We start from the raw sequence: 68074 nt of genomic DNA, 5'->3' as shown, positions 1-68074 counted from the left end.
AATTCAAATTTCACTCATTATCTACTCACCCTCATGTGGACCTAAAAAAGGCCCCCACCCTTATTGGTGGAGAAGTTTCAAGAGTCTCCGTTCCTTCTTTCGGAGTTACGGGGGGGGTCCGGTGCTAGGGATGTCCCGATCCTGATCACGTGATCGGAAATCGGGGGTCGATCACGTGGTTTTTCAGACTCGATCGGAATCGGACATTACATCCCGATCAGGAATCGTATTATATTACATATCTACATGTCAGGGTTTTCCTATCTGTCTAAAGCGGGGAAGACGGCCGCCGCATGGGGGGCGTTCAGAATTGTATTACTTTTACTGTAGACGTTCGTCCATGTGCACTCATATAACCCAAAGCGACGTCGCATTCAGTGCAGTGTGCCTTGTGTTTTTGTGCATGGATCTGTGGCGCACTGTCCCCTCGGTGTTGTGTGGCTGCGTTGGTCGCGGACAAAGTCAACGATATGAAATGCCCGGCCGCTTGCGAGAGTGTGAGAGACGATCGTGTCCACCGTGGTCAGCTCACTAGTTTGTTTGTGTGTGTTGTGGCTTGCGTTGTTTCACTGCTGACTTCCAAGCAGCTTGTTGTTGATGTTTTGAGCGCTTACACACACGCCTGCAGCAAACAACAGTCACTGCAGCTTCTACTGATAAGCGGAGTCCGTACGTAACGCAACGTTGAGACCGTACACTCCGGACCGACCCGCGGGCAGACTGTCGGCGGACATTGTTAAACTTCTCATACTTGTTGAATAAAAAACTTACCCGTTGTGTCTTGCGTGATGACAGATACTGAACCAGGATATTTATTTAAAGTTAGAGAGGGAAGAAGGAGCAAGGTCGAGCTGGGTGAAGGGAGGGAGGGAGGAGAGAAAGGAAAGAGCGGAGTGACGTGAGGGAGGGCAGAAGGAGCGAGGTAAAGGGAGGGGGGGGGGGCAGACCGGGCAGGAGAGGGTAGGACTCAGGGGAGAGAGGCTGGTGATTTGAGAAAGACATGAGATAAGGCTATTTTATTTTGGACCAAATGTTCCTTGTTGTTGACTTATGGGATTAAACGGCATTAATATTATACTGTGGAGCTATTGTATGCTAATATACATTGAGAGTTTGATATCTCAATGGCATGTTCTTACAGTACTAAGCAGATAAATGTCTTGGGCCATTTGTTATTGAGGTTAGTAGTAATATTGCTGAGATTGTGATACTTGTTACATCGCCTTAAGTAGAGGCACAAATGAAACAGAAAAATAGTGAGGAATGATACAGTTGATCTACATTAAAAAACTTTACTGCATTGCCAAAGTATTCGGATCGGGGACTCGGTATCAGGCAGATACATCAAAATTCAAAATGACTCGGACTCGGACTCGGGGGGCAAAAAAAAAATGTGATCGGGACATTCCCTAGTCCGTGCAGCTGTATTTGTCCAAAGATAAGGGTTTGATCAATGGATACACGAACATATCTTCCTTATTGTCCAAAAAGACACACACCAAAAAACATCGCAAATCACCTCCATGCTGCTCTTACTGTAATGTCCCTCTGGTATTGAAGCCCCAACATGAGAAATTGTTCCGCCGCCGGGTCCAGTTGACATAAATCTCACGTGAACTGAGACACTGGGAGCTTCCGCTACAAACAAGCTTAAAATATAGACTTATTTAATTTTTTTCGGAACAATTTCTCCTGTCGGGGCTTCAATACAAGAGGCACATTACAGACGAGCAGTATGGAGGTATTTGGATGTTTTTTGGTGTGTCTTTTTGGACAAATACTGCTGCGTGGACCCCCCCGTAACTCAGAGAAGGGACGGAGGACTCTGAAAATTCTCACAGCTCTTAGTCGACATGAGGGTGAGTATAATGAGTGAAATTTGAATTTTGGGTGAACTATCCCTTTAAACACCCTCATTTCATAGTAGTTGCTATGTGTTCATCTGTTTGTCATTGGCTCCAATAGATCGTGATATTTCTTAAACCTCAACAACAGATTTAGCTCATTTGGAGCAGTTGTTTTCATATCAACATAAAAATGTAAGGCAGTGTTTTTCAACCTTGGGGTCGGGACCCCACATGGGGTCGCCTGAAATGTCTAGTACTTGATTTAAAAATATATATTTTTTAACTAATTATTTTCTTTTTAAAATTATGATTAACACACCACAAACAATCTCAAACAACTGTATTCTATACTTTCACTTTCTCAAATATAAATAGAGTTCAAATAAAATGCAGCATATAAAAATATCTTGATTGACAGGGGTCGCCAGAAATTTGTGATGTCAAAATGGGGTCACGAGCCAAAAAAGAACAACTGATTTAAAGCAATAATGGACATGAATAATACATAAAAAGATTCACTGTGCTTCAAAGTATTTTCACTGATATCCATAAATCAAGTCATTTTTCTCCTACACATTTAAATGCATCTCATGGTGTCTTCTTCCATGTAAAGCACTGAAAGTGACAAGTTGTTTGGTTCATTTAATGGAGGGTAATCAGGCAGAATTAGGTCAAAACCAGCTGCTGCAGAGAGTGGTTAAACCTGCTGCTCACGCTGGCTACAGACATGATGTGTTTAAAGACTGTACGGACAAAGTCAGGGCACTCTTCACTTTGACATCCGTCATGTTAGAAATACAGACACAGCAGTTCCCTCCTTCACTGCACTAAGAGTTAAAGTCTTAGAGTTCCTGAGATCTGTTTTTATTTTATTTCTGGAAAACTGTTTCTGTAAAAACTTTCAGACTTGAAGAATATTACATATTATTCTTATATTTGTATCCAATTTCCGTACCTTGATATCAAAAAACCATAAATAGCAATAAACACATTTGTGATTCTGATCATGTTAAATTGATGCTTTCCTGTTGGGATTATCTGTTAAAGGACATGAGCCAGGCTTCTAGGATGGGGACTGAGTCATGTGTTTGATATGTACTATTTTAAACAGTGCTGAAGCAGAAACTCCCCCACATCCAATAGTGAGTGTGACGAAGCTGCTGGCGTGTGCTGCTGATGGAACAGGGCTTATCTTACAGCTAACCTGTAACCTGACAAACCAGTGTTCAGTGGTTCATGACCCGACAGTTAGTAAGCTACTTAAGGCAGACGTGCTTCGGGTTACGGCTGGTGTTGGAGCAGATAACCGTCATTTAATCCGTCTGACTGCTGTTTTTTCACTCCTGGAACTTTCTTTTTAGGTTTTGAGGAGAAAGCAGCTGCGGCGTGTGGAGGGATCTCAGGCTGGACGAGCCTGTTGAGCTGCTTCCCATCGCTGAGCAATAACTGTATCATTATCATATTATGAAAAAGGGTGAGACTCATTCAACCTGCTCCTCGCTCTGTACCAAAGTGTGTGGGAAACATGCTCACTTGCTTGTGCAGACTTTTTTTTTTTTAGTTCCTCACTCTGAGGTTATAAATGTAACCGATACGGTGCCAGAGCGGCGTATTTACAAGTGCGCGCTAAAGAGGAACACATGTCTCTAGTTACCTACATTCTTCACTAATGGACAGATTATTATTCTTTCTGTTCGCCTGCACAGGAAATAGTTGCATATTTAAAATATTTCCTCCCTAAATCATGATGTGATGGTTGAGGTGTGGAGCGACACGGTGTGCTGTTGTTGTGTTGTTGTTGTTGTTGTTGTTGTGCTGGGGCACTTCCTGTGTACCTGCAGGTGAGGAGAACTGCAGCAAGACGCTGTTGCAGCCCAGCGTGATGATGAACGACTGCTTCCCCACGCGGCTGCACTCCGTCTCCCTGGAAACCGAACACTTGAACACGCTTGCCTCCTCTCCTGGAACGAAATGTAGGGGAGAGAGAAAGAGGGGGGGGGATAGACAGAGAGAGAGGGAGAGAAGGATAGAGAGAGAGGGAGAGGGAGTCAGGACAGCACACTTAAAAAAAAAGAAAATCCAAAAACAAACTGTGTGATGTATGTTGCAGTAACTTCACTTTTTTTGGGAGGGGGGGAAATAAACTGATTTCAAAATGCGCTTTTGAAGTTTTAACGCGTCTTAATTCCCTGACTCTGTTTTCATGCTGCTCGTCACACGTTGAGGAGTTTAACGCGGCCTGCTGCTGTGTGGGAGAGATGAGCACAATGCAGCTCCAGCCTCTTTATCTCCTTCCACCGCTCACACACGCTGGCTCCCAGTGACTGAAATTTGGGCCATTTTTTAAAAGCTTCAAAAAAAAAAAAGGCAAAATAAGCAAGAGTCCATACGCAATTACTCCACTCGTTTTCATCACATCTTTGCGTAGGTCTGGATGAGATTATCCCACAGCTACTGATGATAACACTGCCTCCCCTGTTTCAGGATTTACATTCACATTTGCATACATTTGCATTACAAGGCTAAATGCATTTAGCATTAAGGTTACAGCTAGTGGTTTTCTGCATGTTTGTTGGTGTCGATAAAATCCCACTAACGGCACGAAAGCAGCGCTGCAGGTCGGGCTCAGTGGTTTCCTCAAACAGCTGGACACTGTGGTGTCAGTCAGGAGAAAACACAAGTGTTTCCCTGTCAGCATGTGGCCCGGCTGAGTTATCACATGCTTCATATCCATCAAGACTTCTGCTTACTGAGAGAAGTAGGGCTGCAACTAACGCTTATTTTCATAATCGATCGCTTTGGTCAATAAAATGTTGAAAAATGTCAATCAGTGTTTCTCAAACCACAAGAAGACGTCCTCAAATGTCCACAAACCAAAGACAGACTCAGTTTCTTGTCAAGGAACAAAGAAACCAGAAATATTCACAGTGAAGAAGCTGAAATCGGAGAATTTTGACTTTTTTTCTTAAAAAACTACTCAAACCGATTATTCGATTATCAAAATAGTTAGTTAATTTTTTACAAGACTGATCGGTAGAGATGTTTTCCTCTCGAAAAACAGTGTGTGTGTGTAAGAGAGATGGGCTGAGCTGCACTGCTCCACAATGAAAGCGCTCCTTCAGAGGTATTTTATGTTATGTTTAAAAATCAGTCTTCACACTAATTAGACTACTGAAGGTGTACAGGAATGGGAGGGGTAATTTGGGGGTGGGGGGGTAGATAATCCATACCTTCACAGCCCTGACAGAAACGTCTGAGGACAGTTTGGGGTTTGGTGCTGGGGGAGGAAGTGGCCGGCATCAGCTCAGCGTTCCTAGTGAAGTGCTCAGGAAGACGACGTCTGATGAGTCTGATGCTCCAGCTGCTAACTCAGGACTAAAAACTGTTTCACTTAATGTGATGTGAATGAATGAGACAGAGTTTAACTGTGGAAATTAATGGGACGTTATCAGCAGAGCGTCTTTCCAGGAAAACACTGGCTGCTGAAGAATGAAGCTAACCTTTTCAACCGTGTGTGTGTGTGTGTGTGTGTGTGCTGCCTCCAGGACATATCCAGGACGCAGCACTCCCATGTTACTCTGTTTTCCTGCAGCGAACTCACAAAGTCTGCACTTCCTTTTCTATGTTTAATAACATACACTTATCTTTCCCTAATGGAGTTTCAATACGCAGCGGTCACAAACCAATGGGTGAGTACCGATATTTATTTGTTTTCTTTTCTTCTTCCTTATTTCAAAGTATTTGGTACTGGTAAAGGCTGCTGATACCAGCATTTGCTCAGCTAAAGCTGCTCAGCTAACGCAACACAGACGCACGGTACTTTCGCTTTTCCTTCATCAAATACACAATCCAACAACTACAAAACGCTCTCGTGGAAAGTTGTGACCTGCACATTCACCACGCTATGAGATAATAATGCACAACGCAAGTATTTGCTTAAAGTGTCGTAATGTTACATAATTATACGTTAGTGTTCCATAGCGTGGTGAATGTGCAGGTGACACCTTTCCACAAGAACGTTTTGGAGTTGTTGGATTGTGTATTTGATGAGGGAAAGGCAAAGGTACCGGGCGTATAACGTCGCATTAGCTGAGCAGCTCACGTCTCTGCCCCGCTGATCTAAAAACAGCTTGCACCCACAATTAAAGGTAATTAACCTACCCGTATGACTATAGGGATTATGGCAATAGACGAGTTTGCCAAAATGTTGAACTATCGCTTTAAAGCCCCTGTACAGACTTTTCATTTAGTGTTGATTTTGACGGCCCCTGTGGACGAAAGCGGCGGAATGAAGACCGCATTTCCCACTGTCATGAAGACTTTGTCTGGCCGGTGCGCGTACATTTGTTTTGGAAACGTTGTAAAGAAGATGGGACTGGCTTTCTTTTTTATCTTTATGTATCTATTGGTATGGTTTTGTCAGTGGTCCGACCCGACCATGCCTTCCTTTAAATAACAGGCTATGTAGCCTACATTAAAGCAGAAGTAAGTGATATATTTGTGTTAATATAAGTCTTAAATAGTTGTATCTTCCGACAGCAATCACTTCTATAGAGTGTTTGGTCTGAAACACGGGTCTGTCAGTCACTCTGCTCTGCTCTGAGCCCAGGAGAAAACATTTATCGTATCCTACAGTTTTTATCCAATGAGGAGAGAGAACGGCATGCAGGGCTGTGTGTGCAGCCAAGGGACGCCGTGAATGTGGCGACGTAGGGACGAGGACTGTTATGGTGCGTTCAAGGAAACTCATATTTTTCCGACCGTGAAGTCGTACCAGTTCGATCTGGTACGAGTTCACGGGTCAGAAGTTACGAGTGGCCGTTATAGTGACTTTCACCGGTAAAACAGGTCGGAGAAACACGAGTGGGTTGCCTGGAACGCTACAAAGTCGTAAGTTGTGACTTGAAGCTGTAATTTACGGTTTCAAAAGCCTGCCTGGAACGCAGCATTAGCGAAAACGACCGGACCACTTACTTCTGCTTTAATGCAGCCGTGGCCCGCCGCTTCAGAATCAAGTCGGGGCAGACACATAACCGCTTACCATCACTTTGTACGCTAAATAATAAACCTTGTTAACTGTCTCAACCCGCTGGCCGGCGCTCGGTTTATCAATAAACAACGCCGATGAGGTTAAGGCCCAAAGCGTTTACCACCACATGACCTTTTTTGTGTAAAAATAAGTAAATAAATAAGTATTCAACAGTGAGTATTTGTACTCTGTCTGAAAAAATCATATTAATTGAACATCCCTCGCTCTGACCCTTGAAACCCTCGTCTCTGAGATGTTTCTACTCCTGTGGTCAACTACACGCTCTCAGGTCTCAGACGACATCACAGATCAGAGCTGAATCCAGCCACGAGGAGGCACGAGACGAGACCTGGCTCTCCCTGCAGCGCCGTGGCCTTCATCTCTCCCTGCAGCGCCGTGGCCTTCATCCTTCTAAACTGGACAGAGTTTGAACTTGAAGAAAAGTGACCAAGAACCTGACGGTGAGTCTGGCTGTGAGAGACGGGGGGGGGGGGGACACCATCCCTCCCTGTGCATGAAGGGCTCAGACTGTGGGAAACGTGATGCTCTGGTTTGATGAAACCAAGACTGAGCTGTTTATGTGTCCTGCCTCGGGGTCAGGGCCTGGGACAGAAACTACAGAGATCAAAGTACAGAGACTTCCTCAATGAAAACACCTGATGGAGACAGAGCGCTGGTGGTGGCATCAGGACGGGCAGAAGGTCGACTCCCAACAGGACAATGACCTCATGCACGCAGCTAACGTAGACACAACCCTGTGAACCTGGACCCACACAAACATCTGTGGAGACCTGAATGTGTCCAACCAGTAGTGATGTTCCATACCACACATTTCCTTTCTGATCCGATACTGAGTAAAATTCAGGCTGGTTTCGGTGATACCGATCCGATACCGATACTGTCTGCAAATGTACCTAATGTGCCTGGTAAATCTAATAAAAACATTTTAAAAGTACTGTAATGCAAGTCATAGCTTCCTAAGGATGCAAGACTTCAGAGTAGCCTAACGTATTTATTTTAAACTCTGAACTATATTGAGGTAGTGGCCTCGTTTAGAATACAGCCGAAAATAGTGTTTCAAACACTAAAAAAAGAACATAAGTAAAATAATAAAACCATAAATTAAATAAGAAAATGATAAACAAACTTTTTTTTTTAATTAATTCATTTATAATACTATTTATAATTTCCCCACAGATATTACAGACTTCGTCTTCACTGTTTGTGGCACTGAAACAGCTCCACACCTGACTCCTTTCCACTCCGCCATCGACTCTACACAGACTGACTTTGTGAGCAGCTTACGCGTTACGCACTTACCCAGGTGGAGGAAAAAGTAGTTCCTACCAACCGCGTGTCATTTAGACAAGATCTGAATAGTTTAGTTACTTTCCACTGTGTTCCTGTTAATGATATGCATAACCACACAAATGACTGAAGTATCAAAAGTATCGATATTTTCATTTGGGTATCGTCAGACCTGGTATCGGAAGTATCGATATTTCATTATCGATCTGCACATCACTGCCGTCCAGTGTCCACTGACCTGACAAAGACAGTTCCAAAATCCAGATGTGCAAATCCAAAGTTTACTGCGGGGAAGACCCAAGCTAAGGGTCTGATTACTTCAATTAAATGTCCTTTACATTTCTGAAATGATGTAATGTGCAGACTGTGGCTAGGTGTGAATCCTGCATCAGCACCAGGCTGGCTGTGGCTGCCACCAGCTGTCTTACATACTGCAGCCCTCAACACTTCAAATCCATCATGCCACGCTGCCTCTGGAAAGCATGTGTCCTCTCAATCAGATTTGATATATTAAGACACCGGGGTTACCAGATCTACTTCCAGCCTGCTGACTATTTAAAATATGTTTTGTACTATCCCCATTAAGAGGGGTTGGAGATCATTGGGGAGCTTCCAAGGCTCACAGCTTTTGTTAATGTGCCAGCGTCGGGCAGCAGAGTCGGCACCTGTTTGCCTGTCTGCTGTGGACTTAAGTCGAGACTATTTGCAGCAATTTACTCACTTGGTTAGACAACAAAACTTTATGTGCAGTTCACATAAACACTTGTTTTGTCCCCAGGTTACTTCCTGCTTTGGTTGTTTTCATGACACCATGCATACAAGCTGGTAAATATATGTTACTGCACAAAAAAGCAAAAAACATAAGTAAAGCAACCCCTATTTACTTCATTACTCAGCTTTATCTGGCACTGTTTGGAGAAGAATAAGTCGTACTCATTTACTGTGACTGAATAAGTGCACATCATGCTGGTGTGTCCTGCACGCCACACATTCAGGATGTCCAATCCCATCAGAGGAAAAAGAAGCCGTCATTAAGTGCAGGCGCTACGCCTCAGTCACACTCCGAGTGAAGTCATGGATATAATATAAGTACGTGAAAGCTGATACGCCCGCTGTGTACCGTTTCAAACCAGCGACAGCAACAATCAGCGCCGCCGGAAAGTGGGGAAGCTTTTACCTCGAACGCCGTGCACACTGGGCTTTCTTAATAAGACTCATCTGCACTGATTCACCCAAACAATTTGTCCCATTCACATTGTAAAAGCTTCCACCTCAGAGCTCCGCAGTCCGCACACATTCGTTTCTAACTCTACACCCCCAGATTTTTTTTTTCCTCTCCCCCTTCTCTACTTTTCAAGCTTTTTTCCCTTTCAGACCCAACAGCTGCAGACTCCAGTGACATCCTCGAGGCAGTTTGTCAGACTTCACACAGCTCCCTCTGGAGACACAAAAGACTTAACACAAGGTTTTCCACTCAGGCAGTAGTACTCCACAACACGTGGAAATAAGACTTTGAAGTGTAAAAATCAGAGGAGTTCCCCTTCTATGCAAATGAGTTGTGAGATACAGAGACTTTCTAGATTTACACATCTATGTAATATTACCTTACCAATAGCCAATAAAGACAACCTTTGATTTGGTTTCAAGTTTGTTTTTTTAAAGATTTTAATTGGATTTCCTGTTTAGACATTACCCTGTATAGAAGTGCACATTTTCTACAAACATGTTCTTTAATATTGTTTTTTCTTCTATAAAACCAAAACTTTCTCTTAAACCATGCTGCAGGAGGGGGGGGGGGGTATATGTGGGGTATCTACACTAAAACCTACTTCAGAACTCCTACAATGAATTCCTTTGTAAAGAAAAAAAAAAAAAAAAGAAAGAAAGGAGAAGAAAAAAAAGTGCGCTTTTGTTTAAGTTGAGCATCACGGCGGAGGAGGCCGGAGCGACTGTTTCTTTTCAGCGGGACATCCCACCGAGACGTCCCACCGAGGAACAAAAGCTCGGCGCAGCGCGGCGCAGCGGCTCAGGTCCTGGTCCGCACGGAGGGAAGAAGGCGCGGGGAAGCATCTATTGTTCCGCCGAGAACAAAGATGAATGCATAAGTAATGAGGGCCCGGGACTCACTACGCTACACAAAAACGCTAACAATATTTTCCCCTCCAAAAATAATAATAAAAAAAGAGAGTAAAAGCGTGTAAAGTGTAAGTGTAAAGCCCCGTTAAGAGGCGGCGGGCTGCTGGGTAGACACAGCAGCCCGCCGCCTGGACCACGGAGCCCCGCGGCCAGCCGGGACCGATGCCATCTGCTCCCCGCTCCAAAACAACCCACACGGGCTAACTCACGAGCTAAGCGGCTAAAATAACACCACATGGGTTTCTAGGAGGGAACCCGCGAGTATGAACCCTCACTGATAGATGATAATGTGAGAAAACAGACGTAATGTAGCCGTCAAGGGCAAAAAGATGTGTGATGCGAGCGGGTCTGAGGCACGTTAGCGCATCATCCCCGCCGCCGCCGCAGCAGCAGCAGCAGCAGCAGCAGCCAGGCTAGTGGCATTGTTTAACTAGCATCAAACTACACATTACTGAGCTGCTGCTCCCTCAGCGGACTCACTCAGCCAGGCTCACGGTGCCGCGGTACGCCTCAGTTCAGTGGCGGTGTCCCCGGCGGAGAGCATGTGAGGGAGCGGGGGGCTTAAAGTTACCGAGCCCCGGGAGGAAAAAAACCCCCAACGGACAACGGACAACGGGTAACGTGGAGTTTAACGGGCGCCCTCGTGACGAGCAGGGGGAGGCGACGTGGTCTCTCCAGACGGCTAGCTGCTCGGCGGCTCGGCGGCTAGCGCTGCTACGGCCAGATTAGCACTGCCTAGCATTAGCACTGGCAGCTCTAAGCCAGGGCCGACCGACCGGGGGAGCAGCTGCAGGAGAAGATAAAAGGTGGACCTACCATTGGAGAGATTGATGAAGGCAGCGTCCTGTGAGGTTTTGACTTCTAGCCGCAGGGGCGTCTGCTCCGAGTGCCGCTGTATGTCACCGTTAGCGTCTCCGATGGAGAGCAGCCGCACGCCGGGGAACACCGAGACCGCCATCTTCGATCTGGAAGTCGAGACAGGTCGGTGACGCTCACATCCAACCCGAGCACCGCTCTCTGCTGGCGGCAGCCCGGGCAGCGGCAACCGTTAGCCGCCGCAGCAGCGCCCCCCGCAGGCCTGACGCCGCTACTGTGTAAACACTACAGCCTGGCGCGTACGGTGGGTAGGCCTGCGTCATGACGTCACAAGACACTGAAGGCTTTTGTTAGTCTGATTTTTTTCCTTTCCCTTAAGTTTTTTTTCATCATAAATAAGAATTATATCTTTTTTTTTTAGTTTAATCTTGATGCCTGTCAAACATTCAAACATGTTTTCTAGTTCTATCCAAAACAAATGAGTATAACGACATTCAAAAAAAAGATGACAAATATTTTCCTCCTGTTCACAAAAAGTACAGTGGATATTAATATTTTTAAATTTAGAGATGGCCTGATTAACAGGGTAAATTGAGTGTATAATTTTAAAAGAAACTTCCTTAATTTTGTTTGTGACACGGTATTTGTTACTTGAAGTCCATACTGAGTTCCAATTTATATCTATGTCTGCAAATTTTGAGTTCCACAACAATTTAGCTGCTGGAATATTAATTTCTTGGGAAAGTTTCCTCAAATGTCTATTGGTGCATTTTTTATCTGTTAAATCAACACCATCTAACATAAATTTTTCTTCAAAATGAACATTTTGCTGTGGTCTATTATCACCTCTTAATAACATCAACAGTCCCGCAGGTATAGCGTCAAATATTATGGCAAACTCTTTAGGTGTAAAAGGGAAAGGAATTGTTTTTGTTGAATCTTTTTATTTTACAAGGAAAATATTACATCCATAAATGTAAATGGTCATCCAAAAAACCATATTTTTATGAGTTTAAAATAGAAATAAGATATTACATGCAGCTATTACAAAATATGAAAGACAGAAAAGCTATAAAAACCTTAGAATATTATAAATTATTGTAAACAACTATTTAATAATACCTATAATATATAATAATATAGTGTTGGTACCCCTTTCAGTGTATATATGTATATATTTTTTGTTTGTCTATTTATTGTATGTTTATTGTCTGAATATTTGTATGTTTGTATATATAAATGTTTAATAATAAAAAAAAAAAGTCTATGATTTTTTGAGCTCCTCTGGCAAAATGTCCTTTTTGGATTTATAAAGAGTGACGCTCCAGCTGAAAAAGAATATTTTTTAATTAATCTCATTTTAATTCTTGCAAAGTTTAATATCCACAAGTGTAAATTTGCCAAAGTAAAACCCATTTTTTGTGTTTTCATGAAAGAACTCGAGGTGTATTTCAAGTCAGTTTCCTCTGCTAATAACAAGAAAGCTATCAAAACTATAAATCTGTGCTCCCACTTTAAAGCAGAAGTAAGTGATATATTTGTGTTAATATAAGTCTTAAATAGTTGTATCTTCCAACAGCAATCACTAACATAGAGTGTTTGGACTGAAACACAGGTCTGTCAGTCACTCTGCTCTGCTCTGAGCCCAGGAGAAAACATTTATCGTATCCTACAGTTTTTATCCAATGAGGAGAGAGAACGGCATGCAGGGCTGTGTGTGCAGCCAAGGGACGCCGTGAATGTGGCGACGTAGGGACGAGGACTGTTATGGTGCGTTCAAGGAAACTCAGATTTTTCCGACCGTGAAGTGGTACCAGTTCGATCTGGTACGAGTTCACCGGTCGGAAGTTACGAGTGGCCGTTATAGTGACTTTCACCGGTAAAACAGGTCGGAAAAACACGAGTGGGTTGCCTGAAACGCTACAAAGTCGTAAGTTGTGACTTGAAGCTGTAATTTACGATTTCAAAAGCCGGCCTGGAACGCAGCATTAGCGAAAACGACCGGACCACTTACTTCTGCTTTAATATCTTTAATTCAATTTAATTTCCATTGCTCATATCCCCTGGTGTGTCTTACTTTTTTTTTCTCCTTTTTATTTTATTTTTATTTTATTTTTTACTATTATTTATTTCTATTTATGTATGTATTTATTTTATTGTCACATCTATTTGTTATCCAATTGTTATTAATATGATGCTCATCATATGGTTTTATGCACTGTTTATGTATTTTGTAAAGCAATAATAAAGTTGTTAAAAAAAAAAGTCTATGATTTTAACCTGTTCTGGCATTGTCCCTTTACTGTCACATTAATATGGACAGAAATGTCCCGGTACATTAAGCCAGGAGTGACTCTGATTTTTCTCTGTGTTGGAAAGATGTCCTATTTGGTTTCCATAACCAAAAAACAAAATAAAAACAGAAAGAGTTATAGGCTATGTTATAAATTTGCTGATCATTTTAGGTAAATACCATATTCATAAAACCAAATTTAGTCATTCAAAACCTTCATTTATGGCTTTTGTAAAGGAAACTGAACAGTAGGCTACATCCAAAGTATAGTCTGACTCTAACAACAGTGACATGTTTCACACATTTGCTGTGTGCTCCGCTAATAAAACTCAACTCTATTATACCAGAGACGTTTGATTATACGTGGGTGTCGGTGGATATATCACAAATCAAAACTAGATGCTACCAGAAAGAAAACCAAAGAGTAATACAGCAATATTAGGTATCACAGTGTCAAAAGCTGTCAAATACTGAGAGAATAGTAATTAAACAAAACAGATCGTTATCATATTCTCTAGATAGCAATTTAAATTTCAATGTATTGATTTAGGAAAGAAGGGACAATGCTTGTGGCCGTTTGAATGTAAATAGCCTATGGCAGATTGTAGCTCCAGGCTAACTTCCATCTGTCCATCCCTCGGCAGGTTGGTGTTAGGAAGAAGAGGAGATATTCAGAAATTAAAACACTAACAACAACAAGACAGCAGAGAAGACAATAGATTACCGGTATATAAAAATTGAACAACCAGTCTACTACTAGTGTACATTATTTATAAAGTGCCCAGTGCAGTTGGGGTAAAGTTGGTATGGACAGACCAGGGACAGACCAGGGTTACAAAGTGAATGTCTTATTTTCATGTGGGTTCACCAGTTCAGCTGCCTTCAACAGTCTGGCCGTCATTCTGTGTTTTTAATGTGTTTGTGTGTCCACCCCCTTAGAATCCTTCAGTCCAGTCAGATGAACTGTTTAAAGGGATAGTTCACCCAAAATTCAAATTTCACTCATTATCTACTCACCCTCATGTCGACTAAGAGCTGTGAGAAGTTTCAGAGTCCTCCGTGCCTTCTCTGAGTTACGGGGGGGTCCGCGCAGCAGTATTTGTCCATATAATGGTTGTGAATGGATACCAACTTTCTTCATCCAAAAAGACACACCAACAAACATCCAAATACCTCCATACTGCTCGTCTGTAATGTCCCTCTTGTATTGAAGCCCCGACATGAGAAATTGTTCCGAAAAAAAATAAAATAAGTCTATATTTTAAGCTTGTTTGTAGCGGAAGCTCCCAGTGTCTCGGTTCACTGCTCTTCCTGTGTCAGTGCAAAGACCGGCGGAACAATTTCTCATGTCGGGGCTTCAATACAAGAGGGACATTACAGACGAGCAGCATGGAGGTATTTGGATGTTTGTTGGTGTGTCTTTTTGGATGAAGAAAGTTGGTATCCATTCACAACCATTATATGGACAAATACTGCTGCGCGGACCCCCCCGTAACTCAGAGAAGGAACGGAGGACTCTGAAACTTCTCACAGCTCTTAGTCAACATGAGGGTGAGTAGATAATGAGTGAAATTTGAATTTTGGGTGAACTATCCCTTTGACTTAGTTGCCATACGTCCTCTGTCACAATGCTACTGGGTGAGCAATGATCCGCCTCTGTGGCAGCTCTTCTCCACCTGAGCATCATCTGAACTCAAGCTGTAACTGGAGTGATACAACATGAGGACATCTGACCTTTTGTGCGGGGGAACAGCGATTCTCCAAATCCCTGGTTTGGGGTAATCATGATGTAGGTATGCTATCCTTTTGGAGGGAGCACAGACAGTGGTGCTGTGCTTTGCGCTTTTGCCTCTCAGCAAGAAGGTTCTTGGTTTGATTCCCAGGTCTGGGGCCTTTCTGGGTGAAGTTTGTATATTGTATATAGTGTATTGTACGACATTCAGAAACAGCTTTTTTCCCCACTGCTGTCTCCCTGCTTAACTCTGCGCCCCATCCCCTCACACGTACACTCACTTCTCTGAACCAACTACATACCTCAGTGCCACTCAGGACCACTGAACCATTAACTGCACTTTAATCTGTATCACTGCACTACTGTATATTCATGCAGCAGATCTGTATATAGAAAAAGACACCTATATTTTATTCATAGATCAGCTCCTTACACTTATGCTATTTATTATGCTGCGTATGCACTCTCGTTGGATGCAAGTTGCATTTCGTTGCCTTGTTTTTTACATGTGTAATGACAATAAATTGAATTGAATTGAATTGGTGGATTGGAAACTTAAAGGGATAGTTCACCCAAAATTCAAATTTCACTCATTATCTACTCACCCTCATGTCAACTAAGAGCTGTGAGAATTTTCAAGGTCCTCCGTCCCTTCTCTGAGTTACGGGGGGGTCCGTTCTTCGTCCAAAAAGACACACCAAAAAACATCCAAATATCTCCATACTGCTCGTCTGTAATGTCCCTCTGGTATTGAAGCCCCGACATGAGAAATTGTTCCTGTGTCAGTGCAAATCACACGAGATTTGCACTGACACAGGAAGAGCAGTGAACTGAGACACTGGGAGCTTCCGCTACAAACAAGCTTAAAGCAGATATCATCGGCACGGCCGTTTCGGCTAATGCTGTGTTCAAGGCAGGCTTTTGAAACCGTAAGTTACAGCTTCAAGTCACAACTACGACTTGGTAGCGTTCCAGGTAACCCGTAGCTCGTGTTTTTACCGTCCTGTTGTCTGTGAAAGTTCCCTATAACGGCCACTCGTAACTTCCGACCCGTGAACTCGTACCAGATCGAACTGGTATGACTTCACAGGAAGGAAAAACACAAAGTACGAGTTTCCTTGAACGCACCATGAGTTAGCAGCCCCCGCCCTTGTCAGGCATCAATTGGTCCTCGTGCTACGTCACCACATTCACGCGCATCCCTTGGCTGCACACACAGCCCTTCATGCCGTTCTCTCCCCTCATTGGATAACACTTGTATCCCACAAGGAAAATTTTCTCCTCGGGTTACAGCAGAGCAGAGTGACGGAGAGACTCGTGTTTAGGCTGAAATACTTCATGTAAGTGATTGCTGACGGAAAATAGGACTATTTAGGACTTATATTAACAAAAACATTCCACTGATATCTGCTTTAAAATATAGACTTATTTAATTTATTTCCGGAACAATTTCTTTCTATCTTTTTTAAACTATCCCTTTAAAAGTGCCTGTAGGAGTGTGCCTGTGAGGTTGTTTATCTCTATGTGATCCTGTGACAGACTAGTGACCTAGCATCTACACTAGTGTCCCATGTACCCTGCCTCCATCACTTTAACCAGGTAGCTAGTCAGATTTGTTTAAAAGACAAAGAAAAAAACAACTTTGATGACAAAAACAAACAGATGGTAACGTTTAATGGTGAATAACAAAATCGCACAGGAGTTGAGAAGGATTGTCTCGTCTGTATGAACTGGGCTACATGTTTGTTCACACTGAGCTACAAGATCAGCATGAACTAAAGACAGTGTATCAGGCCTGTTGTGTCAACACACCATAATAGAAATGTACAAACACACACATCCTAGAAAAATGAGGTACCACCATGCATCACTAAACTTTTCAGCCAAAATTGTCAGCATCATTCCATGGCTGCCCCAGTGTGTGTGTGTGTGTGTGTGTGTGTGTGGTCTTCTTCGTCTTCAGAGGCAGCGGGGCACATGATAGCAGTCCACATCAGACAGATCAGGCTAAGGACTCCTGAGGAGAGGAGAAATAAACGTTGCTGTGAGGGCCGTGTCTCGTGCTCTGACACACAGCGTGGCCGTTGTTCAGCGGCTGCGAGAGGTGTAAGAGATAAATGCATCAGTGCAGCAGAAAAGAAAGAAATGTGCGAGTGTTTAGAAGAATAAAGTCAGTTGAGGCAGAGAGAGAAGCGGAGCTCACACCTTCAGAGGAGGACACATGACCTGGGAGGCCTGAAGGGGTTGTCGCTGGAGGGCACCCCGGTCAGGAGAGGGTCTTTGTGGGCATTTTGCAAACAAAAGGTCTTCAGTTCTGCAGCAGCCTGAGAGACCTGGATAACATTCAACATATCAAGAAGATATTTTTAAGGATCATTTCAAATTAAAACATTCTTTAAAGGGGACGTATTGTGGAAATATCACTTTTTGAAGGCTCTTTATTTGGGTGTTTGTCTTGCCTTCAGGCCCACAAAATGTGAGAATTGACAAAAAAAAAACTTCTAATTTGCATAACCCCACTCCTACCTGGTAGCAGGGGCGGGGCAAGCAGAGGTTCATTTGCATTTAAAGGGACAGACACTGAAAGCAGCCTTCTGAACAGGGCTGTTTAGAGAGGATGAAAAGAGCTGTGATGTTTGATCCTTGGGGGATTTTGACCACAGCATGTCACAGACATGTCTTTAAGACACCTGGGGACTATTTGAATTTGTGGAAAGGGGGCAGAATATGTCTCCTTTAAGGATATTATAAACTAATCAAGAGCCTGACGGTGCTTTTTATCACATAAATGTGTGAAGTGTAATGTCATTTGCATATGACAATGTGAGGCAGCACATTAACACCAGGAAACAAACTTATAAAGGTGCATGGCCTGACTTAATCACAGAAGCCACCAAGTCCCATATTTGATCATAATATTCATTATCCAGAATTATTATTAGTATTATTAAAAACATCAACAATTAACCAGGAGGAACTTGGGGCCACTGTGAATGACACATGACCCCTGGGTGTTACCAAACTTTGAAATAACTTCAATCCGTCAAGGTTATCTTCTCGCTGGCTTTCAACTCACCTTGACCCCTCGACTTTTTGTCCTGTTATTAGTAGGCTACTGTATAGCTTTGAACTGTATTTTACCTTATTGTAGTGTTTGTTTTTATTGCCCTAACCTTTTTATTGTTAATCTATGTTGGTCATTTATTTTGTATTCCCACTGTTATTTCTATTGCTGGCACTGGATTTAGATTTATGTTGTGCAGCACTTTGGGCAGCTGAGGTTGTTTTTCAATGTGTTATATAAATAAAAATTTGAGGTAAGTTGAGTTGAGTTATCTCTTAACATTTTAAATGGAAGCTCCTAGCGTGGACTCTTCAGATGTTCAGGGTTTGTATGTAGAAACTTTACAAAATAAAATTCTAAATTCACAACTACTTGATCCAACACTCAGAGTTTAGCACATTTCAGAAGTATTACTGATCCTGAGGGCAGTTGGCTGGAAGAGAGATAACATTACATCGACTGGCATGCTGCTGGAAGTCACATGGTAATTATCAGGCAGGCAGGAAGGCTCTAATGAAAAGATGCTATTGACTTGATTGTAAGTGTATGATCCAGTAGTGTATGTGCTTGATGTGAGGATAGCTCGGCCGATGCTGCTTCACTTTGGGTTTATCCAGCTTCAAAGAACAAACTCATAAACCGCTCAAACTATGGAGCTGAAATCTGTGAAGACTTTCTACCATCTCTGACTGACAAAGCGCTCACTGATGTGATATTTATATGGACTGTTATCTCCACAATCTGTCAACAGTATGGCTATATACACAGATAGTGACTTTTTTCTCTCTTTTTTGTGCTGCTACAGCAGACGGAAAGGCCTCTGAATGATAAAATATAGTGTAATATATCACAAGATCGAGTCAGTTATAAACAATGTTAGCTGTACAGATATATCCACCTATATAGCCAACATTAGTCGCAAAGTAAAGCTGAGTGGACTGACTGGGTGTGTTTTAATCTTTATGAATTCTCCTCATTTGAAAGAGGAGAATTGTGTTATATCGACTATCAAGAGTTATACAAGTTTACGTTAAGGTTGTGTCAATATAATCACTGCAATGTGGCATAAACAAACATTAATGCTTCATTTGTGGCTTTTAGTATGATTTTGTCTCACCGATCAACTGGAAGTTCATTGTGATTTATTTTTTTTCATTCATTCAAGCCTATAGTGGCCCTTTAACTAACTGCACTAATCTGTAGAATGAGCAAAATCCATCTGTGATTTATTTGTTAGGGGAGTTCCTTCATACGGCTCACTGCTGGGCTGGTTAACACACACACACGCAGAGACACACACACAAACTTTGTCTGACTTATGGTCTAAATTAAGTAACCGCCCAACAATCACACTAGTCACACAGCAGCACAATCAACAAAGCTATCACTGTGCTGCACCAGCGGAGAAAAGTCTGTTTGCTGCCATTTTCACTGCACAACAGGAAATATGTGAAGTTTATTAAGAGTTTAAATAAGAAGACTGCTACAATTCAAGGTTTGTGGGATCAGACAAGACAGCAGGAAGCTGCTTTTCACGGGAACACACAGGCTCAGTTTTCCCATGTCTCTGTTATTTCACCCAGTCAGAGGCAGACAGTGTAAAACCAGACAGACCTGGCCTACATTACATCTGACTGCTACACTGAAGCCAATAACCAAAGATGAAGGAAAAAGTATATAAATGGAAAAAACTTACATACAAACCTAAATAAAGCTCCATTAAAACTACTTTAAACTCCACTTTAACTACTGTTAGACTGTAGTTTACTTTACTTCTGTATAAAATGCGAACATTTGGATGGTAATTAGCCTACAAACAGTGATTGGCAGCCTAATTAGTTGTGGCACCCTCCACATTATAAGTCACGCGCGCAGAGGAGCTGGAGAAGAAGTATGATGGAGGTGAAGGTGGAGGTGGAGGTGAAGGTGGAGGTGGAGGTGAAGAAGGTGCAGGGACTCACCTTGATCCTGTGGACGCTGGCCTCCAGCCGCAGCTGCTTGACGGACTTCTGGGCCAGGGCCAGGCTGCTGCTGGCGGCGCTGTTGTTGGACATGACTGGTCCGCGCAGAGAGAGATCATGTAGTCACACACACACACACACACACACACACACACACACACACACACACACACTCCTCTCATCGTTCACTCCTCTAGTCTGCAGGCTCATACAAAACTTTTCTTCCGGTCAAAACTTTCAAAATAAAAAGCCTGTTGACTCAAATCTCTTTCTTTCTTTTTTTCACTCCTTGGCGGGAACCCGGATAAGACCAGAACAAGTTTGTTTATTAGATTTTTGCGTTCATTTTTCATATTTTCATTATTATTATTATATTGAATCAACATAGACTATAGAAACAAAAGCATATGTGTGTTTATTTCTCTATGCATATATTACTATTTATTATTATTATTTATTAGTAGACAGCTCAATAGCTAAATACAAAAAGTTAGGGTAGATAATACTAAAAGTATTAGGACAACAGCAGGCTAGGCCTACTTATTAAACTTAGGCTATTACAAACAAATAATAAAAAAATAACCAAACAAACGAAAGAAAGAAAAGATGCCAGGGATAGAAACATATCGTTTGTGAAGGCACAATGTCATAGTTTTAATAGCGTTTTTTGTATTTTAAAGACAACATTACATACATAGCCTATACAGTCAGATCTAAACATATAGAATGTGTATGTTGTTTCAATAGGCCTATATATAAATCAAATAGGTCTATAGCTTCACAATATGTTACGTCATATAAAAAGACTATAAACTTTTTTTTAGTAAAGCCAGATGATGTGGTATAGCCTATAAAAACCTAACTTGACTCGACTTGACTCATCATCTCTATCTTCATATGTCACCAGATCTTCATCCAAGTTACATTATGAATTAACACAATCTATTCCAACTATTAATACAAACCAATGTCCACATTGAAAACGTCATTCAAACAATCACAGTGTCAATCGAAAAAAATAACATGTGAACGTGAGTGAAATTGAAGTAAAAACTGAAGTAGTAAAGTAACACTAATAAAAGAGTGAACTGCTAAAGTTCATTTTTACTCATCATTTTAAATGGGTAATGTTTCTGTTAATGTGTCCACCATGTGAATCATGCTGCATGGAGTCCTGCCATGAACACCAAGGAGCTGCTGCTCTCCAGAACACATCATGTGTCCCTGAGGTCCGCCGAGAGCAGCCTGACTCTCCACAACACTGTGGTCCAGTTGTTGTTGATGGTGTAAAAAAGGGAACTGCTACCAACAAGAAAACCTAAACCTAAAGACTGATCCAAAAGATCCCCCCTGATCGTTCTGAGAAGATCTGATCAGCAGCTACTGGAAGAGCAGGTTTAAAGTTTCACTGAGGCTTTGTTTACTTTTTCCACCGGCACCATGAATCTAATGGGTGTGTTCAACGAAGACACAACTAGGTCAAATCCTCTGAGCAGTTCCTTTTTTTGATTTTCAAATTTAATGCGAACGTTTTGCAAATGTGTGATCCAGGTGTGTGACTGTGTGTCTCTATATACACATACTATAGCCTAATTAACAGGAACTGGGAATAAATAATAGCCTACATTCCTCACAATAAATTCTATAGGCTCGTCTTGTATCATTTTGTGACCCATTTAATAGCTCTCCAGCATCTGTTGTCATCCGAATGTGTATGAGTCAATTCATCAAGAGCCAACCTATATGTCAACCTATAGCCATTGACAAAGAGAGGTGCAGTTAACACTTTTTCAAACAGCAATTATTTGTCCTCTCTCTAGCGGGTAGAGAACAGTTTCCTGGTTAAATAGTGAAAACATAGCCTACATAACTTAAACATAGCCTACTAAGAAAGATGTGATATGAGAGAGATATTTTTTAATTTATTTAACCCACAGGGATAGTAGCCTACATATTCACATCATCCAGCTGAGTTGGTATCAACCACAAAACAACAACCATCCCCAACCCTGTCAGCCATGTATCACCAGTCTGTCTCCCCATGGACCTTCACATCCATGGTCTCCCCTTGAAGAAGAAGATATTGACAGTATTATTACATAACTTTTAGTTATTCATAGCAGTGCAAGTGATCAATTTATATCCTAAGTTAGGCCTATCATTATAACACAGCTCAATTAGACATTACTCCCAGGACCTTCTAAGCACTTTGATGATTGTAAGCACTTTACCTCATGACCAGGGCCGTTGTATAGGGGAGAAAGGTGATGATAATTCTAGGGGCCCAGCGCCTAGTGGGGCCCATAAAAAACCCCAGTAGTCTAATCTTTGTATGACTGATTTATTCTGCATAAGACCCTGACTAATACTCATAGTACACTGTAAAAACTCAACATCTTTCCAAGAATATTTGTCTTATTTATTGTCCAAATGTCTCATTTCTAGTCAAAACGAATCTCTTTCCACTTAAAATAAGACTCATTACCTAAAAATTAACTTGTTTTTAGATCATTTTCACTTAAATTCACAATAAATAGAAAAATCTGCCAGTGAAAGTAAGTTTTTTGTGCTTGTAATATGAAGAAAAACTTGCTCCACTATCAGATTTTTTCTTCTTATTCCAAGTGAAAATATGCTTGAAAGAAGTAAAAAAGTGTCTAAAAACAAGCTACTTTTAATATGATGTGTCTTATTTTAAGTAGAATGAGATTTGTTTTGACTAGAAATGACATTTTGACTAGAAATAAGACAAATATTCTTGCTAAGATACTTGAGTTTTTGCAGTGTAATGCTGCATTAACATCAAAACAAGGTAGGCTAAATAAAAAACGATAATACATAGGCTACGTAGTCTAAGAAAAAAAAAAGGAAAAGTTAGGGGGAGGGGCCCACTTTAGTATTCTTTAAGGGGGCCCAGAATTCCTAGCAACGGCCCTGCTCATGACACGGTTGCACTTTTGTACTGCTACTACGGCACCGAATCTGTATTATTATTATCTGTGTACTGTAAACTGAATGCTGCTATTTTATAACATGCTTTTGTTTTTATTTATTGTATTTTGTACCAGGGAACACCTATGTATGGGACAGCGGATGGAAATGAGCCTGTGGCTACAATCCGGCTTGTTTATGATTTTATGTTTCGTTCTTTTTTTTCTTTTTTTTAACAACTTTATTTACAACAAGAGCATACACAGGACTGAATACAGTTAGATGAAATAAGTGTATACAACATTAATACACAACCAAACAATCATAAATACGCCAGGGGATGACAGCAAGACAGAAAAAACATAAACTTAAATAAATATTTTGTAAAGCTTACATCATACGTTTTAACAGCTTTTTTATTCTCACAATCACAGAGGGAGGAGACATATTGACCAACATATGCAGACAGTTCCAAGAAGTTTGGCTTCTTACCAGAAAATTTAAAGTTTATGTATATAAAATTTGGATAAAATAATTAACAAATTAATCATATAAAACTGAGAATTTAGTTTTTTATCATATTCAGTGTAGCCAAACAAAACATTTTTCCAGCATAAATTAAACTTATTTTTATTTTTATTATTACCTGTGAAACAAGCTTTCCACATTACTGTTTCAGTAATGTTCAAAGATATGGGCAAATTGTTGTTTACATTAAGATTTTTAAAGAGGGAAATAATACCCGAGGGCACGAAATTTATGTTCAATCCGGCTTGTTTACGAGTTTATGTTTTAGTAAGGGCATTTTAGCAGATATTTGACCAATCTGGGAACTAAATCCTTACCAAGAAATTTCTTCACAGTTGTCTTTAGGAACATGCGTAGTATGACGTCTTAAAATGTTGAAATTCAACTCCCGTGGGAAACCCCCTAAAAAACTACTCAAAGTTGGGGTACCCGTAACTGGATTTTTGAACATTCCGAAATGTTAAATTTGGCCTTAAGTAACTTGTGAGGGGTCAAACTAGAGGTTTTTCATGATTCTGAGTTGATTGCAAACATTAGTTTTACACCCAAAACACTCCTTGGTGGAGAAAAAAACAGCCACACCCACTTTTCATGCTCATCGGAACCCCCATCACCACCACCAATAGAATGTATTGCAGAGAAGCCATTCCTTAGCATTGCAGAGGTTGTGTTACATAATACTACTAAATACTCAATATAACTTTCTACCCTTTTTTCTATTTTTATTTCTATTATATTTCTACAGACCCTCCAGGATTTTGTGGTGTCGCTAAATTTAAAAAAAAAGTTATTATAGATGTAATTTATTATGCGGACCGGTAGCAAGCAGCGAGAGAGAAAAGACAGTGGACATGCACCAGATTTCACATACCAGCAACAACTGAAACAAGTTTGTTCGAAATGAAGATAGGAAAAGCACAAAAAATACACAGTGGTGCTACATTGATTGCAAACATGATCATGTTAATCTGCACACACACTGAGCATCAATCTCCATCGAGCATCCAGGCTCTTTTTGAAGAATGGAAAAAGATGTTGCAGTGTGTCACAAACACGTTCATTCCAGCTTGGGCCTATTGCTTGGTCATGACCGTATGGTAGCTGTTGTAGTGTATTATGGGATTTGTAATGTGAGTAATGTGAATGCTATATTGGTGGGCCATTATTAACATTATAGGGCCATATAAAAGTGTCGCAGGACAGATCTGGCCCCCAGGTTTTTGACATGACATTGACGTGTGTGCTAGATTAATGTCCAACAATGTAAAAAGGTAGAATATAAGTTATATTAAGTATTCAGTAGTAATAGTAGAAGTTTTTTTGTGACATTAAAGAAAACCTCTGTCATACACAGGAATAGCTGATCTCTAATGTATTCTATTGAGTATAGTAGATCACCTTTATTATAATAGCCTAAACCTAACTGCAAAAATCCTTGCGAAGACAATAGGCCTACACCATGTTTTCCTAGTTTGATAGCTAATGGAGCAGTCAGCTAGCATTTAGGAAAATAAAATGGTCAGATGGTCATCAGATTCAGTCGTACATAGGAGTTGGCTAACTAACCATATTATTTACTGTTAGCCAACTAACAGCCATTTTGGTAAGACTTTGACGCCTATCTCTATAATGCATAATTTATAACCATACTTATAATGAGTTATAATGTGGTTATAGCATTGTACTATAATTATAAACATTCATAAATGATCATAATACTTTATAACAATAATCATAACACACTATAAAACATTTTATGATGACTTATAAGGTCAGGTATAATAATACGTTATAATTGTTAGTAACTGGCTGACAATGCCCACGTCGATAATACATCGTAAATATAGTTATAATGTGTTATAATTGGCTTATAAAAGTGTATAACCATCATTATAAATACTCATAAATGATCATAAGGCTTTATAACAATAAGCATAACACATCATAGAGCATTTTATAATGGCTTAAGGTCAAGTATTACAATAGAGTTATAATGCTCTATAATGTGTTATGCTTATTGTTATAAAGCCTTATGATAATTTATGAGTGTTTATAATGATAGTTATACACTTTTATAAGCCAATTGTAACACATTATAACTATATTTTAATGCATTATCGATGTGGGCTTTGTCAGCGAGTTCCTAATAGTTATAACATATTAATACCTGACCTTATAAGTCAAGATAAAATGCTTTATAGTGTGTTATGATTATTGTTATAAAGCATTATAATCATTTATGAGTGTTTATAACCATAGTTATACAGTGCTATAACTGCATTATAACTTTTATTATTATAACCCATTATAAGTATGATAATAATGCATTATAGAGATAGGCATCAAATAAAGTGTTACCACAATTTTTAAGTTTCTTATGCATGTTATCAACGCAATGACATGACATATTTCAAGTTCTTATGCTCTCACATAAGGTGTAAAAAGTGTCTGTCAATGATTGAAGGTTGTAAATGGCTTCAACATGTCTAGCACTAGCTAACTCCAACCAACTACCACTAAACAATACTTAGGCCGATTTACCATGGCAATGATTAAAAAGTAGAAGAAAGAAACATTTTAATGTACATGTACCCAATAGTGAGAAGTGTGTGTCTGTGTGTAGGCTATGTTTCCGTTTTTACTGGTATGTGAAATCTGGTGTGCACCTGATGTCTTTCCTTCTCTCTCGCTCCCGATCCGCATACAACTTAATGTTATATGAAAACAATAACTAGTAATAAAAACACATGCAAAAAAACGTAATGGAAACACTGTGGCCACAGCTGACCACAGCTAGCCACAGTGGTCTATGATAGCAAATTTGCAGAAAAGTTGCAATGGTAAGGCCAAAGAATTCATGATTGAATTTGCATTAAAGTAACATTGCGGAGTTTTTCGGCCTTAATGTTTCCAGACTCATTGCAATGGTAGAAAAATGGTTAATAGGATGAATGGTGCTGCCGCTGCAGCCTGAGCCGGGTCGCGTCGGCTGAAACTGCACTATGGAACTTCCCTGCACCAACATTCTATTGGTGGTGGTGATGGGGGTTCCGATGAACAAGAAAAGTGGGTGTGGCTGTTTTTTTCTCCACCAAGGAGTGTTTTGGGTGTAAAACTAATGTTTGCAATCAACTCAGAATCATGAAAAACCTCTAGTTTGACCCCTCACAAGTTACTTACGGCCAAATTTAACATTTCGGAATGTTCAAAAACCCAGTTACGGGTACCCCAACTTTGAGTAGTTTTTTAGGGGGTTTCCCACGGGAGTTGAATTTCAACATTTTAAGACGTCATACTACGCATGTTCCTAAAGACAACTGTGAAGAAATTTCTTGGTAAGGATTTAGTTCCCAGATTTTCATATGTTGCCCTTACTATTTCGTTCATGAACGTGCACTGTCCCACCTGAGCTGACGTCACCTCGGGCCGGGCTGTAGAGGGCGCTGGCACCACGCGCCAGGGAGCACGAGGCTGTCTGAGCGGCGGGTCAAAGGTCAGAGCGGGACTGCTTCCGGGGTAGCTGGGGGTCGCTCAGAGGGGGAGTGAGGAGTTTCTACAATGCTGTTACGTGTGAGTATTTACGGTGTGTGAACACCGCTGTCATGTCGCCGTGTAACTGCTGTTTTACGGTGAAAAGGTGTTCCGTTAACCGCCGTTAGCTGCCGCTAGCTGCCGTTAGCTGCTGCTGTTAGCCGCCGTTAGCTAGCGGCTTGTGTAACGTTGCTTCATCACCTCTAACTGTCAGTGAAGCTGCTGCTGCCCCGCTGTCTGTGCTGCTGCCCCGCTGTCTGTGCTGCTGCCCCGCTGTCTGTGCTGCCCCGACACCGCGGTAGTCAGCTGTAACCAGTCTGCCTGTGAGCAGCCTGAGTGAAGTCCTGTAGGTGTCTATTTAGCTGCTGCTGCTAAGTTAGCTTTGACCCGGTGTCATAACAGCGGCTTCAGCCATGTCCAGTCACCTGGTGTAAGTGCGTTACACGAGTGGAGCTCCTGTTGTCACCAGCTCAACACCAGCCTGAGTGGAAATGATGTTTCCAGTTGTGTAAATTCAGCTATGATACACAACACAGCTGAATATAACATGCATTAGACTAGAGGAGAGGTTCTGCTACTTGAATTTGAACATAGCTGCTCATATGGTAGCAACCATAGACCATAACTGAAAACACTATAAAACTTGTAAGATATTATTATGAATGAAAATATAATAAAGAGGAGAAATTAGCGTCCAGTCAATCGAGCAAGCATTCAATTAGCCTTATCAATCAGTCTTTATGTAAAGTGTAGAATCACCAATGCAACATGGTCTCCAAACACTTTACAGTTTACAATAAAAGAGTGCATGAGGCAAACATACCAGGTATAATGAAATAATAATATAATAATGAAATGTAAACTAAACAAACATGTTTAAAAGCATCAAAAAGTCAAGAGACAATGATAATAGAAAAGAAAAAGGTGACCTAAGACTGGTTGTAATAAGATGAGTAACGATAAGTCCTGATTTAGAAATGTCCACTGAACCAGCTGCTTTGACATGTGACGGGAGGCCGTTTCAGAGAAAAGGGGCACGGTTGGCGAATGCTCCATAGCCAGATGTTGTCTTTCTAACAGGAAGAATGGCTGGGAGACCAGCAATGAGTGAGCGAAGAGGATGTGCTGGTGTATATCATATGGTGCGATCAGCTCGGTGAAGTTGGGTGGTGGTCCAGAGAACTTTAAAAGTCAGTAAATGTGTCAACAGCGTGGGCAGGAGCTGAGACGATAATGATCATTACCTCTGTTTACCTGGGGGGCACTGAAGACATGTTAATAGAGGAGTAATATGTTTTATGTTTTAATAATCAGACTTCAGGCTTCAGTCTGAGCTGTAATGCACAGGAACCAGCTGTGATATGATGGCTACACTGATTGTTGCCGAGGGAACAAGGTCCTGTCCTGTTAGACCATGAGCCTCCGACCGGTCTGCATTTTCAAAATAAAACGTCAGCTCACAGTGACGCCTGTTAAACTGTCCCACATGTAAAACCATTCTGTCCTGGTTGAATGAAACCTGTTCCCTGTTTGTCTTTCAGAGGGTGTTGCACGTGGGAGCGTTGACGCTGAGACACAGCAGGTCCATCCAGTCCAGTCCAGTATGGAGGAACCCTCTCATACCGATAGTAGTGGAGCAGACGGTGAGTGGTTTAGTCTGCTGTGTTCAGAGCTAACACACGTGTTGCACATAAACACAGGCCGTACCAACACCCTCACTGAGTAGATATGTACTATTTCAATTTTAGTCTGCTCAAAATCAAAGTATAGAATAAAAATAGCTTGATATTTTTAAAATTGGTGTTGGTGGACATGTTAAAATGTCCTCACCATCATGGAAAACAAAAGTATTAGTGGACATTTCGCCTCTGACCATTGAAATAAAATTGGTTAGTGGTCAAGGTTGTTTTTTTTTTTATACCACAATCTATAGTTCATATTAAATGCAGTTAATATGTCTGCAATAGGGACATTTCAACTGTTCACACAGTCATACTGTACATTTTTGCAGTTTCTACTGTGCCTCTTCTAGCTTCCAGCAGGGGTCAGAATATGGTTCATTCAAAGTTGTCATGTCTTAAAGGGATAGTTCAACATTTCGGCAAATTGGCCCATTGCTATAATCCCTATAGATTTACGAGTAGATTCATTACCTTTAATTGTCGGTGCGAGCTATTTTTAGAACGGCGGAGCAGAGCCGCGAGCTGCTCAGAGCTACGCTACGGAGGCTCATTATGGGATTTCTTGGTTTCCCTCATCAAACTCGTCAAATACACAATCCAACAACTCCACAACGCTCTGGTGGACAAGTTGTGACCTGCACATTCACCACGCTATGAGATAATAACACAACGTTACCACACAGAGTTGTTTTAGAGGGAAATTCATGCAAAACTGCTGATGAGCGTTCCCGTCGGGGGCAGTTTTCTCTGTATTTGCCTCGGAAACTACTCTGTCTTGTAACGTCCCATTCTGTTTTGTGTATTTGAGGCGTTTGATGAGAGAAAGCAGGAAATCCCATGAGCCTCCGTAGCGTAGCTCTGAGCAGCTCGCAGCTCTGCTCCGCCGTTCTAAAAAAAGCTTGCACCGACAATTAAAGGTAACAAACCTACTCCTAAAACTATAGGGATTATGCCAAAATGTTGAACTATCTCTTTAATATCAAGGTGTGTTGTTTACTGTCTGTGAAGTCTCTACAAGATGGTTACATGCAGTGAGGAGAGCAGACACCAGAAACAACCTGCAGCTTTTTGTCAAGTCATTCTGTATCCTCTACTGTTCCAGGGGAGAGGAGAGCGGGCGTACGACATCTACTCGCGCCTGCTGAGGGAGAGGATCATCTGTGTGATGGGTCCTGTAAGTGTCTCCCTAAAGCTCATCCACATCAACATTTAAGATGTCTTGTCTTCATTCATCATGTTGTCCTGTTTTCCCTCACTGCTCTGCTCTGCTCAGATCGACGACTCCGTGGCCAGTCTGGTTATTGCCCAGCTGCTCTTCCTCCAGTCAGAAAGCAACAACAAACCCATTCACATGTACATCAACAGTCCTGGTAAGAGCAGCACTGAAGGCACCAGCAGACAGCAGCTCGTACACAACCGCTTCTGTTTCTATCACAAGAACATTGATCAAATAAGAACAACCTCTACATCTACATCTGTAGAATGCAAATGTGAACCGAATTTTCCAATAAGAGAAATTTCAGGTTTCATTTGAATTATTTGTCTCTTACAGCCTGTTGCTTCACATTGTGAGTTTGGTGCCAGTTAAAAGTCTTTTTGATGCAAACACATAATAGACTATTTAGATCATTTAGATAATTCATTCATATTTCTGCTTGCATACCAGTGACAGTCCGAGCTGCACGCTTGTTTTCAGAGTGTGGGTTGAATGAGTGAATGTAACATCTCCCTAACCCATTATGATAGGATAGGACAGTTTAGTGAAGGAGAGCTGATGAAGGCAGGCTGGGCGTATACAGGGAGAGCAGGCTGGGTTATGAGCAGAGGGATGGAGCTCTGCAGTCTGAGAAATCTGTAGGAAACACACAGAGAGTGAGACACCATGGCAGAGGTAGACTTTACTTGAAATGAACTGAATTAAACTTAATTGATCCCCGAGGGGGGAAATGAGTTTGTCCCAGCATCACATGAAAAACAACAATGACCGTGAGGAGATAATTGTAGTACAGGGCAAAATAAATCAAGGTACTTGATAAAAGAACACATTCATATCATCACTGCAACATCCTGGTAAAATATATATACTGTATATTTTTTTCCGACAATCTTAAGTATTTTAAACATGTATGTGCGATCTATAAATCTCTACACGGCCTGTACCCACCGCCCCTGGAAGAGTATAAAAAAACAACAACCAGATAGGAGTATAGGGACTAGAGCCACCACAAGAGGGGACTGTGAGGTACAATTTAGACGCACAACATTTTCTCAAAACGTGTTATCAATCCAAGGATGTTTAGAATGGAACAAGTTACCCGTTAATATTAGAGAGTGTCCGACTTTTAGGACCTTTAAAGCACAACTTACAGACTGGATATTAGACAAACAAACTTGTGAGCACCTGTAATCACGTTTAATCTGGGTCTTGTGTGCAGTTGTATGGCTATGGCCGGTGCGTGTGCAATAGTGTAGTCAGGCTGCAATCATGTAAGCGTGCTCAGTCTGGTTAGAGTAGGCCTGTAACGATACACGCGTCGAAATCGAAGCCGCGACACTCTAAGACACGAACCTGTGTCGCCAATGAAACGGCAGAACCGCGACACACCCGTTCCAATGCTCTGTGTCTGTTTTTTTGTTTTTTTTGCTTTGACCCCTGGGTATATGGCACAGACGGCAAGTTTCCTAAACTTAAATAGTACAAGTTGGTTGGGTTTTACCGTTATGCCCGTTATTCACCAATAAACACAGTAGATGAGGTGGATGAGATGGATGAGTGACTGACGGGCGGAGCGCTGCGCGACTCTGACTGCTCCGTGACACTGAGACTGATCGCCGGTGAGTGAATTGAACAATTCGTGTATCGAACCGTGGGTCAGAAATCGAGATACGAATCAAATGGTGACTTTGGTGTATCGTTACAGGCCTACTGTAGGTTAAAGTAATCACATCTAGTCTGAGCATGTGTAGCATGTCCAATCCTCCTGCAATTATGTAAATGTACTTATTTTGTTATCTATCGGTCCTCTGTCTTTATGGACTTTTTATGTTAATTGTTGTATTGTTTGGGGACGACGGATGTAATTTAGTAGCAGTGCTAAACCCGATGTATTTCTATACGCCATTAATATGCACTGTCCCGTCTGAATGAATAAATAAATGAAGGATGAAGTCTCTCCTCTCCCTCTCCCTGCCAGGCGGTGTGGTGACAGCAGGTCTGGCCATCTACGACACCATGCAGTACATCCTTAATCCCATCTCCACCTGGTGTGTGGGCCAGGCGGCCAGCATGGGCAGCCTGCTCCTGGCGGCAGGGACCTCAGGCATGAGGCATTCACTGCCCAACGCCCGCATCATGGTCCACCAGCCCTCAGGGGGCGCCAGGGTACACGCTGCATCTCCACACACACTCACACTCTGATCTGACAGCACACAGGGGAGTAATCATGTGTGTGTGTGTGTGTGTGTGTGTGTGTGTGTGTGTGTGTGTGTGTAGGGTCAGGCCACAGACATCGCCATCCAGGCTGAAGAGATCCTGAAACTGAAGAGACAGATCAACACCATCTATGCCAAACACACGGGGCAGCAGCTGGAGACCATCGGTGGGTGTTTAGCAAGTATAATATACACAACCAACAGGGTATACATTGATGCACAACCAGGGTTCCTACAGCTTAAGCCAAGTTAAATTTAAGACTTTAAGACTTTTTTAAAGCCACTTGAAATGAAATTTAAGACCGACTTCATAATAAACACAAATGCAGAAAAAAGAGGAAAAAAAACACCACATGAATTACATAGGGTTAGGGACAATTTGACCCACTTTCCTATGTGATCCAAGGTAAAGTGACTGCTACATGAACATTGGATTGTGTCTCTTTCCAGCTGTCCTTTCAAAATAAATGTCTCTTTCCAGCTGTCCTTTCAAAATAAATGCAGAAAAAGTCTGGAAAAAAAAAACACTGACTCGGGAGCTGGAGGCGGCCGCCACTAACTTCTCTATGTGGAAATGTTACCAATTATTTAGAGATTTGAGACTAATTACAACCATAAAATACCACTTATCATGTGTTAACATTTTTAAGACTTTTGAAAACTTGATTTAAGACATTTTAATGCCAATTAAGGCCTTGTTTTTAGATTAATGAATTCAATGCCTTGTAAGACTTTTTAAGGATCCATAAGAACCCTGACAACAGCACATCAAAATGCACAGACAATCATAAATATTGTATAAAAACAGACCATGACAAAAATATAGTTTAAAGAGAAGAAAAACAAGTCAAAGATGGGAAGAAAAAAGATAATAGATAAAACAAAATACATAGAAGAAATAAAAAAGGGAAATAAAACAACATCAAAAAGAGGGTCAGTCAGCGAGTTCAGGGGAAAACTTTTCATAATGACTCAGTGATGTGTTGCTTTCTTTGTCATTTATTAAATTGAGATCTTAAACAAAGACGTTAGTTCCAGTAGAAAAGGAGCGATCTTAGCTAGTGATTTAGCAAAGTTTTGTTTGTAAAATTAGAAAAATGACAGAAAAAGAAGCTTCAAGGAAATGACATCATCAATTTTTCCTGTACAATTTCACAGTCACAGACGTTTTAATTTGTGGAAAGGGGGCAGAATATGTCTCCTTTAAATCAGACTTGTGGGGGTGAGAGAAGAATAAATCATAGAAACAAAGTGGGTAAATGTACAAAATAAGGTACAACTGTCAGGGATGTGTTAGTGTAGCGTAACAACATGTCTGTCAGACTGGAGCAGCTGGAAATGTCCTGGAAAATGATTTCAAGAAGAGTGGGAACCCTGAAAATACACATGTAAATGTGGCTTATGACTCTGACACATGGGATGTCAATGTCAATGTCAATTTATTTATATAGCACATTTCATATGGCAAGCATAAACTCAATGTGCTTCAGAATAAAAGCAAGATGCAATACATGTGAGTACATATTAAAACAAAAGCTAGTGCATATTAAAACAGAAGCCAATGTGTTAAGACAAACAAACAAACAAACAAATGAATTAAAAGCTTGCGAGAACAGGTATGTTTTAAGATTACACTTAAAAGAAGATGTTGTTGGAGATGAGCGGAGTTCAGTGGGTAAAGAGTTCCATAGTGTTGGACCATAATAACTAAAAGCACCTTGAGCTGATGTTGAATGTATACGTGGTATTGAGAAGAGATTTACATGAAGATGTGAGGTATCTGTCAGGTGTCAGAAACACAGGCAGGGGCAGCACCATTAAGAGATTTAAAAACAGTGTGTAGCTGTGTAGCACACAGAGAGCAGAGTGAACCATGATTCATCAGACATGGACTCATTTTTTTTTCTTAACTTTATTTTTCACGTTTTTTTGCACAAAACATAGGTAGCATCAGTATAATAGACAAAAATAGGTATGGGTACAATATGATGTGGCTAAATAGTACAAATGCTTGCCAAGTTGTGCCCTTATAAACACAAAAGAAACATCAAAAAGAAAAAACAAAAGCATATGCACATATACTGTACGTCTAAACACGTGATATCTCGGGTACACAAGTTCGCTTACACCCATATGACTAAATAATCATCTACATATTCATATACAAATGCACACATACATATGAACACTCGTGAACACAACATGGGGGAACCGTGGGTTGCGAGTAGGTCGTATGTCACATACATTACAGCAATATGGTCATAGTCGTTCTTGAAACCAGGATATACATACAGTAGCATTAAGGCTGGTTATCACCTCTTCTTGTAATATAAGTGCTCCATTTTTCCCAGAGGGCATCACCTTTGTCTCTTTGTAATCTGAGACTAAACGTCAGTAGTTCCATTGTTTGGATGTCTTTAATTATGGCTTCCCACTGATTAACATGAAGCCATGAAGATTTTTAGGAGGTATCTGTCTTTTTTTGGTAATTCTGTGTCCATGTTACCCAGGTAGAATGATAAACAAGTGAAATTAACCTCACTGATAATACTTTGAACTCGTTGCCAGAAGGATTTAAGCGTGGTACAGACGTGGCCTCATGCTGCCTGTGTGTGTGTGTGTCTTCCAGAGGGGGTGATGGAGAGGGATCGCTACATGAGTCCCATGGAGGCGCAGGACTTTGGCATCATAGACCGGGTCCTGGTGCACCCGCCCCAGGCCGGCCAGGACGAGCCCGAGCTGGTGCAGAAGGAGCCCCCGGCGGCAGCCAGCTCCTCTCCGGCCCCCGAGACCCCGAGTCCCGAGCAGCCCGCCCCGGGGACTAGCCCCCCCTCCTCGTACAAACCTGAGCCATGAGCCCCCCACCACGGAGCCTCTGAGTCCTGCAGGCCGCCTCAGGGCCGGGGAGGGGCCCAGCCTCACCGTGGTGGACCCCTCTGGTCTTAAGTAGCTGCCCCCCCCCTCCTCTACCCCCTCTACAGTAACAACACTATGCAGTCCACACACACACACACGCAGGCAGGCAGGCAGCAGGCCGCCTTCACACACCGACATATCTTCAGGTCAGTGTTGGATACAGCTTTTGTGTTGAAGTCTTTGTGAGACGTCGGTTCCTGTGTTGGGTCAAGTTCTTATTCCAGTTGAGTTGAAGCTGAGGAGAAACTCTGCACAGCTTCTTCACCGGGGGGGGGGGGGGGGGGGGGGCTGCTAAGACTCTTCTTCTGAACCTCCTTACTGCAGAGCTGTCCACCGAGCAGTGCAGAGGACCATGTACCACCTGTATTTGAATATTCATATTTGTAATAATAAATATAATTTTGACCACAATTCACAAAAACCTGCACTGCTTGTTTTTTATGCCACAATAGTGACAAAGGAAATAGACTAGATAGAAGTTTGTACAGACGTCTTAACTCTACTTAAACTACAGTAATCTAATCTCTCTACAGATGTTTCTTTCACCACATGCACACACTTCAATAGAACCAAAAAGCAACACATGATGCTGCATCTAAAGAACAAGAACAGATGAAAAACAAAGTCAGTCATCTGTCAGTCTGGAAAGGCTTACAAAGACATTTCTAAAGCTTTGGGACTCCAGCCAATCACAGTTTGGGTAACTTTTTTCCCCTTGATAAATTAGATCATTTAAAAACTGCATTTTAAATGTACTTGTGTTATCTTTGTCCAATATCAAAAATGTGTTTGGTGATCTCAAATATTTTAAGTGACAAAAACAGTTATTGTTCATAATAATAGCAGTGTGTTTAAAAAGGTGAGTAAACCTCAAAATTCTTCAAATAAATTGTATTTTAATGAACACAACTGCATTGGGGACACGGCACATTCTATTTCCAACCAAGAAAATTGGAAAAAGTAATTTAATTTGATAATATTTTACAGAAAGTCAAGAAATATAATGTTCAAAAAAATGTCAAGCAGTGTTGACATCTTTTTTTACACGCTTGCTGGTGTGTTTGGGGTCATTTCCTCTTCAGTATACGGCAACATGACTACTTCCAGTACTCTGGTGTACTCAAACTGATCCATGATCCCTGGTATGTGATAAATAGGACCAACACCATAGTACGAGAAACATCCCCATATCATGATGCTTGCACCACCATGCTTGTGGGGGGGTGGGGGTCTTCACTGTGGCTTGAATTCAGTGTTTGCAGGACGTCTGACAAACTGTCTGTGGCCCTTAGACCCAAAAAGAACAATCTTACTCTCATCAGTCCACAAAATATTACGCCATTTCTTTTCAGGCCAGTCAATGTGTTATTTGGCAGATTGTAACCGCTTCATTACATGTATTTTCTTTAACAATGGGACTTTGCGGGGGCTTCTTGGTGGTAGCTTGGCTTCACATAGACGATGTCTGATTGTTACAGTACTCACAGGCAATCTTAGATCTTCTTTGATCCTCCTGGAGCTGATCATTGGCTGAGCCTTTGCCATTTTGGTTATTCTCCGATCCCTTCGAATAGTCGTTTTTCTTTTTCTTCCTCGCCTTTCTGGTTTTGGCTGCCATTTTAAAGCATTTGATATCATTTTAGCTGAACAGCCTATCATTTTCTGCACTTCTTTATAGGTTTTCCCCTCTTTTATTAATTTCTTAATCAAAGAATGCTCTTCTTCTGAACAGTGTCTTGAACAACCCATTTTACTCTGTTTTTCAAGGACAAATGCACAGCCAGCATATGCAGCATCAGTTGCCTTGATCCTTGAATAAGGGCCACCTGTTAAACACCTATTTTTTTTCACATAATCAATGACCTCAATAATTGAACCTGGCACTGCTATTTTTTTGAACACGCCCCTTTCAGTAAATGATTCAGTTTCACAGAATCAGCAGCATGCACGTCATGCCTGTTGGGTCTGTTGGTTTTCTATACCTTTACTAAACCTTCTATCTAGAAAAAGTTGGAAAAAAAAAATTAAATTCTAACAAAATCAGTGATTTATCTTGCAAGTGATGTCGGACTGCTATTATTTTGAACACAACTGTATGCAAAAAAAAGGAGAGAGAATTCAGGAAGGGGACAAATCCTTGTTCACAGAAGTGTACACCTGGAGGCAGTTTGGGCTTCAGGTCTCCAAAGACGTAGTGATGTCGCTCTTCAGTGCTGAGTGAGGGCAGGTCAGCTGGTTTCCATACACCGACAGCACATTCAATATTTACATGACTTATCTACAGCAGCATCAATCTGACTGAGCCCAACCTGTTGTCCAACTTTACAATCTGCCACATTTTTAGGGAAAATGAATAATCTGCTTGTTTATTATACAGGTGTATCTCAGTAAAGTAGAATCTGATGGAGGTGACAGTCTTCTCCATGATAGTGGAGCTACTGAACCAGACCAGAGACCATTTAAAGGCTTTAAAAGATGATCAGTGTGGCATCATTAGGTTACAATAGTGAACTTTTTCACTATATTCTGATTGTTTGATTTACTGAATTTGGAGTTTTCATCTAAGAAACAAAGACATGAAATATTTCAGTCAGTGTGTAATGAATCTATTTAATATGAGTTTCACTATTTTAACTGATTTACTGAAGTAAATTAACTTTTCCATGATAGTCTAATGTTTTGAGATGAACCTCATGGTGTGGCAGCATCAGCCCAGCGGGATGAATCAATACAAAAACATTTCCGTATCAATAAAAGTAAAATCCCTTATTTATTTACAGTAATTCATGAAAAAATTATTAAAATACAGAGAATAACAAATGTGAAAAGGAAATGAAAAACACTGAACAAACTATAACTCATTGAGGTTGTTAAAACAAGAACACCATGCTCACCACCCTAAGATTTCAGTGCAAGAAAACAGAAGTAAACAAAGTGTGGGACAAACAATTTGGCCACTAAAAGGTAGGAGCTGTTCTAGTGAAGAGGCAATACAGGTTAATATAACAATATAATAATAATTATAAAAACACTGTAGAGGCAATACAACATTTGGTTAATGGATGAAAAGTGTAAAAAGAGACAAAATAAGTACATTAATATACAAAAGCCAGAACACACACACACAAGCTTCACAAAAGCCTTAAAAAGGATGAATCCTCGTCTACATGAACTTTGCCATCATTCACTCATGCACACAGTATAAAAAGCTCCAGCGTGGTCTCTGCCCTCACATGAGGGAGCAGCTGCGGGGCGTGGTGGTCCAGCGCAGCCAGCTCAGCTTCTCCTCGCTGTAGGGGGGGTAGCGCAGGCCGTTGAGCCTCTCCAGCGCCCAGCCCCGCAGCATGCAGCCTCGCCGGTGGCTGAACGTCTCGAAGCCCCAGCGCCCGTGGTAGCTGCCGAAGCCGCTGGCGCCTGGTGGCCGGGGGAAGAGCATCGATACAGGTCAACACACACACACACAAACACACAGCTACGGAGCAGCAGACTCGCATGTTCAACTGTGCAATGTAACTTCATGCACATCCAACGTCCATGTCCAGGGTTCTTACGGATCCTTATAAGTCTTAAAAGGCATTGAATTCATTAATCTAAAAACAAGGCCTTAATTGGCATTAAAATGTCTTAAATCAATTTTTCAAACATCTTAAAAATGTTAACACATGATAAGTGGTATTTTATGGTTGTAATTAGTCTCAAATCTCTAAATAATTGGTAACATTTCGACATAGAGAAGTTAGTGGTGGCCGTCAACGCTAAATTTCTCACCGCCTCCAGCTCCAGAGTCAGTGTTTTTTTTTTCAGACTTTTTATGCATTTATTTTAAAAGGACAGCTGGAAAGAGACACAATCCAATGTTCATGTAGCAGTCACTTTACCTTGGATCACAGAGGAAAGTGGGTCATATTGTCCCTAACCCTATGTAATTGATGTGGTGTTTTCTTTCTTCTTTTTTCTGCTTTTGTGTTTATTATGAAGTCGGTCTTAAATTTCATTTCAAGTGGCTTTAAAAAAGTCTTAAAAAGTCTTAAATTTGGACTTCCGGCATGGCGCTGAAGCGAGCAACAGCGTAGCACACGAGCTCCTGCATGGTCGTTCTCTACCCCTCTGAGATATCAGCGTTGTGAGTCTAAAAAACGCGTGTTTGAACATGGGAGGGGGCACGAAAAATAAGACGAAAGGAAAATCGCAACAGGACCAGTGTATCAACGACAATTTGTCAGAAAACGAAGACGACAACGAGACTGCTAGCAACCAAGCTAAGCGAGAGGACATGGATGCTATTCAAGCTAACATCATCGCCGAGATAAAAGCGATCCGCACAGACATGAAGAAAGAACACTCCGAGACTTTAGGAGTACTGAAGAAAGAACTGACGGATTTCAGGGAGGAAATCAACCAGAAGCTCAGCTTTATTGGTATTGACCTACAAGAAATAACGGAGAGAGTGGGAGAAGCGGAGCAACGAGTGGGAGCTGTGGAGGAGCAGAGCGCCGAGATCAGTGAACTGCTTTCACACACGTTGGAAATCCAGCAGAGCATGCAAACCCAGCTCACTGACCTGGAGGCCCGCTCCCGCCGGAATAATATACGCATCCATGGAATCCCCGAGGGGTCTGAAGGTGAGGACATACAAGACTACGTGGAGAAGTTCATCAGGTCCCAACTGTCTCTTTCCGAGCCCAGACTAGGGATACAGCGCTGCCATCGGTCTCTCGGATCCAAACCACCGGAGGGGTCCAGTCCGAGGTCGATAGTAATCTACTTCCAGGAATATAAAACAAAAGAAACGGTTCTCCGAGCCGCTTGGAAAAAGAGGGAAATTACTGTCGAGGGGAAAAGAGTGTTTTTTGAACAGGACTTCCCAACCGAAATACTAAAAAAGAGGAAAGCCTATGCCGGCATCAGGAAGATACTGAAAGAGAACGGGCTGCGCTTCCAGACTCTGTATCCAGCAAAACTGAAAGTGTTTTTCAGTACCGGACCAGTCTTCTACAACGACGCAGCGGAGGCAACGGATGATCTCAAGAAGAGAGGATACACACTGGACAGTTCCAGGGCGGCCGCCATGAGACCAGCACCCGCATCCGCGTCCGGACCCGCAGCCGCGACAGGACCGAGACAACCCCCCTGGGAAAAAGCAGGCACAAGACCGCGCCGTGATCACCTGAGACACATCCAGGAGAAACTAAAAACATTCCGTCGGAACACGGATGCTACATGAACGTTAAGGTGTAAATAAACAGACGTAAGAGACCGGTAAGCAATATGAGGGTGAAATTAAAAAAAAAAAAAAAAAAACATTAAGCGATTTGTCCTATGCTATCCTTACATTTAAAAACGACCGTTAAGCAGGGAAATTATGCTTGCCTTGTAATGTGCACTGCTCTGAATGTAAACATCATTATTCAGAGACACCAGAATGCACAGGCAGGGGTCCCTTCATGGTTAAGGGTTTCCCCACCGAACTTTGAAGTTGAGTTCATACTTCAGAAGTGGAAGTCATTTGAGTTTGTAATGTGTAATTATATGTTCAGTTCTATTTTGATTCACAGACAGAAGTTGTTTTGTTCAGGTCATCTTGTCAGGTTGATTATTCAGGTGAATAAGTACTACCTTTTCCCTTTTGTCAGTTAAGATGGTTCATCAAACATATAAAGTTATCACTCTGAATGTAAACGGGTTACATAACCCTATAAAAAGAAGTAAAACTATTGCTAAAATGAAGAGAGAAAAACAGGATATAATCTTTTGGCAAGAAACGCATCTCCCAGACATCGAACATGATAAGCTGAAAAAAATGGGTTTTAAAAACACATATTATTCATCTTTTGATAAGGGAAATTCAAGAGGAGTTGCAATACTAATTTCAAATAGAATAAATTTCATGTTTTCCTCTCAAATTGTTGATAATGAAGGGCGTTATGTCCTAGTTAAGGGCTTTATTGACCATAAGGAAGTCACTTTACTGAATGTCTATAGACCTCCGGGAAATAATAAACAGTTAATCAAAAAGATCTTTGATCTAATATCGGTGGAAACATCTGGGGTGTTAATATGTGGGGGAGATTGGAACACTCAGCTTTGCCCAATCATGGACTCATCAAATAAATTAAAGAAGATAGGAGCTGAAGCAGTATATACTAAAAAATTTCTTAAAATATTAGGCATGATTGACATATGGAGAGACCTACACCCTCATGATAAATATTTTACTTTTTTTTCCCACCCCCATTCAGTTTACTCGAGAATCGATTATTTTTTCATGTCCAACTTTGACAGACATAGGATTATAAACTGTGATATAGGAACAAGGGACATTTCTGATCATGCAGGGGTATACTTAACATTACACCTAGATAGTAAACCCAAGGACACTTTGTGGAGACTTAACACAAATCTTCTGAACGACCCTTACTGTCAGAAATATATAAAGAAAGAAATCACAGACTATATCACTTATAACAATAATGGATCTGTGTCCCCAAGCACGCTCTGGGATGCTGCTAAGGCAGTTTTGAGGGGCAAACTTATAACATGGTCCGCCCAAAAGAAAAAAGAAAGAGATAAACAAATTAAGGATCTGACTGAAAAATTAAAATATTTGGAGAGTAAACACATAGTAAATAACAACCCTGATGTCCTAAAACAGATTTTAAATACAAAACAAACCTTAAATAATATTTATGAAAAGCAGATATCTGAAAGGGCTAAGTTCATCAAACAAAATTTCTATGAGAATGGTCCCAAATCCAAGAGACTCCTGGCATGGCGAATACGCAAACAACAGACAGAGAGGTGTATACATAAAATAAAAGATCCCCAAACTAATAAGACATACCATAAATTGGAAGATATACAAAAAGCTTTTGAGACGTATTACACAAATTTATATGCCCAACCTGAAGCGTCTGAAACAGGAGCTATATCTGAGTTCTTGACATCCTTGGACTTACCATCTATAGGAACAGAGCAGAACAGAATAATAACCCGAGAGATAACAGATGAAGAAATAAATAAGGCCATTTCAAATCTTAAGTCAAATAAAATGCCAGGCGCTGACGGTTACCCCTCAGAATTTTATAAATTATTCAGGGAAATAATACTACCGATGCTTAAAGAAAGTTTTAACTATGTTCTCAATGGCGGAGAACCCCCTGTGTCATGGAGACAAGCAGTAATTTCAGTAATTCCTAAGCCTGGTAAGGACAAAACAAACTGCAGTTCCTACAGGCCAATATCTGTTTTGAATATTGACTACAGATTATTTGCATCGATATTAGCCAAAAGATTGGAAGATATAATCCCAGACCTCATAGATACAGACCAAACGGGCTTCGTTAAACACAGACAGACCCAAGACAATGTGAGACGGGCACTCCACCTTGTTGATCATATAAGAAACAATGATATTGAATCTGTAGTCATTAGCTTGGACGCCGAAAAAGCTTTTGACTCGGTTCGCTGGGAATATTTGTATTTAACCCTTAAAAGATTCGGCTTTAATGATCAAATAATTAAATGTTTGAGATCTCTCTATCACATCCCCTCAGCCAGAATTAAAATAAATGGAAACCTTTCTCAATCAGTTCTCCTTGAGAGAGGATGCAGACAAGGATGCCCCCTTAGTCCCACTTTTTTTGCCTTATTTATTGAGCCCCTGGCTCAGGCAGTCAGAGAAGCCAATGATATAACAGGTGTACAGATTGGAGATTCACAGCATAAAATCTGTTTATATGCGGACGATATCCTTTTGACTCTTACTAATCCCAACGTAAGCCTGCCCAATCTAATGTCCCTTCTCCAAGAATTCGGTTGGTACTCAGGATATAAACTGAATTTAAACAAAACACAAACACTTACCTTTAATTATAAACCACCAGATAGAATTAATAAACTGTGTAATTTCAAGTGGAAAGATAAAGTAATTAAGTACTTAGGGGTTCAAATACCGAAAGATCTTTCAACCATCTACGATCTCAACTACAACCCTATAACTGCGAGTATTAAAGCTGACCTGGACCGATGGTCACTGTTGCCCATGAACATGTATAACCGAATAGATGCAGTGAAAATGAGTATATTACCAAAGTTGCTCTTTCTTTTCCAATCACTCCCCATTGAAATATCCCCTAAACAATTCAATAATTGGAATAAAATGATATCCTCTTTTATTTGGGGAAAACAAAGGCCCAGGATTAAATTCCAGACCCTACAGCTTCCTAAAAATAAAGGCGGGAGAGCGTTGCCTTGCCTGGAAGATTATTATAAGGCAGCACAATTGCGGTCCTTAGTGTATTGGTGCGACCCAAAATATGAAGCTAAATGGAAGGACCTAGAACAAAATCAGATAGAGGTACCTCTCCAAGCTCTTGTGGGGGACAGAACGCTACAGGAAAAATATTTAGAAAATCTGAACACATGGACCACTGTACCATTAAACATTTGGTACAAACAACTTAAAAAGGGGAGAATTGAAAGAAATGCAAGAATACTACGGTGGATTGCATATGATACTGAATTCACCCCAGCAAAGCTAGATAACAGGTTTAAACACTGGATAACTAAGGGTATTACCTCCTATTGTATGATATCATCTAACAATCACTTAGACTGCTTTCAACGGTTCAAAGAAACATTCTGTTTGGAGAAACAAGATTTTTTTAGATATCTCCAATTGAGGAATTATTTTGATAAGAATATTAAAACCACCGGGGAGATGGGTGTGACTCTGATAAAGATATTTGTTGATGCATATAAGGGTAATAAGAATAGGAAAATAATCTCTTTGATTTACTCAGCATTGCAATTGGAGAAAGGTACATCCACATTATACATTAAATCCAGATGGGAAAGAGAAACCAACATAACACTAACCAACGATGAATGGTTAAATATCTGTAACACACAATCCATAACTACCAGTTCTGATCTTTGGAGGGAGTTTGCCTGGAAGAACATCGTAAGGTTCTTTATAACACCCAAAATAAAAAAATCACAAACAAAAAATCCTGAACACAGTCACTGTTGGAGAAAATGTGGTAATATGTCTGCGGGTCACTTCCATATTTTTTGGGAGTGTCCGGTTGTAGTCCAGTTCTGGACAGATGTGACGACAGAAATTAGATTAATAACCGGCCTAAAGATTACTCTCGATTTCAGCATCATTTATTTAGGTAACTTGCCAACAGGACTGGAAAAACATGATCGATATTTGTTGCAAATATTACTAGTAAGCAGTAAAAAATGTATAACCAGGAAATGGCTGGACAAAGAACCCCCAACAATAATAGAATGGATTGAATTAGTGAAAGAAATCCACACTATGGAAAAAATTACCCTCTCTCTAAGAGGTGCTGTTGACAAATATACAAAAGGTTGGAGGAAATGGAAGCATTACTTAAACCGTGCATAATATTGTATTTTATTATTTTTTCTCCCCCTTTTATTATTATTATTTATTTATTTTATTGTATTACTCTATTATTATTGCTGTTGCTACCCATGGTTGTGACTGAGGCCTCATGGAGACCAACTGTGAAGGACTCTGAGACATAGTGATAATAGACTATGGATATCCCATGATGATTCTAATGTGACTCTGTTTTATTTTTCTTATCTGAACGATCCATTGCTATACTGTATAACATACCTGAATGTCAAGGTTCCCACCTGGCTACTGATGACCCTGTCTGTTGACTTGTTATTGTTTGTTTTATTTGTACTGTCTACTTAAAAAAAAAAAGGAAAATAATAAAAAGAAAATTAAAAAAAAAAAAAAAAGTCTTAAATTTAACTTGACTTAAGCTGTAGGAACCCTGATGTCTGTCTGAGGTGTACTGGCTTGATAAGAACCTGTGAGAGTCTTAGGGAAACGATCTGAACAGAAGACGCAAAAGTGGCGTTGTGTTCTCACTTCTTATTCTGCGTTTAGAAGAGAGTTAGAAGAGTTTCTGGGGGAAATCTGTGTGCACACGGTTTGTGGAATCCAACATGTTTGTTGTTATTTTCCTGTACTGGTGCATGTCTGCGTACGTACGGGCCATGATCACACTTTTTATATCCTTTAGACGGGAACTCGACGGTGGAGCGTTTTTAAGATTTCCACTCTGGAGCGTAGTTTCACTTTTCTGCATTTTTTAAAGGTCCCATATTCTGCTGTTTTTCAACTATTTCACATGGGTCTAAGTTGTCCAACCATATAGTATTCCTAGTGTATTGTCCCCAAATCAATCTGCAGCTCTACATCTCAGTAATCTAAAAGTGTCTCTCCAGAGCCGTTTCTGTGTCTGCACCTTGAAATGCAAATAAGATGTGTAAACCACGTCCACTCCACACCTGTCACGGAGAGAGGGTGTGGTTTTCACTACAGGTACATGTGCCAGTGTTGACATTGGGAATAGGGATGGGGTCGGGCATTGATTTCCGAAAAAAAAAAAGTTTCTGAGACTCTCATCTTGTCTGAAAAAATGTAAATGTTCCCTTTTTACTGTGGCAGAAGGAGAAACATGGAGAGACTCCTACTACCATCTGAAAGTTCTGTGTGAAACTGTAAAATAAAAAAAACAAGTGAAACTGAGGAGCAACACAAACTGCACGGTGCGACTGATGACAAGCTACCAGGGAATATTGACGTGGTTTTACGCTGGGAGAGGAGACTTCCTCGTTCAGATGTCTCTCATTCTGTGGTGAGGACCGCTGATGAGAAGCAAGACCTCACCTCCAGACCTCCAGGCGTCATAGAAGGCCTTTCTATGAACACATATGACCACTGCAAAACCAGTACAAAGTGGATTTTGCATAATATGGGCCCTTTAAGACCCAAAAACGCAGTCGTCGTCTAAATGAAAGGCTGCACAATTAATCAAATTTTACATACGTTGCATAATTAAAACGTTCTGGCCGCTACGGCGATCCGTGACCGTTTTGGTGGCACCACAGTTGAGCTAGGCCGACCTGCTGGACGCTGCCTGTGTGAAAACACTTGGTCTGTTAATTAAATGTTTTTAGTTCGTTTCAAATTGCTGCTGAACCGTCCGTGCTGTGCTTTGGTCCATGCTGGACAGATCTTGACCACACATCTCTGTGTAGCATTGATGGCAAAAATACATTTTTACCTGTACTTTCTTACTTTTATTTGAGTAAAGGAGTTGAATCAGCAGCTACTTCTACCAGATTTATTTTCACACAAGTAGGCCTATCTGTAGGCTACTGTACAGAATGACACCTCTGCACTGGCATTCATTTTTAGCTAGCCCTTTGTCTTGGGTAAATTTTATTTTATTAGCCTATTTATTTTTATTTTAAGTTTCATTTTGAACTGAAAGCCTTGTTCACATATTGTTTGTTTCAAATATAAAGTGCAATAAAAACATGTTTTATCTAACATAATGTATAATCGTGATTTCAATATTGATAAAAATAATCGTGATGATCATTTTGGCCATAATCATGCAGCCCTAGGCGCATCTGATCAAATATGTTGTTGTTCTCACCCCCCCCCCAGTGTTGTGGTGTGAACGGCTCAGACCTACCTACTCCTCCAAACGGCATGCTGGGAAGGGTCATGTGGATGATCCCGTCGTTGGAGCAGAATCCTCCGCTGCTCGTCTTCTCCAGCACCGTGTTCACCACCTGCACAGGAGAGGGAGGTTCATGTCAAATAATACAACAAGACTGTGTGTGTGTGTGTGTGTGTGTGTGTGTGTGTGTGTGTGTGTGTGTGTGTGTGTGTGTGTGTGTGTGTGTGTGTGTGTGTGTGTGTGTGTGTGTGTGTGTGTGTGTGTGTGTGTGTGTGTGTCCTTACAGACGACTCTTCAGAGAACACGTAGAGGGCCAGAGCTTTCTCTCTGCGGTTGATGAAGTCGATGCCGTCCTGCAGGTTGTCCACGGTGATGATGGGCAGGATGGGGCCGAAGATCTCCTCCTGCATCAGGACGTCGTCTTCAGGCACGTCCACCAGCACCGTGGGAGCTGAGGACAGACAGGAACCACTGATTCAGATACGTTTATAATATCTTCTCTTTACTTAATATGGACAACAATTAAATATTTGATGTAAAATGAGTGGTGATGTTTAAATGACAAAGAACACACACAAACTTTCATAAACTTATGCCCACCAATGATACGTCCTCAAAAATGACATGAAGATAAGGACAGAAAGTTGAAGCATGCAGCAGTAATCTTTGTTTTTACACTGAATATTAAAGGGATATTTCAACATTGCCATAATCCCTGTAGTCACAGCAGTAGGTATGTTACCTTTAGTGGTCGGTGCATGTTGTTTTGAGATCTGCCAGGCAGAGATACAAGCTGCTCAGAGCTACGCTATGGAGGCTAATAGGGGTGTCACGATTCTCCAAATCCTCGATTCGATTTGATTTTTGATTTTAGGGTCACGATTCGATTCTCGATTTTTTTTTCACAGCACAGAGGTCTATGCTATTTTCAGACTAGTCTAGTCTACGATCATTGGTTTTATTCATCACATTTTGCACAGTAAATCTTATTTCAAAAGATGGGATACATATAAGTGATGCAATTTCCATAATGTATCACATTAGGCACTAATGGTCACATTTAAATAATTTCTTTACAATATAAAGGTAACATGCCCCCAAAAATCATGATCCAGGGGCCAAAATTGCCCCCAAGGTTTTGAAACAAATATATTTATATCTGTACATTATCATAATTTTATTTTCATTAATTTACCGTCGTGTCTCATTATTCTCCTGATGTCGGCTTAATGTAAACGAGATTGCGCTGATACGCGAGAGTCATGTGACAGACAGCGGGGCAGAGCTGCAGCTGCTGCGCTGCCATGGACCTGATGATCAGGTCCTGATCAGACTGGTGATCAGGTCCTGATCAGACTGGTGGTGGCCCACAGTCAATCAGTCCCAGATCCTCCACCGTCACCAGATCCCCCAAAGCCCCCGCAAATAATACATCGACAAGAAGTGGCAAAGTTGCACCTTTTCGTCGGCTTATTATTTGCGGGTTTTTTTTTTTTTTTTTTAATCTTATAACGTCTCTGCAACATGCGGCTCTCAGTGCTTGTCGGTGTTGTGTAGTTAGAGCTGCGTCTCCCTCCTGTTCCCCAGGTAGAAGGGACAGTAGCCCACCTAGGGCTGAGTGATAAAACGCTATAAATTGTGAAATAACTTTTCTTCGATAGAAATATGAGACGTGGTCGATAGTTTTCATTCATCCATGTTTTGGCAAATAGCCAATGATATTGAGAGTTCCGCTGCGCCGAACCAATCATGTGGCTGGAATAGAGCCAGTCAACATTTGCATTTGTTTGGGTTGCTGCAGACGTGCACATCAGCTGACACCGCCGGTAAAAAAAAAAAGAGGGGGAGAGAGAGAGAGAGAATGAGTGAGTGTTGTCTCGAAATAAAAAGTAAAGGAGAACTCGGACCAGTGACTGACAAGACGCTTGGTGCGCAATGGGGACAACGGGCAGTTGTAGCTTTACGGGGGGGGGGGTCGTCGATCCTCTCTTTGACTTCGATGCTCGAGATCGTGACGTAATTTCGATCGATTTCGATAAAAAATCGAAGTCGTGACACCCCTAGAGGCTCATGGAATTTCTTGGTTTCCCTCATCAAACTTATCAAATACACAATCCAACAACTCCACAACGCTCTGGTGGACAAGTTGTCCCCTTGGAATTACAGCAGGGAAAATAAGTATTGAACACGTCAACATTTTTCTCAGAAAATATATTTCTAATAGAGCTATTGACATGAAATCTTCACCAGATGTCGACATCAACCCAAGTAATGCACACATACAAAGAAATCTGAACATTAATGTCCATAAATGAAGTTATGTGTAATAAAGTGAAATGACACAGGGAATAAGTATTGAACACATGAAGAAAAGGAGGGGCAAAAAGGTATGGAAAGACAAGAAAGCAGCTGGAGTTTGTCAGTATTTAGAATGTAATCCTGTCTCCTATCAGTGCAGAGTAATATCTGCTGGTTTAGTCCTGATTGATGCCTTTTAAAAAGGTTTCTCACCACCAAGGAGTCAGACAATAAGTATTGCATGATGGGTAATAGCAAAGAGCTGTCTAAGAGCTGTCTTAAGACCTACGCAACCAAAGATTTCAGACAGAAGAGTCAAAACAATAATCAGAAGGGTTCCCTAACAGTCCAGGACACTGGTGGAGAGCTTCAGAAAGACCTGGGATCAGCAGGTACAGTTGTTTCAGAGAAAACAATAAGTAATGCACTCAACCGCCTTGGCTTGTGTGGCCGCATGTCTTGCATGGTGTGGTGCATGGAGGCCATTTCCCCGCTGTATAAGGTTCTATCTGACATTTTTGTCAAAGAGTTTTTCACATAGGCTATTCCAGTTCTGGATGGCAATGGGCCAATTTGCCAAAATGTTGAAATATCTCTTTAATCTTCTCCTTCTCTAACACACCTGTACAGTTTAATCAGCAACATCTGAGTAACGCCTGTAGAACCTGGAGAAACAGTGTGTGAAAGCAGACGCCTGCAGGACAGGACAGTGTGCTGCTAGAGGACAAAGACACATCATGATAAGAAACCTCATGCATGATGGCAGCTCATTCCTCTCTTTAAAATCTCTTTTCTTCCTGAAGGGAGGGGTCAGATCATATTTGCATCTAAACAGACTGAACAGGTTACTTTTATTGGCAGTCGATCAGAAAGTGGACTCAGACTGTGGTTTAGGGGTCCTAGAAACCCTCATGGCGGCTTCAGCTTTCTCACTGATAAGATGTCACTGATTTCCACGACAGGAAGCATTCCTGCTGAGACCTGGTGGAGAGATAGCACAGACAGCACAGCCTGCTGGCACCTGGCCTGACAAATTACAGCCTGCAACACACCGGCTGGAATCTGTCATGACTTCCCTGACAGAGGTCCCAGCTGCCAAGGCCAAGAGGCCGTCATCACATCTGACACAGGTATGAACAGTGGCGTGCACAGACTTTTTGAAGGGCAGGAGCGATTAGAAAAAAAGGGCACATAGCGCTTTCTCGCCACTGAAGAGGGCACTTAAGCACACGTTTTGGCTCCTAGAGGGCACTTTAGCACACGTTTTGGCTCCTAGAGAGCACTTTAGCACACGTTTTGGCTCCTAGAGGGCACTTTAGCACACGTTTTGGCTCCTAGAGGGCACTTTAGCACACGTTTTGGCTCCAAGAGGGCACTTTAGCACACGTTTCGGCTCCTAGAGGGCACTTTAGCACACGTTTCGGCTCCAAGAGGGCACTTTAGCACACGTTTCGGCTCCAAGAGGGCACTTTAGCACACGTTTCGGCTCCTAGAGGGCACTTTAGCACACGTTTCGGCTCCTAGAGGGCACTTTAGCACGCGTTTCGGCTCCTAGAGGGCACTTTAGCACGCGTTTCGGCTCCTAGAGGGCACTTTAGCACGCGTTTCGGCTCCAAGAGAGCACTTTAGCACGCGTTTCGGCTCCAAGAGAGCACTTTAGCACGCGTTTCGGCTCCAAGAGGGCACTTTAGCACGCGTTTCGGCTCCAAGAGGGCACTTTAGCACGCGTTTTGGCTCCTAGAGAGCACTTTAGCACACGTTTTGGCTCCTAGAGAGCACTTTAGCACGCGTTTCGGCTCCTAGAGGGCACTTTAGCACGCGTTTCGGCTCCTAGAGAGCACTTTAGCACACGTTTTGGCTCCAAGAGAGCACTTTAGCACGCGTTTTGGCTCCAAGAGAGCACTTTAGCACGCGTTTTGGCTCCTAGAGAGCACTTTAGCACACGTTTTGGCTCCTAGAGGGCACTTTAGCACACGTTTCGGCTCCTAGAGGGCACTTTAGCACACGTTTTGGCTCCAAGAGGGCACTTTAGCACGCGTTTTGGCTCCAAGAGGGCACTTTAGCACGCGTTTTGGCTCCTAGAGAGCACTTTAGCACACGTTTTGGCTCCAAGAGGGCACTTTAGCACGCGTTTTGGCTCCAAGAGAGCACTTTAGCACACGTTTTGGCCCCCATGAGGTCACTTTAGCACACGTTTTGGCCCCCATGAGGTCACTTTAGCACACGTTTTGGCCCCCATGAGGTCACTTTAGCACACGTTTTGGCCCCCATGAGGTCACTTTAGCACGCGTTTTGGCTTCCAAGAGGGCACTTTAAGGCGTGTTTTGGCTCCCAGGGGCACTTTAGGGGGGGCAACTGCCCCCCTTGCCCCCCCCCCAGTGCACGCCACTGGGTATGAAGCAGCATCTACTCAGGTCACAGGACAGATGTTTACATACTGATAGACAGCTGTCTCTTCCCTCCCCCAACTCGGCCATCTCTAGGTGTGTTTCCATTATCCCTGAAATGGGTGAAACCTAAATATCGCAATTCAAAGCTGGTAATGGAAACACCTACATTTAAAAAAAACCTCTCAAATATCGCCAAAACATTTTTACACTCTCATGAGGTGGTTTTTCAGACGTGTCGATATAAGAGTGTATCACAAAAGTGTAATGAAACACTTTTTCCGCATTTACACGTCACTCCAGGTCTGATCTGAATGTTTTTCTGTTTCCCTTCTCTCTCTCCTGTCTGTTCTGAGTCGTCCCGTCCCGTGCACCGTTTCCACCCAACCAGTTATTTTAATAAAACTTTGGCGTGTGAGGTCCAATCATTCAACTCAGTCTGTGTCACACAATAACACGTCCGTGTGAATAACCAAACAATAGTTCCTTCTGTTACAGTCACAAGACTAGACTTGTACTTTTTCAGAATTGTATTTTGTGAACACCTGCAATGGAAACGCAGCTTCTGATTGGTTGAAATTGTGAGGCTCACACTGCCACCTTGGAGGAGAAGATCTCACTCAGATGTACTGGTGCATCTTTCAGCCATAGAATGTTGGACGGTTGCTCACTGCTCTGAAATCAACCACTGAGCTTGTTTTAACTCAGCTTCCCTGAGCTGAAATACTTAATGATTCCTGTAAATAAACCCAGATAAATCAGTCAGTAACGGTCCTGCACAAACCGGCTGCTGCTTGTTTTCTATCTGAACAGCCACTGTGCCTGTGTCAGACGTACCACCACCTACCTATGTACTTGTCCTCTTGGTCGCTCTCTCCTCCCACAACCATTTTGCCGCTGGACTTCTTGAGCATGTCCATCAGACGCATCCAGTGCCGGGGGGACACGATGCGGGACACGTCGGGGCAGGTCTGGGGCTCCTTGCCGTAGAACTCCTCCAGGGTGCGGATCACCTCGGGCAGCAGGGCGTCCCGCATGGCCGGAGAGCACAGCACGTAGTCCGGGGCCACGCAGCTCTGGCCCGCGTTGAAGAACTTGGCCCACACCAGGCGGCGGGCGGCCGACGTCATGTTCACCCGGCCCCATATGAGACACGGACACTTCCCGCCCAGCTCCAGGGTCACCGGGGTCAGGTGGACCGAGGCCGCCTGCAGGACGCTGCGCGCCACAACCTGAGATCCTGAAAGCAGAGAGGTCAGAGTCTGTCTCTGCTGATGCTGCTGCTAACTCACTTTCTCACTATTCTTTTTTTCCTCTCTGTCTATTTTAATTTTAATTAATTAATTAATTTTTTAATCTTTTATTTAATCTTTTTTTCCCCATTTCATATGAATGTGTTGGTTATTTATTTGTTTGGGTAACATTGGGTGGGGGGAAAGGGAAAAAAATCACTTGTGCACTACTAATGTAAAGTCAATTTTGTGAATCAAAGTGGAATAAAGAACTAAGTTTGAAAAGTTATTACTCATCTGTCAGATGAAACCTTTTTATGATCAAATGTTTATGAAGGTTCAGTGTTATTAGAGGAATGACCTGGGGAAGCCCGACCTAACTAACACCTGTGATTAAAACTGACGTTACAAGACTTCAAGTGTCACATTAGCAGCTCAGTAGGTAGGAGCCTATATAAACAGTGTGTAGGTAGCAAACACATACTTCTCTGACAGATGTCAGTATATCAACTCTCTGCAGCTCCACTGTTCACTAACTGACAGGAAGAAACGGAGTGGGCCAGTTTTTCCTGCTCTGCGGTGCTTTCCTGTAACTATTTTAAAGCTGGGGACCAAGTTATGTCACACCCCATTACCGTAACTTGGGTCTTACCATAGATTTATTGTGTGACTATGCATGTACTTCCTTAAACGGTGGCGTTTAGTGCAGTGAACACGTCCTGTTCACAGCGCTGGAGGCTCTTACCTGTGTAGAAGATGTGGTCGAAGCGATTCTGCAGGAGAGCCTTGGTTTCCTCTGCTCCACCTCTGACCACCGCATAACAGTCCTGTCAGATGAAGCCCCCCCCCCCCCAGGTGAATTGGTGTGAGATTCACTGTATCCAGATCTATGGTCTAACGTGACCACATGAGTCCCTCAAAGAGCCAAATGGTATTGATGTTTACATCCACCAATGAGCAGACATCGTTCATCCACCATAAAACACGTCACTCATTCTACATCCTGCTCAACATTTCATTTAAATTCAGTTTCACAATACTCTCCTCAAATGCAGAATTCTGAAATGAATTACACAGAGTCACATTATTAACTTTCTGCAACTGACCACACACTAACGCTGACTCTAGATTCAACAAAAGACAAAGAGCTGAGCTGAGTGTTTACCTGGGACAGGTACTTGGGAATGAGCTCTGCTATCAGACCGTCTGTGGCAGCACTGACCTCTGACGGCTTCAACACCACACAGTTTCCTGGTGAGTGAGTGGGACAGATTAGTCCTTTAAACCTAACATCAACAACATTAAAGGGATAGTAGCATTTTTTAAAAGTGTGGTTGTATGATCTCCAAATAGCCCCTAAGTACTTTAATTGCAGTAGAAGACTCTCTGCACTCCTCCCGTTAGCAACGCCAGCCCATAATAGCCCTGCCCAGAGATTTACAACATACAGTGTTGTGAACAGACCCAAAGAAACGGCCTATTTTCACGGCCTAACCAACTCACGTATCCCTCCGCCCAGGGTTAGCGCCCGCCGATCAGCAGTTGGTTAGGTCCAAATAAAAACTGTGTTTTTCCTGCACTTTGAAGGGCTGGAAAAAATTATATTATAGTGAACAATGGAACTGTGTATTATTTTTCAGGTAAAACCTCTTTTAGGCCGTGAAAATAGGCCGTTTCTTTGGGTCTGTTCACAACACTGTATGTTGTAAATCTCTGGGCAGGGCTATTATGGGCTGGCGTTGCTAACGGGAGGAGTGCAGAGAGTCTTCTACTGCAACTAAAGTACTTAGGGGCTATTTGTAGATCATACAACCCCACTTAAAAAAAATGCTACTATCCCTTTAACCAACAACACTGATCACTCATGAAGCATTTGTATTTTTGATGCTGCTGTTCTCCACCGTCCTCAGCTGACATCAGGTCAGTGTACAGCCCACACATACTTTGTTTAATGTTTCTTGGTCGTGTGTATTGTGCTGCAAACCTGGAACTGTTCAGTAATTATGTTGTTGCCTGAGGTACCAGGGAGAATGTATTACGTTTTTAACTGTCTAATATTGTTATGTACTGTAATTGTCTTGTGTGGACCCCAGGAAGAGGGATCCAAATAAACAACAAACAGTTGTTGTGAGTTACAGCCCATGATTTTTTTCTATACTCAATGTACTGCTGCTGGCAACACTGGCATTTCCCCATTGTGGGATAAATAAAGGCACATCTCATCTCATCTTGATTTGATGTGGTCATCTGTTAAATGTGATATCACAGCTGGATGTGAATAATACCTGCTGCAATAGCTGCCACCATGGGCAGGACCAGGAGCTGCAGGGGGTAGTTCCAGGCCCCGATGATCAACACAACTCCTAGAGGCTCCCTCTTCACAAAACAGTCGTCTAGTTTTGTGAGCTGCAAAGGGACAAAGGTGAAACATTACACACAGATATGAGACTGCAGTACAGAAACATACATTAGATGAACATCATTCAAAATGAAAAACCAAACATTTGCATGTGTCATCCATTTTAATGCCTTTGAAAATTTAAAGAGAAGCTTAAAGGGATAGTTCAAGATTTTGGCAAATTCACCTATTGCTATAATCCCTGGTAGTTTTAGGAGTATGTTCATTACTTTATTTATCGGTGCATGTTGTTTTGAGATCAGCGGGGCAGAGACACGAGCTGCTTAGCCAACACAATGGAGGTGAACGGTACTTTCGCCTTTCCCTTATCAAACTCATCAAATACACAATCCAACAACTCCAAAACGCTCTGGTGGACAAGTTGTGACCTGCACATTCACCACGCTATGAGATAATAATGTAACATTACAGAGTTGTTTTTGAGGTAAATACGTAGCCGGAACTACATTCCAGACACGGCTGCTGGGTGGAGCGATTTCAAAAACGCAAGTAGGAGTATTTGCTTCATGTGTGGTAATGTTACATGATTATTTCATAGCGTGGTGAATGTGCAGGTCACAACTTGTCCACCAGAGCGTTTTGGAGTTGTTGGATTGTGTATTTGATGAGTTTGATAAGGGAAAGGCGAAAGTACCGTTCACCGTTCGTTTGATGTATAATTTGCCTCCATTGTGTTCGTTGAGCAGCTCGTGTCTCTGCTCCGCCGATCTAAAAACAACTTGCACCGATAATTTAAGGTAATGAACCTACCATTAAGACTATAGGGATTATGGCAATAGGCGATTTTTGCCAAATTCTTGAACTATCCCTTTAAAGGATCTAGGGCTGTGCGGTATGTGCGGTATTTGCGGTAGACGGTAGAAAATTTGGTTTGCACTATTTGCACCATAAAGTGCTGGTTTTAATTTTGAGATCTGCTTTCTGCACAATAAATACTCTAAAATTTCATTATTGTTTTTTTTTTAAATCAATTTAGCTTTGCTAAGGGACTACAAAACCCATTCAGAAACACGTCCATTATAATTTTTACACTTAAATCTATACCGCGATATATACCGTTACTGTGAAGGGATTCGATTTCTACCGTGATGGGATTCGATTTCTACCGTGATATGAATTTTAGGTCATACCACCCAGCCCTCAACCACACCGCAGTCAGATGAGGTGGTTGAATTCCTCATCTGACTGCAGGGATCTACATGTACCACAGGGTCAAAGGGTCAACATCTTTTCAGCACGAGTTACACGTCATGCCTGCACACTGAAAATCAATCAAGAATAAAAACCAGTAAAACCCCAAAGTGAAAGAGCGTGAAATGAGTTGATGAATCAGGGTGAAACGTACCAGGTTGGTGCCGCAGCTCTCCGGCTGCATCCAGCTCTTGAAGTTAGCGAGGGCATAGTGCAAGTCATTGACAACAATCTCAATCTCAGACAGGACGGCCTCAAATTTGGGCTGATGTGGAAGAGTAGCAAGCAGAGAGAAGTAAGTGCTCACTGAATTGTAATAGACAAACATATATATGCTAAGCTTAATTAAAAAACATTGAGCATGCTTTTCTTGTACCAAACATAAACATAACACTGAAATACAAAATTGAGAAGAATGTGTATGACTTCATAAATACTGAAGTTACTGCTGTGGCTAGAATTGCTGTGCAAAACCAAACTTTGAGGAAGTGTGAGAGTGGACATGTGTGTGTGTGTGTGTGTCATGCACCTTGGCCAGGTCTTTGTGCAGCGCATCTAGTATCTGATCCTCGTTGTCTTTGAGCAGGGACATGAGCTTGGTCAGCTGCTCTCGACGAAACTGCTCGGGTATTGTTACACCCGCGCGAAATGTTGACCGCAGTCTGTCCAGGACCTGACTGTGGGTTTCCATCCTTTCACCTGAAACACAGACAAAGAAACAAACCTCAGCACACTCGTTCACCTACAAGTGCATCTCAATACAGTAGAATATGATGGAGGTCAATCAGCAGTCTTCTCCATCATAGTGAACCAGACAGACCATTTAAAAACAGGGGTGTCAGACTCATTTTAGTTCAGGGGCCACATACAGTGCAGTTTGATCTCAAGTGGGCCGGACCAGTAAAACGGCAGCTAGAGAACAAGAGAACAAGAACCATAAACATTTCCGTCTGTTTTAGAGCAAAGAAGCACATTATTAAGATGTTTATTAAATGATCTATCCTTTTACAAAACATATTTTGAACAAGTTGAAATTTATGTGCAAAATATGTGCAATTTCAACAGAATTATCCCTCCTATGTAATTTTCCACATTTGGCAAATTCATCCTATGGGCCAGATTGGACCCTCTGCTGGGCCATTTTGGGCCGTGGGCCGCATGTTTGACATCCCTGATTGAGGCTCAGGAAACCTTTGCAGGTGTTTGGAGTTAATCAGCTGATTAAAGTGTGACATCATTAGGTTACAATAGTGAACTTTTTCACTATATTCCAATTTTTTTTTTTTTGATTTACTGAATTTTGGGTTTTTCATTAAATGTAAGCCATAATCATTAATTAAAATAAATGAAGAAATAAATACTGTCCATGTGTAATGAATCTATATAATATGAGTTTCACTATTTAAATTGAACTTCTGACATAGCTAAATGAACTTTTCCATGTCATTCTAATTCATTAGATGCACCTGAACATCAGCTTGGTCATGAACATGGACGCCTCGGGTTATTTCGCAATAGGCTATTTCGCAGCAGAGGGGAAATATTAGTTAAATAAAACAAGAAATCTTTGGGCCGAATTCACCACACGACTTTAAACTTTAACTACGGCTTAAAGTTTTTAGATAATCTCGTTCGTTTCGGCGGGAAAGCAAGAAAACCAACATAAACAGTGATGTTTCTGAATGAAGTTGAGTCACAATGACTCATCGCATCGCGCTCGTGCTCCTTCATGGCTGCGGTTTGGAGTTTGTTTGAGTTTTCCAAATGAACCGACATGTGAATGTGTTTATCGATAATTATTATCATCATTGGTGTAAAGGTCAGTTCCTGCTCGTGTAATACAAATAAACCGGCTAGATAATCACCTGAGGGAAGTAGCAGCTTAGTCTGAGAGCAAACTTTTCCCTTTTTCTCAACTCTCCTTTTTCTTGGGAATTGGAGAAATTTCCAGATTTAAAAAAAGTAATTTATCTACTGGAGCAATTATTCAGCAACCGAGCTTGAACAAACATTAAGTAAATGTAATGTAAATGTAATGTTGAGCTGAGCTGTGACTACCTGTTAGTTAGTTAGTTACCGTAGAGTACAGCCTTGCAGCCCCGGTGCCGACGACCTGCTGAGCGGTGGGAGTGGGAGTGTTTCCGGGTGTTGTCCCTGCTGACTACCGCTCTGACTACCTGCCTACCGGGCTGACTACCGCTCTACTACCGGTCTGCCTTTAGTCTGACTACCGCTCTACTACCGGGCTGCCTTTAGTCTGCCTACCGCTCTACTACCGGTCTGCCTTTAGTCTGACTACCGCTCTACTACCGGGCTGCCTTGGACGCATCAGGGCGCGGAGGTGGAGCTGCGTCGGTCGATCCTGAAAAACTAGCAGTGAAAACTGGTCCGACAGGAGAGCAGCGGCCTGGTGTCGTCACTCCACTGCTCCATGTGGGAACCGTCACTCATTAGGGCCACGGGCCATCGCACCGGGCACAAAGGACAAATTATATATCAAAACGTGCGTCTTGATCGGGATCGGTGTGTACGAATTTTTCGCGCAAATTTTTGCATGTAAGTCAATGGGACGGGCTGGGAAAAAAAGAGAGAAAAAGACCAATCATTGGAGTTTAACAAACGTCTACTGCTCAGGCATACTTTCACCTAGAGACTCCATTTAAACTTAAAACAGTAGACACAAGTCTTGTGTATTGTCCTATTACTCCACGTTTTGATAGGTCATATAGTTTTTGATCAATCCATGATCAATGACCATGATCATTTTTGGAGAAATTATGAGTTTATAATGGGTGTGTATTGGACAGAATGTTCGTGTCAGAGTGCGTGACATCATCGGTTAGAGTGGGAGAGAGTGAAGAAACATTCAGGATTTTTTCTGGATAAACTGTCAGCACGGCCACAATTTACACTCTACACACATAATTTTTTCAGAATTTGTAAGACAAACTTGTTATCTCTCATATCATGTGCTCAAAATATCAGAGAGACTTACAGAATTTACAGAATAAGCCTCTGATTGCGGCCACGTCTGTCTCTGCTCCTCATTGAGTCCAATACAAATATTTTCTGAGAAGCAGAACGGACCGATGTTTTAAAACTGCCAGCGTCTCCAAAATATTTACTGTAGAAACACCAAATCGTACCACATTTTTCATTAAGTCCTTAGAGCAACGTTGATCTGTGTTTTGTTCTGATAGGAGTTACCGTTTTGTCATGCTAAGCCTTTTGCGAGACCGGTGCAGAGGCAGAAAATTGCTCTTTTTCTCCACGTTTCTGTCTGTCTCAGCCTGGGGGGCCCCTATCGCCGTGGTAACCACCTCGAGTTGCTGTGGTAATGTCTGATTCTCAGGCCAGAGCTCGTTAACTTCATAAACAATCCACCTGGCGCTCGATTAAATGTTTATAAACACAGACGCAGCTAAATCAGACTGACACAGGATGCAGCTCATAACATGTGTCAAGTCAGTCACACACACACACACACACACACACACACACACAGGTAACCTAATGTGGTTACAGCTCCTCCATATCAGTGCTTATAGACAGATGATCATGTGTCTGTCTGATCAGCTCTGTCTTGACCTTAAGATCGTGGGTTTGATTCCCATGTTGACAGAGATGGCAAGACCGGCAGTAGCCCCGTGGGCCTTTCAAAATTTCCCCAGAGGAAATTTTCTAGTTTGCATTTAGTGTCAGTGGGTCGGTGCAGCTGTTTGACTCGGACTGACTCCACACACCTACGAGGCTGCAGCTCCCTGGATGAATCAGCCATACAGAGCTCATACACTGGATGTTCTCTTGTTAAAGCAGAACAATGCAAGTCGGCCGGAAATAGCTCGCTCCTTCGTTGGTTTCTCTTTTTTTCCCTCTCCGGAGCTCCCCCACAGTTCTGGTAGGCACATGTCACTGTCGTAAAAAAAAAAAAAAAAACTCGCCGCCGCCACCTCCTCCACCCCCCCTACACGTGCTTGTGTTTACTGCTGTTTGCTAAGCCCTGCTAACACCGAGCTAACGCTAACACGGAGCTAACGGAGCTAATGCTAACACGGAGCTAACGCTAGCACAGAGCTAACGCTAATACAGCCACACACAGGCACAAAGACACAGACATACACACAGATGAATAAATGTTCCAAAACGCGAAGGTGTGTGTGTGTGTGTCATGATGTATTACATTATCTTATAAAAGACCCATGGTGTGTGTGTCTGTGTTAGCATTAGCTCCCCGTTAGCCACAAGCTGAACTTCCTCAGTACAAACATTTCATGTTTCCATGGTTTCCTCCGACTTTCCGAACTCAAACCAATCACGATTCATGACATGCATGACGTCATATGCGTTCTTATCTCGTACTGCCGTAAGGCAGTTTCTCGCGATACTTCTATCCATTGACGAGATTTGTAACACCGAGACGGACGACTGATCTTGCAAGTGCGGTTTTCAGCCAGTGGGGGGGGTGAGCGCATTGGCCTAGACCCCATTCACTTCATAACAGGTCACTCAACCATCACAGTGACTCTGAGCCACAATAATTACAGCCCAAATCCTGCATAGTTCTGCTTTAACAGACACTGATACATTTTCCTACCCGTTCAACTTTTGTCATCAAACTGTTAGCCACAGACAAAAATCAATACATTTCATATGTAAAAATTTCCCAACATAACATTCTCTGACATCCATCTAGTTCATAAGATTATCAACATCATGTAATCTGGTGCTTCTCAGTGAGATCAATTATACTCCTCTGTATGTGGTCTCTGACAAACTAAACACATTGCAACAGTGAACAGTAGTTAAACCTACCTGACATCTACTATATTAGACAATATAGGCGTGTTTTACAGTTAAGCCTTCCCAGACAAACCTGACTTCTCTCAGCGACAAAGTCTGGAGAAGTTACACAATTTTTAGAGTGCTGTTACTTTTGATTCCACTATCTTTCATTCATCTACACATCATGTCTATGTGTTGCTGTCATTATGAGATACACAGGACTCATGTTTGCTGTAGCAGTGCAGGTAAACAATATTCTCCAATAAAAACACCTACTGATCATGAGTTATCAGCTTTATGAATTTTGCAGCTTAATATCTTGGGCGTATTATTAAAGCACATTATTTCCACTTGATCGAGCAGATCATGTTAATGAGGTCTGAAAGGTGCACAACACCCAGGACTGCAAGAATGCATGAAACATTAAACACTCGATATCCAATTTGATCTGTGCCCAATAAAGACCAAGAGAAAACAAGCTTCTAGTGCATGTACGTATGTGCTTATACATTTCCAGTAAGTGGCACACTGTACGTGGAAGTTCAGAGTTGACTGGGACACACCAACACAACCCAATCACACAATTGTCATGTTGGGTCAAACACACAGTTCTATGGGCCCACTCACATCACGATGCATGTGTCATTAAAACACCTGAAATTAATCAGCATTAATACAAAAACTTTATTCTCACAATATCAAAATTGACAGACCTACAGAGATTTGTAGATTAAAAGGAATTAAGAGAGAAAACATCGGTGAATATAGTGACTCCTAGTGGGAGTCATTACATTGATGGTGTTTATTGTGATGGTGCTGAGCAGCAGCACTGGGTATGTTAAATAGTGACTCACAATGACAAAATGACAGTTAAAAAGAAACATAAGAGCAAAAAACGGGGTGGGGAGGGGGATTGGTCATTTTGCATTTAATCCTGGCAGCAACAATTATTCAAAAAAATAAAAATAATAATCAAAAACAGAAGAACATATGCACTGAAGGAATTCCTTAAAAGATAAACTTGAGAAACTTCCTACACCTGCATATTTTTTGAAGAAAAAAAAAAGATCTAACTCCTTCCAAATACTTCTATAACTAAATAATGTTCGTCATGAAAAAGAATTCCTACAAATGTGGTGGTGTAGAAGTGGAAGAGGGAGAGAGTGTGGTATCTACAGTGAGAGGACAGCAGATGGAAATGGAAGGAGGCTGAGGGCAGAGAGAGAACGACCACCGTGTACAGCTGAAGACGAGTGACAACAGTCATGGGTCCGGTATCAACCTCACCCCGACACCTTTCACAGTGACTGCTCTGTCAGGCTGGGGCAGTGCGGCAAAAATCCAGCTCTTCAAGCTGAACCTGCGCTGGAGTGAAGCTCCAGCGCTGGAGTGAAGCTCCAGCGCAGGTGGAGGGGGTTGTTTGGTTTTTTTTTTGGCGGGTTTTCTGTCAAACTGCGGTGAGTTCCGACTGACAGGACCGTCCGGCAGCGGGGTGGGGTGCGGCGGCAGGTGTGAAATGGTACCGGAGGTTTTCTACAACATCATGGCTGTCTGCTCGAGGCCTTCACAGGAAGTAGTCGGCTACTGGCTTCTTGGAGGGGATGCCCCTGGTCTCCTGCGGCGCCGCTTCAAAGATGATGAACTCCCGTTGTAGATGCTCGTCCAGCTCCAAGATGGCCGCCACGTTGCCGCATCTGATCGCCCGGAGAGACAAAACAAACGTTAGCTTACTCACATGTTTACAGATGACGGGTAACACACACAATGCGTTTTAGATTTTTATTGTTAACTCAATTTTTCTTAATTTTAGGGGTTTCTTTTAGAGTTTTTAGAGTCCGACTACGTTTTCCTGATGGTTTTCTGTATGTTTTAAAATCTTTATTGTAGGCGCTTGTTGACTTGTTCTCCAGGTGAAAAGCGCTCTATAAATAAAATGAATCATTATTACAAATCAGACCCTGTTGGACATTTGTGCTCATTCATTCTCAACCTCACGTGTTAAAGTAGATGGTAATATACATGTTAATGAATGGACTGAGAAGGGCAGCGTTTCAAGAACATATGAACCATGTTGACAAGTCATTAACTGTCAGAGCGATGATGACTGTAGGAGCCGTTTGGGCTTTTATTTTGGTGGGTTTTAATTGGTAAGCTTCTGTAAAAACAGGAGGTGATTTAACAAACTGGGGGCCCAGGGGGTATTTGAACAATGGGCAATCAGTGCCAGGTGTTGCTGATCAAAACACAGTTTTTTGACCGTGCCGTGCCTTAAAATACATGTTGGCTTGTTTTACTAATAAGTTGGATTTTGTTTAGTTTAAGATCAGAAATAAACACCTTTCTGTTTATCAGTGGAACCTTGTTTGGACATTAACTTCATTGCACCCATGCACGCTTCAATACGCTGATCAGCGTGACTTTCTTTTTATTTGGTCTGGATATTCTCATTCATCCAGGTCGTCATTATCTCTGGGCAACAAATTGAGTTTCAGGCAATTGGACCAGTCTGGCCAATCAGAACTAGTCTTTTTTTTAATTATTATTTAACCTTTATTTATTCAGGAATGATCCATTGAGATTAAAAAATCTCTTTTTCAAGGATGTCCTGAGGAAATACAGATACAAGCAAACATACACAACAAGATCAAGGTAACAAGAGACATCAAACATCAAAAACAAGCAGCACAATTACAGAATTAAGTTAATTGTCACAGGTGCAGCTGGTGACTAAAAGCCCAATCTCATCCTGGCTTGTAGGTCATTCCACGACCATGACCATAGTCTGACTAGTCAGACCGATGTGTTGTGAAGTGATGAAGCCCCTTGGATAAGAGGCGAAACGTCTTCCTAGACAAACACAAGTCCAGTTGCCTTTGATTTAATTTGTTGCCCAGAGACTTTTTATTTGGGTTTGGGAAGAGGAAGTTCACTACGATGACTCAACAGTTCTGGGCCTACAGTTCCCACAGTGCTTTGGAAGATGCAACAGGAAGCTGTGGGCTACAACTTGGGACACTCTTCCGTATTTGTTGACATTTTGGCGAACTCACATCATCAAAGTAAAACTATCAGCAGCTCCTGTTAGCTCTGTACCTATGGATGTACAGGTCACTGGGATAAGTTCAACACTGAATAAGACTTAGTGCATGACGATGAGCAGGCAGCCTGCAATCAAAGCTTTCCTGCTCGACTGGTAGTCAGTACGTTTACATGCAGAGCTTAATGAAGCTATGCTCAAAATTTGATTTTGGCGTCAAGTCGGACTTCTGTCCTTGTCTCAATTTACATTAGGGCTGGACGATTATGGCAAAAATCATAATCACGATTATTTTGTTCAATATTGAAATCACGATTATTTACACGATTAGGGGGGGGGTGTACAGGATTTATAGCTTGACCATGCTACATTATTACCTTAAAGCAGATATCAGTGGCACGGCCGTTTCGGCTAATGCTGTGTTCAAGGCAGGCTTTTGAAACCGTAAGTTACAGCTTCAAGTCACAACTACGACTTGGTAGCGTTCCAGGTAACCCGTAGCTCGTGTTTTTACCGTCCTGTTGTCTGTGAAAGTTCCCTATAACGGCCACTCGTAACTTCCGACCCGTGAACTCGTACCAGATCGAACTGGTATGACTTCACAGGAAGGAAAAACACAAAGTACGAGTTTCCTTGAACGCACCATGAGTTAGCAGCCCCCGCCCTTGTCAGGCATCAATTGGTCCTCGTGCTACGTCACCACATTCACGCGCATCCCTTGGCTGCACACACAGCCCTTCATGCCGTTCTCTCCCCTCATTGGATAACACTTGTATCCCACAAGGAAAAATTTTCTCCTCGGGTTACAGCAGAGCAGAGTGACGGAGAGACTCGTGTTTAGGCTGAAATACTTCATGTAAGTGATTGCTGACGGAAAATAGGACTATTTAGGACTTATATTAACAAAAACATTCCACTGATATCTGCTTTAAATAAACAGTGCCAATGTGTGTTTAAGGTTTTTAAGTTTATAATTTTAAATATTTATTCAAAATGTATTTAAAACTTTTTTTTTTTAAGTTTTATGATCCAGCAGCAGAAACTATAGGCTACAGGATGTTTAGCTTAACTTTTCTACATTTTTACCTTGAATAAACAGATTTGGAGTAATTGTCATGGTTTAACTTATTAAGAGGGAGAGTGGAGGCTCTCTGCTTCCGTGTGTGTCGCTTATTGCGTCTCTGGGATGAAATCCAACCTGGGAACATCAGAGCCTCCGCCCAGCTGCGCTGTCCCAGCTCTCGTCACAAACGCACCCCATAACTTTTTTTTTTTTGACGCGCCCCATAAGTGATCTGTTGTTTATGACAGATTAAACTACACAAATACACGTCGTAACATCGTATAACGTTATCCGCCGCTCTACAGATTGCTTCCTTGCCGGCTTTGTAAACATATGCACATGTAGCCTACGGGCCGGGGGAAGAGGAGGAGGAAGAGGAGGAGGAGGAGGAGGAGGAGGAGGAGGAGGAGGAGGAGGAGGAGGAGGAGGAGGAGGAGGAGGAGGAGGAGGAGGAGGGTTGTTGTTGTGCGGCCGCTTTGAGGAGACGAGCGAGTGTTTTAAATTATTATTTCCCGTTCATTCGTCCTGAGCGGTGGCCGCTGCTCTCTCTTCACTGGCGCTGATTTTTAATAATGATTTAATAATTTAACTAATGCGTTTACATGCACTTCAGTTGTCCAGTTATAGTCGCATTAAGGCAATAATTCGTTTTTTTCAAGTGTCATGTAAACATACTGAGTGATAGGGTGGTTGAGAGATGAGATGACAAATCATAGCAAGTTTATGATACTAATTAATTATGGAGAGATTTCAGAAAATGATTTAACTTCCATGACTGCAAAACAATGTTATGACTGTCCTGTGAGTATTTTAAAATAACTTTAATAACGACGACAACCTCAATATAAAAAGCTCTGATTTCTGAACGGACTGGCTTGAAGTCTTAGCTCGGTCCACGGCACTGAGTAGAATAAAGATTCCTAAAGCCAGTCAGAGCACACAGGTTACCGTTAACTGCTTGTGTGTGTACCTGTAGCAGTAGTTGGGTGCTGACCACACGGTGAGCACCGTCTCATTGAAGTGCCACTTGTAGCCCTCCATGACCAGCTGGTGCGCTCGGCAGATCATGTGGATGTCGTTGGCGGCGTTGAACTGGGCCACCACGTCGCTGCCAAACAAGTATCCGGCTCCTCTCGGACTCACGCCCCAGCCGGTGGTGTCTGGGGGGGGGAGGGGGGAACACAATTCAGGTATGTGGGAAAGTTCAAGTATATTGTAGCCATAATGCATTTCATTGTGCAGGACAAACAGAGGCAAAACATGTGAGAAGAGATACAGTAACATCAGGTAAAACATGGTTCAAACCCCACTCTGAATGAACAGCTCACTATCTTTGCTGCTGCAGCAGTTAAGGTGACGACTCATTACTTTTAGTGGACATTGAACCTGTGGTGTAATCCCTACTCAGCCATCTACAATCTGCACTTCCTGTTCTTTCCAAACTGTTTATGGTCCATGTGCAGCTCACAATGTAGCATGAATGACACGATATAAAAATCAGGGTTCCTACAGCTTAAGCCAAGTTAAATTTAAGACTTTTTAAGACTTTTTTAAAGACACTTGAAATGAAATTTAAGACCGACTTCACAATAAACACAAATGCAGAAAAAAGAGAAGAAAAAAAAACACCACATCAATTACATAGGGTTAGGGACAATTTGAAAAACTTTCCTATGTGATCCAAGGTAAAGTGACTGCTACATGAACATTGGATTGTGTCTCTTTCCAGCTGTCCTTTCAAAATAAATGCAGAAAAAGTCTGAAAAAAAAAACACTGACTAGGGAGCTGGAGGCGGTGAGAAATTTAGCATTGACGGCCACCACTAACTTCTCTATGTCGAAATGTTATCAATTATTTAGAGATTTGAGACTAATTACAACCATAAAATACCACTCACCAAGTGTTAACATTTTTAAGACTTTTGAAAAATTGATTTAAGACATTTTAATGCCAATTAAGGCCTTGTTTTTAGATTAATGAATTCAATGCCTTGTAAGACATTTTAAGGATCCGTAAGAACCCTGAACATACAACTTGATACTGTGGTTTGTGTCAACATACCCACTGATTAATAATGATAATAATGATCAATAAGCACATGGATTAACAACACATTGTTGAAGGTTTGAGAGAGTCCTGTATACCTTCAGGGTCCGACCACAGGAGGTCACACATGGGCCCGTCGTGGGGCACCTCCTGTTTCCTGTCGATGGTTCTGATCTGGTCCAGTGTCTGGATGGATGGAGACAAGCCACCGTGGACACAGAAGATCTGTGGGACAGATGATGGACGGGATGCAGCTTAATCAACCAGATATTAGAGCAGCAACAACAAGTCTATAACAAGCATTTGCATGTCACGGAATTTAGAGCATTCATTTCCATTCTGGTCACCAGTCAGTAGGCGTACTAGACACAGCGTCTCACCTTGCCGTCGATGATAGCAGACAGGGACAAGTAGTCAAAGATCTCAGTGCAGTATCTCCAGACAGTGACTGAGCCGTACTTGCGGAGGCACTCGTCGTAGAAGCCGTAGACCTGGGTGATTTGCCGGGACTCGTGGTTCCCCCGGATCAAGGTTATCCTGTCTGGGTAACGCACCTTTAGCAGCACAAAGGCAAAAAGATGAGTATGCCACGTACATTTCTTTACAACATATTCAGGTCTCAACACACGCGCCTCTTGATAAGCGGTCAGCTGCAGCGGAGTAGTGGATTGAAATTCAAAGAGTACCTTAAGAGCTAGCAGAAGAAGGAACGTCTCCACACTGTAGAAGCCCCTGTCCACAAAATCGCCCATGAAGAGATAATTTGTCTCTGGGACATCTCCACCAACCTGTAAGCAGATAACAAGCAGTCTTGTTTAAGAAAAGAAAACACTTCCATGTTGTAAATAACATCACCACCATTCTCAGTGAGACTAGATGTATGTTATGGT

The 68074-nt window shown here is 41.9% G+C and overlaps 5 protein-coding genes across 6 annotated transcripts in view; 1 reads left to right on the top strand and 4 right to left on the bottom strand.

The window, feature by feature from the left end:
• carm1 (coactivator-associated arginine methyltransferase 1) overlaps positions 1 to 11343 on the bottom strand; it is a 29873-nt gene extending 18530 nt beyond the window's left edge. For both annotated transcript variants that reach the window (XM_085785225.1, XM_085785226.1), the window contains exons 1-2: positions 11137 to 11343; positions 3683 to 3808 (exon numbers count right to left, since the gene is read on the bottom strand). In XM_085785225.1, the coding sequence (XP_085641351.1) occupies positions 3683 to 3808; positions 11137 to 11278 (268 nt within the window). In that variant the 5' untranslated portion in view covers positions 11279 to 11343. The remainder of the gene's footprint in view (positions 1 to 3682; positions 3809 to 11136) is intronic.
• A 6025-nt stretch (positions 11344 to 17368) lies between these two features.
• On the bottom strand, positions 17369 to 20306 carry LOC146983779 (guanine nucleotide-binding protein G(I)/G(S)/G(O) subunit gamma-5). The gene is made up of 2 exons (XM_085785478.1): positions 20187 to 20306; positions 17369 to 17494 (listed from the first exon to the last, which is right to left on the bottom strand). Exons 1-2 carry the CDS (start codon positions 20277 to 20279, stop codon positions 17369 to 17371), a joined length of 219 nt encoding a protein of 72 aa, XP_085641604.1. The 5' UTR covers positions 20280 to 20306.
• A 6785-nt stretch (positions 20307 to 27091) lies between these two features.
• Positions 27092 to 35192, top strand: clpp (caseinolytic mitochondrial matrix peptidase proteolytic subunit). Its single transcript, XM_085785224.1, has 7 exons — positions 27092 to 27215; positions 28718 to 28819; positions 29961 to 30032; positions 30132 to 30228; positions 32053 to 32240; positions 32352 to 32457; positions 34920 to 35192. Exons 1-7 carry the CDS (start codon positions 27204 to 27206, stop codon positions 35144 to 35146), a joined length of 804 nt encoding a protein of 267 aa, XP_085641350.1. The 5' UTR covers positions 27092 to 27203; the 3' UTR covers positions 35147 to 35192.
• A 2953-nt stretch (positions 35193 to 38145) lies between these two features.
• On the bottom strand, positions 38146 to 56954 carry aldh3b1 (aldehyde dehydrogenase 3 family, member B1). The gene is made up of 9 exons (XM_085785223.1): positions 56785 to 56954; positions 56410 to 56520; positions 54931 to 55051; positions 53811 to 53896; positions 53391 to 53472; positions 52261 to 52653; positions 47013 to 47179; positions 46741 to 46840; positions 38146 to 38620 (listed from the first exon to the last, which is right to left on the bottom strand). The coding sequence occupies exons 1-9, from the start codon at positions 56944 to 56946 to the stop codon at positions 38436 to 38438; spliced, it is 1407 nt and encodes a 468-aa protein (XP_085641349.1). The 5' UTR covers positions 56947 to 56954; the 3' UTR covers positions 38146 to 38435.
• Positions 56955 to 61701: 4747 nt separating this feature from the next.
• Positions 61702 to 68074, bottom strand: part of LOC146983776 (serine/threonine-protein phosphatase 4 catalytic subunit B) — a 9546-nt gene continuing 3173 nt past the window's right edge. Inside the window, exons 5-9 of the mRNA XM_085785222.1 lie at positions 67871 to 67972; positions 67565 to 67738; positions 67283 to 67409; positions 66108 to 66297; positions 61702 to 62731 (exon numbers count right to left, since the gene is read on the bottom strand). Coding sequence (XP_085641348.1) covers positions 62602 to 62731; positions 66108 to 66297; positions 67283 to 67409; positions 67565 to 67738; positions 67871 to 67972 — 723 coding nt within the window. The 3' untranslated portion in view covers positions 61702 to 62601. The remainder of the gene's footprint in view (positions 62732 to 66107; positions 66298 to 67282; positions 67410 to 67564; positions 67739 to 67870; positions 67973 to 68074) is intronic.

Source organism: Trachurus japonicus, chromosome 8 (assembly GCF_045865225.1).
Source record: "Trachurus japonicus isolate A0001 chromosome 8, Traja_1.0".
Lineage (NCBI taxonomy): Eukaryota > Metazoa > Chordata > Actinopteri > Carangiformes > Carangidae > Trachurus > Trachurus japonicus.
This window is presented reverse-complemented; position numbering and strand designations above follow the sequence as displayed.

Excerpts from the sequence above, each read along its gene's own strand:
- LOC146983779 (XM_085785478.1), bottom strand. The coding sequence starts at position 20,279 with ATGTCCAACAACAGCGCCGCCAGCAGCAGCCTGGCCCTGGCCCAGAAG. Across the intron at positions 17,495-20,186 it reads CCAGCGTCCACAGGATCAAG|GTCTCTCAGGCTGCTGCAGA; the intron begins GTGAGTCCCTGC and ends AATGTTATCCAG.
- clpp (XM_085785224.1), top strand. Across the intron at positions 30,033-30,131 it reads TCATCTGTGTGATGGGTCCT|ATCGACGACTCCGTGGCCAG; the intron begins GTAAGTGTCTCC and ends TGCTCTGCTCAG. Across the intron at positions 32,458-34,919 it reads GCAGCAGCTGGAGACCATCG|AGGGGGTGATGGAGAGGGAT; the intron begins GTGGGTGTTTAG and ends TGTGTCTTCCAG.
- aldh3b1 (XM_085785223.1), bottom strand. The coding sequence starts at position 56,946 with ATGGAAACCCACAGTCAGGTCCTGGACAGACTGCGGTCAACATTTCGC. Across the intron at positions 56,521-56,784 it reads TGCACAAAGACCTGGCCAAG|CCCAAATTTGAGGCCGTCCT; the intron begins GTGCATGACACA and ends CTTCCACATCAG. Across the intron at positions 38,621-46,740 it reads CATGCCGTTTGGAGGAGTAG|GCGCCAGCGGCTTCGGCAGC; the intron begins GTAGGTCTGAGC and ends CCCGGCCACCAG.